Below are 72,089 nucleotides of genomic sequence, written 5' to 3'. Positions count from 1 at the left end.
CCTAATTAGCTTCGTGCCTTCCTCTATAAGCTGGGAGACGGAAGCCTTCTGGGATGAAGGGTTGGCGGTGGTGCCTCGATCACCAACCTGCGCAGAGGTCCCCTCCACCTGCTGCCCAACGAGAGCAGAAGCCGGCTGCGGCTGATCTACAAAAATTTAATAAAGGCATCAGTATCAACGTGTATCGACATATCAGAAAGCCTGGCTAAATTTAAGTCACAAGATAGATAGGTACCGTGCTTGGCCTTCTTGGCCGGAGGAGACTTTTCCAGGCAGTCCCTTTCCTCTTTCGGATGAGGGAAGATTCCCCCTCATCGGAGTCCTCATCAAGAATATCAACAATCTCCACCGTCTCCTTCTTGGGGGGAGGGATGGGAGGTGGAGCCGGCGCTGACGTCTTCGCCGCCGAAGACGTAGTTTTCCGCGTCCGACGCACTACACCGCTAACGACCCTCGCCTGAGCCTCCTCCACACTCAAGCCCTTCAGCCGTTGTTCCATAAGATCACTCGGCGACTTCCTACGGTCGTGGGCTAGAGCCTTCGGATGCAAGTTAGCAACGGTCCCATCTTTGTGCAGCCCCATTCTCCGGAGAAGATCCTCAGACAAGTCCTTCCCAAAGTGATCTGCGAAAGAAATAAAGCAAGCGTAAAGGTAGGGAAAATAAATCGAGGTTCGAGGAACAAAAGCGTCAAGAACGACGATGGGCCTCACACCGACCCCACTCACCCTGTGCCAGGGCCGGTATGAGGCCGACATGGCAGAGCGGCTCATCCTGAAGGATGATCTGCGTCGGGGGAATCCATCTTTTCGGCACCCCACTCTTGTCCACCTCAAAGAGCCGCAGTGCCAGCCTCTCATCCTCCTTGAGATAGACGGTGCTGGCGGATATTTTGGGCCTCTTCCGGGAAACCCATCTATCGTGCTCCGCCTGAGTCTCACACCGCAAGTTAACTTGGCGCTGGAAGGAGCGCGGAAGCGGATAGTCATCCGGCACCTTAACGTACACCCACCGGCCTTGCCAGTCCTTGCAAGAAGGAGGTTTGTCAACAGAGACATAACCCTGCTCCATCTGCACACTATACCATCCGGCGCGGCCAGAGATCGATGGTTTGAGATAATGAAGCCGGCGGAATAGATTCACCGTTGGAGCCTCTCCTTGAAGAGACAAAGCCGCAAAACCAATTATGGTTCGCATAGCCAACGGATGCGCTTGGGCAACGCAACGTTCATGGCTCTTATTATGGCCATAACGTACCCATTCAGAGGAAACCGAAGCCCGAACTCCAAATGCCGCATATACACACCGATACAGCCCGGTGGAGGACAACAGACGGCCTGACCCTCCTCGGGGATGACAATTTTGTATCCCCTTCCAAAGAAAAAATGGCCCTCGAAAAGTTTCCCGCCAGAACAACTGGCAAACTTGTGGGACCAAGCACGGTCGAGGCGGATTTTACAGACATAGCCGTGATCCATGACGAATTGTCTCCCCTCACTAGGACGAGGCCATTCCGCTTCGTCACCGAAATCATCACCAAAATCGCCATAGAGTCGAATCCTCCCATTCCTCAAGAATTTGAGGATCAACTTCAGGAGAAGGAGACCTAGGGCCCCCCGACGCGGGTTTACTAGGTCCAGCATCAGCAGAAGACATGTTCACAACGAATCTAACGAAATAAAAGGAAAATTGTTTGATTACCTTGAAGAAATACACTCGCCGGATCGAAGACCGAAGATTGGAAGAAAACAAAGCCCTTGAAAGTTTAGAGAGATGAAGATTTTGGGAGAAAATTTTCGAAAATTTGAAGAAATGAAAGTAATGGCCAAAATCACGGAATAAACTGCCCTATTTATAGGAAAAGCCCACAAAGAGGGACCAATCGTGGCACAAACCATGAAGCGTCAACCAATCAGCAAGCGTACACGTGTCGACACATGCAACCACGGAATGTCAATCGTCGCAACGCTTGAATGTCAATCAATGCTACAGTTACCAAGCGTATTCAACACGCCCATTCACATCTCTTCGCCTGTTCATCTTCCACACCAAATTCCTAGGCACCTGCTCTCCGCCGGCCACATGATCGACCAAGCCAGGGAGCACCGGCCGGGGGCAATCGAAATAACCGACTCTCGCCCCGGCCTCGGCCGGCATCACATTCTTTCCCACATCGGATACCCTATACGCATCCATGTGGAGGGGGGATATAGTAGGCCTACGAATGATCAAGCCGATGCATCAGAAGAAGCCGACGCAGAAAATTTTTGCATAATACTTGTGCAGAATACACGCTCAACATACATCGGAGCCCACGCCACGGCATAGACTACGCTGGGGGCAAATTGATGGGGCATATTCTGCACCGCTGACCAAGTCAACATATTGAGCAAGGTCAAGGGTATCCACAGCAAAGTCAACGACTTAAACAGTCTAGCCGATGGAGCCCATCGGCTGTCACCACCTAGGTCCCGCTGACAAACCGGCGGTAGGGGGCACATATCCGCGTACTCATATCCAAGACCCTCGGCGAGCCTGCCACAGGTCCATCGGCCGAGGGTACAACGGTCTTTTCACCTGATAGCCACTTGGCCACCTGGCCACTACGTGACAAAAGGTGAATGCCTATAAATACTCCTCAACCTTCATTGAGGAAAGGATCCACAAATTGACCTAATAACCACTATTCATCTGGTAATATCTTCCTTATCTCTCTACAATACACGCTTAGCCAAGTTACAGTCAACTTCTCTCTAAGTTTACTGACTTGAGCGTCGGAGTGAGTACGCTCGGCCAAAGCCGAGCCCTCAGTTTGTTAATCGTTTCAGGAGACCGCGAGGAGGATTCAAGCAAGGACATCTTTCCACTAGCTACGAGTGGTATCAAATATCTGCTCTGGAATTACACCCGGAACAATACCTTAAATACATTTGAAATGTACAAAATTATTCTCAAACAAATAGAAATGTACCTGACATAAAATAGAAATGTACATTAAGCACATTCCGCGAATGTCCTTCCGTGTTTTTGATAGATCTCAACCATTAACTGAGAACCCTAGGTACATCAATGCTCGTTGAATTCTAGGCTGTATGTACATTAGTTACTTCCTCAGTGTCAAGCACATTAAGGACATTCTTGTATTTAAAATACACAAAGCCTAAAATAAGACGGTGGTCTATTTTTATAATAAGTTTCTTCATTAGTGCTAATAAATGACTTGTCTTTTTAGATAATGGGGTCGTCTCTATAAGACCGTCTCACACAATAATTACTGTTTAAAATGTACTCCTAGAACATTTTACTTACCGACATGCATTTTAAATAACCTACGTAGCAAATCGAGAACTCTATACATTTAACTAATCTACTTTCACAAGTGTAATACGTACTCCCTCCTATTCTACATAACTCTCCCCTTTCATGGAGGGCACGAGAATTAAGGGAGGGGAGTATTATATGATAAAGTATTGGAGTGGGGTAGGAGATTGGAGAGAGGGAAGGTATTGTGTGATTAAAATAAGTATTGTTGTGGGGTAAGGTGATTAAAATAAGGATTGTTGTGGGGTAAAGTGATTAAAATAAGATAAAGTATGAGTATTGTGGGGTATTGTTGTGGGGTGAGGTGATTAAAATAAATATAAATGTTTGCCAAATAAGGAAATAGGGAGAGTATTGTGAATAGACGAAAAAGGAAATAGGGAGAGTTATTTAGAATAGGAGGGAGTATTACTTTGTACATTTTAATAAGTATAATACTATTGAAATTATATTTCAATGAGCATTCCCAAATACCTATATAGCCTAGAACCATGAGTGTAATGTCGTGAAGAGTAAGAGTGAAAAAAGACATGTGAGAGGAGATGTTGTAGGTTTTAGCTACGGCCGGCAATATAGGTTGCTTCAAGACCGATCACTTAGTCCGTAAACATCAGTGTAGGTTCATGGTCATAAATTTGAGGGATCCAAAGTGGTATAACGGCGGGTCCGCAACGGTGGTTTTAGCCATCGCTAAAAACCAACGGTAAGTGGTGGAAGAGGATGATGAGTGGGAGGTTATGGACTTATATAGTTAGAGTTGTGGCAGGTCCTGTGGTTCTAGGCTGAAGATGCCAGGAAGAGGATACTGAGATGGTTCGGAGACGTGTATATGGTGGCGCCATGTTCTCTCCGGCGACGTGGTTGGTGTCTTTTTACAACGTCTGTTGGTTGTGGACTCGTGGAATGCGTAATAGAGATTATGAGTGTGATTGTTGTGGTTTATTTGAAAGTCAGATCTAGACCATTGAGATTAGTTAGATAAAGGGCTGAGATGTGTTCTCACCGTTCTCACCAAATGACCCGTTCTCACCGGAACTCAACCCTAATAATAATAATAATAATAATAATAATAATAATAATAATAAGACCATTGAGCTAATAATAATAGGATCCACGGAGCCGGCTTCCGGGGGTTTTCCCCACTTCTATTTCTCGGCCATTGCGCGGTGTTACAGTTTTGGGAGGACCTGTTAGTACTTGTCCTGGTTTTAGCAGTGAGATTGTGGCGACGAGAGTAACTAAGACCATTGAGCTAATGGATTTGGTTGCGAGGATTGAGGACCCGCAGTGTGAGTTGCTTCTTCTTGAGCTTGACCTTTGGTATTTCTAAGCTCTACTTCTCTCTTCGCACTTGCTCCCCTAGTGTTTTTGGGTCTGTTCATCTTCCTTTTGATGCCGCTCTGCGTTCTAGCTTGGAACGTATTGTCACCGCATCAGGGCCGGGTTTTGGGGATTGGCAGTGGCGCCTTGCTACATTCCCTTTTCATCTTGGTGGCCTTGGTGTTTATGCGGCCGGAGATGTTTTGTTCTATGCTTTTATTGCGTCCCGCTTGCGATCTATTTGGTTTGCAAGCTAAGCTCCTCGGCCCTTCTCGTGTTGTAGCCGCTGGCCCCGCTTTTGATGATGCCGCACAGTGTTTGCTGCGACTACAAGTTCTGATATATTAGGTCGCCCTAGTGAAATTGCTGCCCCCAAACTTATGAAGAAATTGGCAGATATTTATTTCACGACGGTTGCTACTGCCTCAGAGTCTGTTTTTTCTTTGACACCTCGCCAGATCGCTCTATGGCAGTCTCAGCAGGGTTCTCACTCCTCTGATTGGTTACGTGCGGTTCCTATCTCAGGGTTGGGGCAGACTATGAACGGGAGGACTTACCGTAGTGTGCTGGGGTATCGTCTGGGTGTTCCGTTATTCTCGGTATCTAGGCCCTGTCCTGCTTGCTCTCGGGTTTCTTTGGGGATGTTTTTGGGGACCACGCGGTTTCTTATCTGGTACTGTGGGCGTTAAATATCGCATAACCTTGTCCGGGACACTCTCTTCGACATCTCTATAGATCCGGTATTTCGCGGGGAAGGAGGTTGATATCGGTTTGGTTGATGGGCATGGTGGCTCTCTTCGTCCTGCGGATTTATTGCTTTATTCTTGGGACAGGGGCGTGATGTGTGCGTCGACCGACGGTTCTTCACCTTTGACTCGGACCGGTTGACGGATTTTGTGCGGGCGGGTTGTCGCCGATCTTTTCGCTCAATGAAAGTGTGCTAAGTATGGGGATTTGTGCGCGGTCGCGGGTTATGGTTTCCTACCTTTCTCTTTCTCTTCACTTGGGAGTTGAGTTCGGATCTGTTGCCTTGCTCAAGCGGATCCGAAATTCTCGGTATCTCGACGATCTTTGGGCTCGGGTAGCCGCTTACATTTTTACTCGTATTAGCTTTACTATTGCTAAGGGTGTGGGAGCCCAGATTGTCTCTCGGCTCCCCACCAATTTCATGTAAACCTTTATTCTTATTTTAATGAAAGCTGCGCGCATCCCTTTAGAATAAAAAAAAAAAAAAAAAAAAAAAAAAATAATAATAATAATAATAATATCATGTAAAAACCCGAGTAGTTATTTAATCTAACCAAGACGATTAATTATTATAAATTAATAATTAAAATGAGCTATTTAACAAATTAAGTACGCAAAATCGGGTCGGAATAACGTATAAATGAGTGGTAAAATGCGATCAAAATACTACTTGTTAACTCCATATTGTTTAATCAAGTGTTACAAATTAATATTATTTAATTAATTAAAAATAAACTTAATTGAGTATAATTTGATTAAAACTAGCTTAATTCAAGTTTGTAAAAAAAAAAAAACATAGCATAAAACTTTAATTAGGGTAAACCTATTAACCTAATTTAATCAAACATAACTTAACTCAACAATAATGTAAAATAAAACTAATGTTACTTACATGCCCATCGACGACAATATGAATAAATATAATATTATCAACATGATATGAACGATCAGTCCAAAATATTAAGAATTTTATAGATATGATATAACGTCGTCGTCAAAATGTAATGATAATAGGAACGAGCATGTAGCAAATTTAACATAACATAATTTATCAAAACTAATATTATTCGTAAAATTCTAACTAAACGTAATTAAATTTAACATAACATAATTTATCAAAACTTCATTAAACTTAATATAATTAACATTACTTGGACTTGACTAAACTTTACTTAATTAGAGTTAAATAAACTTAGTTATCTAGAGTTAATAACTTAACATCATTATTCAAATATAATCAAAGTTAATAACCAAAATTTAAGGTAATTATACTTGAATAACCTAAACTTCATTAAGTCTAAATAAACAAAATTTAGATATAATAAGTGATTCAATAAAGTTCATAATTCAAATATAAAGTTACACTCATATCAACTATTTAATTACGAGTTAAAGTTGATATCAGTTTCAATAATACGCATTTGAAACGTAATATCGTTATTTTGTCTAAAACTAATATTATATACTTTGTATTATACATTAAATTATTTTAATAGTAAATATATTAAATAAAGTCCTCACTCTTGACGAGTCTGGCGTAGTTGCTCTTAGTAGTAACTATAGTTTAGTTAAGTATATACCCTAGAAACCCTTAAAAAAAACCAATCCTAAAATAAGCCAAACTTAAAAATACTAAAACCTTAAAAACTTCCAATCCTAAAATAAATCAAGCTTAAAAACACTAAAACAAACCCTAAAAATAACCAACCCTAAAATAAACAAAACCTAAAAACACCAACCCTAAAATAAACCAAACATAGAAACACTAAAACAAACCCTAAAATAAACCAACCCTAAAAACACCAAAAACTAAAAACACCCAACCCTAAAATAAACAAAACATAGAAACACTAAAATCCTAAAATAAATCAAACCTAAACATCAAAACGCCTTAAATTAAACCTAGAAATCGTAAAAGTATCATAAAAATATATCATAAGTGGTAAATAAATATATGAATTAGACAAGTAAATGTAAATTTAATCCATACAAATAAAATATAAATATAGATAATAACTAAGGCGGGACCGAATACCAAATCTCTTCTTCCATAGATTTAATTAAATTTAAATTAATTAACATAATGTTGTTATCAAATGAGTGGAGGGGAGAGGAGGTGTGGATTGATGACATGGCGGACTACTAACGGACAAAAGGTGGATATATGGATTGCTGAAATGACGGATTCCTATTGGAAGATAGGCGGTGGCGCGGATCAATGACGTGGCAGACTCTGTGCAATGATACAATTTTTATGTACATAATACGAGAGACGAATTTATGATACTAATTTAATCAATGTGATAAGGAACAATGATGTGTATGATACTAATTAAACATGAGTACTCATACATTAATATAAGTGTATAGTTTAAGTTAATATAACTTACATCTTATATATTAATTATCACATATCCTTTTAAATTAGAGTTGTAAGTACGAAGAAACAACAACCTCACAAAATTAGAACACAAATAAATAAAACTTTTACGATCCTGAACGATCCTACCAGCGACCGTATACGATTCTGTATGATCAATATGTGATCCTACCAGATCTTTCCACCAGAACGATCTATGATGACTTGTATTGTTTTCCACTTTTTGGACCATAAGATCGTACAATTTTACAATTTAGATCGTGTTTTAACAACATTGAACTTGGTTATTTTTGAATTTACTATAGTTAACTTAACTAAGTTGATCAATAACAGAAGTAGTAGCATGAGTTGAACTGAATTGGATTATATGAACTTGAACTGAGCTCAACTAAATGAAGCTGAATTGAACTGAAATGAGCTAAAATTATATCCAAAAACAAAGAGTCTTAATAAAGTTGAACTGAACTGAATTGAATGAAGTTGAATTAAAGTAAAAATTAATTTGTGTAGAGATGAGTTTGTAATTGACTTAATCGAACTTAATTAAATATTATTTATCCAAAGTTATAAACTTACTTTAAATAAAGTTAATCAAACTGAACTAAATTTAACTGTCTTTTCAGCTGAAAAAAACTGAACTGAACTGAACTGAACTTAATGAAACTGAGCTGAACTAAATCGAATTAACTTAATTGAAGATGATTCGATTAAAAATAACTTAATTCAATTTAAATAAACTCGACTTAGCTTAATTTAACTTAATAGATGTTTAAATAAACTTATATATCTTAACTTAACTTAATTAGTTTTAGTTAACTTAAAGTTTTTAAAATAAACTTAAGTTAGACAAAGGTGAAGAGACATTGATTTATATATAAAAACATGTTTTAAAAGGAGGTATTTGAATTACAAATTATAAAATGGGGTTATTTCAAAAAAGTCGATTATATAAATGAGTTAATTATAATTTACTCTAAAACTAATTAAAATAACGTTGTTATCAAATGGGTGAAACTTGGAAGGAGAGGTGTGGATTGATGATATGGCGTACTACTAATGGGTGAAATGGGATAGTGTGGATTGATGATGTGGTGGACTACTAATGGGTGAAATGGGAAGGTGTGGATTGATAATTAAATGTAGTTATGCTTAAATTAATTAAGGTTAATACTATTGGGCGAAAAGGTGGAGGTGTGGATTAATGACGTGGCGGACACAATGTAATGACAATTTTTATTGGTATGAAACGAAAGAATAGTGTATGATACTAATTTAATCAATATGATAACAAAAGTAATAACTTGTTTAATACTAATTAAACATAACTTAACATAATTAAATTTAATGTAACATAAGTGTTTTTATCTTCAATTATATGTTTTTACCAAATAAAGAAACTAAATTTTGTGAGTTTGTAGAGTTTACGATTCTACGATCCGATTCTACCTATTCGATCCTACCTTCCCCATCGATCTAAAGAAGAATCCCGATCCTAACGACATTAGCCGAGTTCGAGCACAACTAAACTTACAATTGATTAAAATACTTTTCACAAGATAATGAAAGTTTAAACTTCGTGTTAAGTCGGGTGGAGTATTATGTTACTAATGTGCATATCAAACTAATTTTTTTACCTTTAAACAAAATTAGGTTAACTAAAGCTAATTTATTTGTATTCAACTTAATTTAACTAAATTAGATTGAGTTAAGTAAATTTAGAAGAAGTTAAAAATTAAACATTTAACTTAAATAACACTACTTTGTCTAAAGATAATACTATATTACTCGTATATAATAAGAGTGATATAACTTCACCATCGACAACAGAGACGAAGCTATGCCTTGGCTGAATAGGCCACGGCCCGGGCAACATTTCTCAAAATAAGTAGAAAATAAGTGGGCTAATGTTCAATGAAATTAATATGGTGTAGTTGGTTAGTACATTTGTTGAAGTGTATGTTTAATGACTGAAGGTCCTGTGTTCGAGTAAATGTAGCCTGTATTTTTTGTATTTTATTTTTTGCAATTTGCTTTATAAATTTAGGTTGTATACTTGTATGTCATTAACCTATTAAATAATCTTTTTTTTGTCAACAATAGTTCTTTCGCCTTGTAAATGGTTACATTTACACTATTTAGAAAGGAAGGACTCATATTTATCAAAGTGATATTTGTACGACTTTAGTACCACTTTAATTTATTATAAAAACCGTCTTATAAAAAATAAGGAATTGAATAAAAATAAATTTGTTGGATAAAATTACGTAGTTGCTCATTCATGTACGAGATTTACTTATTCATGTACTTTTTTTCATTAGTTTTCCATTCCATACCCTTTGCCTAGAAACAAAAGAAATAAAAACTCTCTCTAATTCTTCCATCACGAAATTAATCAAATTTATCAAATCCATCAAATTACAATTATGGATGCTTCTCATATCGATCAAGAAATAATTTTAATTCGTAATTTTATTATTTATTTTATATCAAATTACGGAACTGATTTCGACTAATTAAATTAGGGTTCGTTTAAACCGTCGTCGGCGTTGGGCTGAGGGGAGGCGGTCGTCGCCGACGCTGGGCTGAGGGAAGGCGTCCGTCGCCTATTGTGGCGGTGACACTAGTGGCAGGGTATGGGTAAAGAGGGTGTCGTTGTTGTTTTGCATACAGTGACGGTGGTGGCCGGTGTTGGGATAAAAGACGGCGGCCGTCGGCGAGTTTAGGGGTGGTGGGTGGGCCGCCGGCAGTGGTGCCGGGGTTTCTGCCTGGTGGTGGTGGCTAGGGTGTGTTATGGGGGTGTGTGAACATTGCTTTACGTGTTTCGGTGTTTACTGGTTGTTTCATGTCTTCACTTTCACGTTGCATTTGCTTGTTTTACTTTTTCTTTTTCATTTTTTTTTTGTTAATTGTTTTGTATTTTTTTTACTATTTTCTTTATTTTTATTTCAGTACTCGGACTTGGTGTCCGGATGGTGGGTGGCGCAAGGGAAACGGCGGTGAGGGTGGTGGATGGTGGCTGCCGAGTGTTGGTTGAATGGTTGTAATTAGAGCAGTAAAGAGTAAAGAAGATGAGAGAGATTGAAAAGGGTATTAAAATAAAATTATTAGAATAAAAGGGGTATTATTGTCATTTACGTCCATGAATGAGTAAAACTCGTACATGAATGAGCACCACCCTAAAATTAATGTATAATTCAATAACTAAACAAGAAGAAATAAAAATTCAAGTAGTATGATTTATATAATAATCTAAAAATCCTATTAAATATAGAAAACGTTTGACATAATTAGTGTGAGGTGCCTGATGAATGAGTGAGTTTACAACAACGAAATAAAAATCGGCCCGGGTATTCATTTTGTCCTAGTTTCGTCCCTAATCAACCACAACCAAGCTGCTCCTTCAAGGCTTCAACCCGTCATCACCCTCCATTCACATACGGTCTGCTCAAGCCATCTCCATCACCACAGAGGTCACCGTCGGCTCACAATTTTCACAATCAACCACCCGAACGGCCGAACCCGACATCTTCCCCTGCATCTCGCCTAAACTGCTGCTCCGTAATTCACCATCACCGGCAGCAACAACAACACCAACGAGCCACCGTCCGCTCCTCTCCACGACTACAATCACAAACCCGTCATCCACCAAATTCGTCCCACTCCTCATCACCAATTCGCATCAATCCCATCATCAACAATGAACAATTCAACCTCCATCATCCTCGTTGCATCTCACCGGTACCATTAATGGACATCATCGTCCTCCGTCATCATCATTTATTCATGTTCGTCTTCTCTACTCCGACGTAGCAACCACCTACTCGTCCCCTGCATCTCGCCAGTTCAATTCACTCCTCCATCACCATCAACCATATATATTTATTCCATAGATCTGGCTTGTGGTGGTCGAAATCGTGGCTTGTGGTGGTCGAAATCGTCGACTAAAGGCACTGGTTCATGGCTTGCGGGGCATGGGGGTGCGTTGGATGATGGTTGTGGTGGTGGCCGGTGGACATGGGTGGTTGCTGATATGGGGTTAGGGAGGGAGAAGAAGGGTCATGACTATTGTGGGATGTTATATCTTAGTATATGAATAAATATGTAAATGTATCAAATAATTTAAAGTATGATTTAATTGTATATATATGATATAATATTTTTGGTGTAAAAATAATACTCCCTCCGTCCCAGTCAATTGTTGTCCTTTCGTTTTGGCACAAAGACCAAGGAAAGAGGAATAGGTCAATTACTACATGACAAGTGGAACAAATTGAATGACAATGATCAAATTACTCATCAACTTCATTCTTAAAATAGAAAGGACAACAAACGATCGGCGACACCCCAAAAATGACAACAAATGAACAAATGACCAGGAGAGAAATATTCTAGGGTGTTGATTTTCGCGACACATTTTATCGATAATGACACTAATCGACGATTATACCCCTCTCATTTCCTCTCCCATTTTTCCTTATCTAACTTCTCTCTAATCTTTTCCCTCTAATCTCTATTTCATTTACCCATAATCATCTAATTTCACCCACCATGTGATTAATAAACAAAACATTAAGGGAGGTGGTTTCCTATTGTACTGCTTTGAATAATGTTGTTTGCGAAATACGAGTAATATTGTGCATTTGTACTTCTGGACATGGCCACCTACACGCCGAGTCGATCTGTCGGACGTATAGCGGTCTTTTGAAAGCCACGCTCGGCGGCGTAAAAATGCTTTCGACCGGATCGTTTTAGATTGGTCGGTTTCATCTCGGCAAGGGTCTCGAAAGGATTAGAGATGTTCGGAGTCGCCACCAAGCATTTGTGGGATGCTTGGAACCCGTTCGAATCCACTTTATACCTCGGTCAAACGAAGCACAAAACAGTGTTTGACATAGGTACTAAAGATAAGGAATCATCCCTCTTTAGCATCCTATCTCTAGAATGACTCTCGTACACCCTGGATAAGGTCGTCCACTATCCAAAGTTTCTGAGTGAGAGGTGAAGGTACGTATTGGGAAGCCCTTTAATCAGACACCCAATCCCGCCCGCGGTAGCGGCTTCTACTGATCGATCTTGGTTGGTTGAATGCAAAAGTTGATAAAACGGTTTAAATGCATGAATGCGCATCCATTGGTTTAAACCTAATATGTGAGAGCTTTCTAAGTCGGTTGATTTAATCCAAGTATCAAGTATAAGATGTCGAGTTGGATTTATAGTTGATTTGCATGCAAGACGGAAATTAAACATCCATTTACCGAGTTAGGTTTATGGTGCATAACGTGATCCATTTGTCTTAGTAAGGCATTTTGTAAATACGGTATTTGAATGAGCAAATCAGTCGTCTGATCCGTCCTATATTCGGGTTAGCCGGAGTCGGAATCGTCCTAGACTAATGCTGGAAAGGGAACAGACCCTGCATCAGGCAACCAGATGAGGCGCGAGCCTATTGGCGATGCAAGGGGGTCTCCCCTGGTTTCAAAATAGAAAAAAGAGTGGCCTGTTTAGGCGCAGGTCAGTCAACGATGTATGACGTGGTCTGACCATTGAAAAACGTTTGTAAAACGTGTTGAAAAATGGGTATTTGGACCCGTTTTAGTTTGAAAGGACCGTTTAGGCCGTATTTGTGTTGATTTGAAGAACGAGACTTGAATATTCGTCATTATTTTGGCGATATTCGATGTCGGGTTTAACTTTGAAAGCTTGACATGAATAGTTTTGAAAAGTATTATGAACTAATAGTTTTAAGTTCATTTGAATGTAATTAGTCGACATTCATCATCGTACTCGGGTTAAGATCCGACATGGTATATGGAACCAAGGATGACTTTGTGTTGGTGATTAATGCATTTGTTTTGAAAATGTAAAGAAATGATGAAAGGCTTTAAAATACCTTCCAAAATGAAATAAAAGGCTTTAAAATACCTTTTAAATGTAATTAACTAAATATTATCACCGAAACACTATTAAACCGCCATGGTATGAGGAACCAAGGGTGAAAAATGTTTTATGGTTAAAACTTGTAAAAAAAAATGGTTTGAAAATACTTGAAATGGTAAAAACCGTTTACAGATATGAAAATGAAGGAGATGAAGAGACCAAACACGGATTGTACTTAAGGCTGGGCAGGGTCCTTTAGGCGCGAGCCTATCTGCTACGTAAGTAGCCTCTGCCTCAACCCAAAGTCCGGTTTTGGCTCATTCTTCCCATGTTTTGGACCATGTTATGCATGACTTAGCATGTTATTGTCATAAAACAAATGAAAACATGATAAAAGAGAGATTTTTACACCCTCATACTTACATGCTAGGTTATGGCGAAAAATCGACGTAAGTGTATCAAATCGTTTGGTCGGAAAACTCGGTTTAAAACCGTTTTGGTAAGTAAAAAGAGTGTTTTGTTAAGTTTAGTGATGGTGTAGTGGTCGAGATGGTCGGTCAAGTGGTTTAATGCACGATGACGGTACCAAATAATGTGTAAGGCTTGTGTTTACGATCGGTAGTGTTGCACCTAGTATGTTGATGATGACAAGTCCTTCATTCTTATATCCCCGCTTAATTAATGGTGTGTGCTAGACGTGTGTATGACAGGCCCATAAGTATATCGCATTTGCTCGGAAGAGAAGACGGATGAAGCTTTGGATCAAGTCTTGGTCTGTGTCTAGTACAGTGTAAGAGTATAAAACCTGTGTTTACTCTTCTTGATCGGTCCATTAAATCACGGCTTATTATATTTTACAGAAAAGTTTTAAAAATAAAATAAAAATATTTTTTCAAAGGAGGAATTTCGAAACATATCTTTTAAAGACTGATGATTAGTGTTTAAAGCTTCCTAACTTGTGCTAAAATTATATCTTTTATTTTGGTTAGGATTTTATTAAGAAAAGGTAGTTAAATATCTTGTGGAATAATCTTATCAAAAGATTTTATATGAAGATATTAAGTTGCCTAATTTTGTGGAATGATTCGGTCAACTTTTGCCTATATATACAAGATGCACGCACATCAAAAGTTACTAAAAAAAATCAGAGCTTGAGAGTCTTATGCTTTAACATATTTTTTCTGTCAAACGTGGTCTTCAAAGTTGTTTTTGCAAATTACTTTTATAAGAGCGAGTTTTAATTTGTTTTGCAAAATCATTTAAGCCGTGTTCTAAGATCGTTCTTGAGTACACAAGTTCTTATATTCATAAGGATATTTTGTTCTCCATTGTTCTAATTCATTGAACCATATAAGGAGACAATTTGTGTTGTAATTTTCACTTTTGCGAGAGAGTGTTTTTTGGGGTGCGGGGTTGTACTCGAGTCGCACGATCGGGGTTGATCGTGGGGGTTTTCTTTGTAATCGGGTTTGGTTATAAAGAAAATATTAATAAGAGAGAGGGTGGACGTAGACCTTTAGATAGTAGGTCGAACCACGTTAAAAATCTTGTGTCTCGTGCCTTTTCTCTTTATTTGTTTTATTTCTCTTCTTTCTTATAGATCTTGTTTCATGCATACGAACAGTCGTATTGTTTGAACAGTCACCGAGACTATTCAATTCGCATGTGTACTGTTTCATTATCGAACGAGAACTATCCTTTCGCTTTAAAGTTTAAATTTTTTTAAAAGGGTACTTAATTCACCCCCTCCCCCTCTTAAGTACCGGATCGATAAACTCAATAGGTAGGTCGTAAACACGTGTCGGATTATGACTTAGGAAGTCGAGTCGAGAATTTTAAGGGAGAAAAGAGGGGGCGGACACTCGCGTAACCCTCAAATGGTTGCATTTGAAGGGTATTTATAGGAAAATGAGTGGTTGTGTGAGTTTTGAGCGACGTGGCCACCTGGGCTGCTCAAAGAGGCGCGAGCCATGTAGCACGTCTTCGAGGTGTCTTGTCGCTTTCACACAAGTGCAATCATGATTTGTTCTATCCTAGGATTTGGATGCACATGTTTGGTACTTGACTATGTAAGATTCCGGGAAACCTTAACATAGAAGCATTTGAATGGTTTTGTTTTTTGTGTTTGACTCGGTTTGACTCGTTGTTGGAGTCGGGATTTGAATTTTGAGTCGGTTTTTGGTCCGGTGTCAGTTTTGACTCTAGTTAGTGTCATTGCGACCCCGTCGTCATGCATTAAACACTCCAGGTACTTTTGAAAAGTTTTGAAATGTTTTATTTTCGAAATCGTTTTAAGTTTTCCGACGTAAAGTTGTACACAAACTGTCGATCAAACGCTGCGATTCCTAAGCATGTTGTAGTCCGGTAATCATCGGGTGTTTGTTGGAGTCTCAGTATATACTGGGTATCTACAGTACTACATTAATTAAAAACTAAGAACCAAACAAATGAACAATGTGAAAGAGGATTCACTATTGTTTTTGAAATGACGGAATTAATCGCCGTCGTTTGAAATTTGTAGAAATAGTGAATTTTGAATTTTCACCATTTTTTGAAGTGAAATGGCGGTTTTGGTCTCCTTTGTTTGAAATTTTGAAGGAATAGTGAATTTTGAATTTTCATATTATTTTGAAGTGAAATGGCGGCTTTAATCGCCGTTTGTTTGAAACTTGAAGGAATAGTGAACTTGAATTTTCACTATTGTTTTTGAAATGACGGTTTTAATTGCCGTCGTGATGAAATTTGAAGAAATATGTATGGAATTGGGCCAAAGCCCAAAATTCCGTTGAAGGAAATAGGGACGCCTCAATGAGGCGCGAGCTTTCTGGCGAAGGAAGGGAGCCCCCCCTTTTTTTCTGTAAAAGACGCGAGAATGGGAAGCTCTCAATTCTCACTTCGTCTTCTCCAAACACGCGACAAACAGACGATATCCACCATTGTTGACCTTGCTTCCTTGTTCATTTTCTTGCCATTATCAACATGTCATCTCAAGGTATGGAGTTCCTCTTGAATCCATTTGAATTTGTTGGTCTTTTGATAGATTGTATTAGGGCGAAATATTCCCCCTCCAAATCGATTTGGGCGTTTTTGATTGAGCCCATTTTGAGTGAAATTGATGATTGCATTAGGTTAGGAACCTGTTTAGGAGTATAGGGGTGCTTTAAACCTAATATGTGAGAGCTTTCTAAGTCGGTTGATTTAATCCAAGTATCAAGTATAAGATGTCGAGTTGGATTTATAGTTGATTTGCATGCAAGACGGAAATTAAACATCCATTTACCGAGTTAGGTTTATGGTGCATAACGTGATCCATTTGTCTTAGTAAGGCATTTTGTAAATACGGTATTTGAATGAGCAAACCAGTCGTCTGATCCGTCCTATATTCGGGTTAGCCGGAGTCGGAATCGTCCTAGACTAATGCTGGAAAGGGAACAGACCCTGCATCAGGCAACCAGATGAGGCGCGAGCCTATTGGCGATGCAAGGGGGTCTCCCCTGGTTTCAAAATAGAAAAAAGAGTGGCCTGTTTAGGCGCAGGTCAGTCAACGATGTATGACGTGGTCTGACCATTGAAAAACGTTTGTAAAACGTGTTGAAAAATGGGTATTTGGACCCGTTTTAGTTTGAAAGGACCGTTTAGGCCGTATTTGTGTTGATTTGAAGAACGAGACTTGAATATTCGTCATTATTTTGGCGATATTCGATGTCGGGTTTAACTTTGAAAGCTTGACATGAATAGTTTTGAAAAGTATTATGAACTAATAGTTTTAAGTTCATTTGAATGTAATTAGTCGACATTCATCATCGTACTCGGGTTAAGATCCGACATGGTATATGGAACCAAGGATGACTTTGTGTTGGTGATTAATGCATTTGTTTTGAAAATGTAAAGAAATGATGAAAGGCTTTAAAATACCTTCCAAAATGAAATAAAAGGCTTTAAAATACCTTTTAAATGTAATTAACTAAATATTATCACCGAAACACGGATTAAACCGCCATGGTATGAGGAACCAAGGGTGAAAAATGTTTTATGGTTAAAACTTGTAAAAAAAAATGGTTTGAAAATACTTGAAATGGTAAAAACCGTTTACAGATATGAAAATGAAGGAGATGAAGAGACCAAACACGGATTGTACTTAAGGCTGGGCAGGGTCCTTTAGGCGCGAGCCTATTTGCTACGTAAGTAGCCTCTGCCTCAACCCAAAGTCCGGTTTTGGCTCATTCTTCCCATGTTTTGGACCATGTTATGCATGACTTAGCATGTTATTGTCATAAAACAAATGAAAACATGATAAAAGAGAGATTTTTACACCCTCATACTTACATGCTAGGTTATGGCGAAAAATCGACGTAAGTGTATCAAATCGTTTGGTCGGAAAACTCGGTTTAAAACCGTTTTGGTAAGTAAAAAGAGTGTTTTGTTAAGTTTAGTGATGGTGTAGTGGTCGAGATGGTCGGTCAAGTGGTTTAATGCACGATGACGGTACCAAATAATGTGTAAGGCTTGTGTTTACGATCGGTAGTGTTGCACCTAGTATGTTGATGATGACAAGTCCTTCATTCTTATATCCCCGCTTAATTAATGGTGTGTGCTAGACGTGTGTATGACAGGCCCATAAGTATATCGCATTTGCTCGGAAGAGAAGACGGATGAAGCTTTGGATCAAGTCTTGGTCTGTGTCTAGTAAAGTGTAAGAGTATAAAACCTGTGTTTACTCTTCTTGATCGGTCCATTAAATCACGGCTTATTATATTTCTGACGAAAAGTTTTAAAAATAAAATAAAAATATTTTTTCAAAGGAGGAATTTCGAAACATATCTTTTAAAGACTGATGATTAGTGTTTAAAGCTTCCTAACTTGTGCTAAAATTATATCTTTTATTTTGGTTAGGATTTTATTAAGAAAAGGTAGTTAAATATCTTGTGGAATAATCTTATCAAAAGATTTTATATGAACATATTAAGTTGCCTAATTTTGTGGAATGATTCGGTCAACTTTTGCCTATATATACAAGATGCACGCACATCAAAAGTTACTAAAAAAAATCAGAGCTTGAGAGTCTTATGCTTTAACATATTTTTTCTGTCAAACGTGGTCTTCAAAGTTGTTTTTGCAAATTACTTTTATAAGAGCGAGTTTTAATTTGTTTTGCAAAATCATTTAAGCCGTGTTCTAAGATCGTTCTTGAGTACACAAGTTCTTATATTCATAAGGATATTTTGTTCTCCATTGTTCTAATTCATTGAACCATATAAGGAGACAATTTGTGTTGTAATTTTCACTTTTGTGAGAGAGTGTTTTTTGGGGTGCGGGGTTGTACTCGAGTCGCACGATCGGGGTTGATCGTGGTGGTTTTCTTTGTAATCGGGTTTGGTTATAAAGAAAATATTAATAAGAGAGAGGGTGGACGTAGACCTTTAGATAGTAGGTCGAACCACGTTAAAAATCTTGTGTCTCGTGCCTTTTCTCTTTATTTGTTTTATTTCTCTTCTTTCTTATAGATCTTGTTTCATGCATACGAACAGTCGTATTGTTTGAACAGTCACCGAGACTATTCAATTCGCATGTGTACTGTTTCATTATCGAACGAGAACTATCCTTTCGCTTTAAAGTTTAAATTTTTTAAAAGGGTACTTAATTCCCCCCCTCCCCCTCTTAAGTACCGGATCGATAAACTCAATAGGTAGGTCGTAAACACGTGTCGGATTATGACTTAGGAAGTCGAGTCGAGAATTTTAAGGGAGAAAAGAGGGGGCGGACACTCGCGTAACCCTCAAATGGTTGCATTTGAAGGGTATTTATAGGAAAATGAGTGGTTGTGTGAGTTTTGAGCGACGTGGCCACCTGGGCTGCTCAAAGAGGCGCGAGCCATGTAGCACGTCTTCGAGGTGTCTTGTCGCTTTCACACAAGTGCAATCATGATTTGTTCTATCCTAGGATTTGGATGCACATGTTTGGTACTTGACTATGTAAGATTCTGGGAAACCTTAACATAGAAGCATTTGAATGGTTTTGTTTTTTGTGTTTGACTCGGTTTGACTCGTTGTTGGAGTCGGGATTTGAATTTTGAGTCGGTTTTTGGTCCGGTGTCAGTTTTGACTCTAGTTAGTGTCATTGCGACCCCGTCGTCATGCATTAAACACTCCAGGTACTTTTGAAAAGTTTTGAAATGTTTTATTTTCGAAATCGTTTTAAGTTTTCCGACGTAAAGTTGTACACAAACTGTCGATCAAACGCTGCGATTCCTAAGCATGTTGTAGTCCGGTAATCATCGGGTGTTTGTTGGAGTCTCAGTATATACTGGTATCTACAGTACTACATTAATTAAAAACTAAGAACCAAACAAATGAACAATGTGAAAGAGGATTCACTATTGTTTTTGAAATGACTAATTAATCGCCGTCGTTTGAAATTTGTAGAAATAGTGAATTTTGAATTTTCACCATTTTTTGAAGTGAAATGGCGGTTTTGGTCTCCTTTGTTTGAAATTTTGAAGGAATAGTGAATTTTGAATTTTCATATTATTTTGAAGTGAAATGGCGGCTTTAATCGCCGTTTGTTTGAAACTTGAAGGAATAGTGAACTTGAATTTTCACTATTGTTTTTGAAATGACGGTTTTAATTGCCGTCGTGATGAAATTTGAAGAAATATGTATGGAATTGGGCCAAAGCCCAAAATTCCGTTGAAGGAAATAGGGACGCCTCAATGAGGCGCGAGCTTTCTGGCGAAGGAAGGGAGCCCCCCCTTTTTTTCTGTAAAAGACGCGAGAATGGGAAGCTCTCAATTCTCACTTCGTCTTCTCCAAACACGCGACAAACAGACGATATCCACCATTGTTGACCTTGCTTCCTTGTTCATTTTCTTGCCATTATCAACATGTCATCTCAAGGTATGGAGTTCCTCTTGAATCCATTTGAATTTGTTGGTCTTTTGATAGATTGTATTAGGGCGAAATATTCCCCCTCCAAATCGATTTGGGCGTTTTTGATTGAGCCCATTTTGAGTGAAATTGATGATTGCATTAGGTTAGGAACCTGTTTAGGAGTATAGGGGTGCTTTTAGTTTGCATTTTGGTCCCCGTTTACGTCCCCTATGCTCGAAAAACGTGGGTGAGGCGTGTAGATACCTCATTTCTGCACCTCCCGCAAACCACCCGGTGATGATTGGGCCGCATGTTTGGTACACGGAACGATTTATGATAATTCGTAAGTTTATTGTCAAGTGATAGCTCAAATAATTTTGTCTACCCCTTGGTTGTCATCTATGCGCCGTTACGGTCGTTTTGACAGTAATTAGAGTACATTTGGAGTCCGGGTCAAAAACCGTCTTCATTTTCTGATAACCGTTTAAAATGCCGAGTCGGAATATTCTGGAATGTTCCGGATATTTCTATTCCATATTTCAATCTTTTAATCTTTTGGTAAAGTATTTTTCGAAATTATATCTTAAATAATAATGAAATTAAGATCAACCACAATTCCATAATAGAACGCGGAAAATCTTTCTTCCGCAGGAGGAAACCTCTGGGGAAAGGACGCAGCACCTGCTGCGCCTCTTCCAAGAGCCGCAGTGGTTGCTGCGCCTCTTCCCCAGCTCCTCTCTGCGTATTTTAAGATCTTTTCGAGATTTACTTCCAAAGTTTTATCGAAACCCTAATTCCTCCATGTGATTAGTATAAATAGGGACCTTCGTTCCTCATATTTCTCACGCGAGTGTCGGCCCTTCTCTTCTCCCTTTGCATTCTAAGACCGTGCTCCTTGCTTTTTGGCGTCTACATGCTTGACCTTTCGACCACGTAAGCTCGGATCCTTCTGAGTACCAGCCTCGTTTTTCATGACCGACCAATTTGACCAACTCCACTCAATCAACTTAATCAATTTTGTTTAAATTCCTCTTACGAGGGCACTTTCGTCGTACATTCGAGTCGAGCAATTACTAATCGTTAACTTAGTTAATCTCGTTTCGTCAAACATGTAAGTCTGAGGGTGTAAATCCCATCTTTTATTATTGTACTTTATTTTTGTATTAATCATTGTAAGATTTACGTCGAAAACATGTTTAAAACCGATTTATAAAACCTTTATTCAAACCTTTTTTACGGATTAATGGGAGATAGATGTCGAGAAGGAACGCAGCAACTGTTGCGCCTCTTCGAAGGGCCGAAGCATCTGCTGCGCCTCTTCCTGAGGTTGCCGCAGTTCCTGCTTTCCTTCTTCTTCCTTCGTCTTCTGTTAATTTGTCTATTTTCTTTCGTGTTTTCTTGTTTATTTCTTATTTCATTCGCATAATAATTCTAATATATATGGTTCATTAATAATTCATCATCTTTTAATTCCCGACTTAAATCCCAAGTAATTAATATTTGCGGGTTTTCGTCATTAAAATCAATCCGGGTCTTGGAGAGTCGATTCATCAATATCAAGTCTCTGGAAATCGACCTTTGGTATATTTTCATCTGTTTATCGTCATCATCGTCATGGGTTATCGGTTATTAAAATATCAACTAATAACAACTAATGCTAAATGTATATGACGCGGTTTTATTATAAATCGTCATCGGTTATCGGTTATTAAAATATCAACTAATAACACGGATTAGTTGAATTATTAATACATGTCCGACAAAGACAATATTGTATAATTAATTCAATATTCATCAATTTAATATAATCGTTTATATTTAATTTACGAATTAACCGCTTAATTCGTCTTAGCCATTATTATTTAATCCGTATTAAATAATTATCTCAACATCGCGTTTGACTAATTATTAGTCAATGACTCCGACTAACTGCTTAGTCAACTTTGGCATCAACATGACTGTATTTTCATACCGTCACATCTCTCAAACGTATCCTATAGGTGTGACTTTTAGGGACCAGTTGATCACCGCCATCTGTATGACAATAACGTCAAACTTATCTAGCAAGCCAACCGTTATTGATAAACGTGGACCAACTGATTATAATACAAAAGTATACCCTTTGATCCTTTTAGAGATTTATAAGTCCTTGCACTAACTGTAGAGGACACCAGCCCCAACAAGCTCCCACTTGTCCGTACAAGTGTACGTGCAATGACGTTATCCGCACTCACTGGAGGACACAAGCTCCAACAAACTCCCACTTGTCCGTACAAGTGTATGTGCGATAACCGATTCTCATATTCATTTAAAATTTACCCCACTCAATGTAAAACAATTTGCAGATCCGGATCCGCAAAGGTCGTATTTTACAATCGATCTTTATCAAGAGTGGTTTCCCCGACTAGAGAGTAACTTAACTGATAAAACGAATTCGTATTCGAGCATGGCCATGCATTTCGATTCTGACTCCTCGAGTGGCCCTGAGAAATATCGAGTACCTGATAAAGGCTGAATATTTCCTTCAACTCGACTCCTTCCGATCTAAGCTCAGCATGAAATGACCCAGAAAAAATCTACTTGGCCCCCTGTTACGGATGACCGTGAGAAAGAAATCAAAGTCACCCAAAATCTGCCTTAGTCTCAAGAGACAGTCGATAGTCAAAAGAATCGACTCTTAGGATCACCATGGAGGTCCTATCCACGACCTGGCACCGAATGTTATAAAACATTTAGGACTCCACGTCGATGTCACAATTGTGTCCTACGAGATATCCGTATAAATCGCCTCTGTGATTGGTCAGTCAACCTTTTGACTTATGGCTCGTTGAACCCACCATCAACCAACGTCACAAAATAATTACCTTGAGTTATCAGCTCACGTGGGCAATTAAGGACCAAAATATAATGTTTGTTCAGTTCACTTTGTGGTGTTCAAAATTGTCGTACAAATCCACATGAAAAACAAAATATATAAATATCAAAACGATGATGTCGTATAGAGTACATAAGAGAATGAATCTAATCCATAAAAGACTACTACAACTTAGGAACACGTTTAATTCCCATGGAATTAACATGCCCTTCATGCTTATCTTGTCGTAATGGTTTAGTGAGAGGATCTGCTATGTTATCCTCAGTAGCAATCTTTTCTATCACTACTTCCTTTTGCTCCACGTAATCTCGGATTAGATGAGCTTTCCGTTGTACATGTCTAGACTTGTTGCTAGACTTTGGCTCCTTAGCTTGGAAGATGGCACCTCTATTGTCGCAATAGATGGTGATCGGGTCATTCGAACTAGGCACTACAGATAGTCCTTGTAAGAATTGACGCATCCATATCGCTTCCTTTGCGGCTTCAGACGCGGCATAGTACTCGGACTCGGTCGTAGAATCTGCTTTGTAACACTTTGTTTGGAACTCTTCCAGTGACTGATCGAAAGACCATTAAGAGTAAAAACGAATCCAGGATCGAGATTTCGAGTCATCTCGATCCGTTTGGAAGCTAGCATCTGCAGAAGGTTGCGCATAGCTTTTGATCGCCTCCATAAGTCAATGCCCAATCTTTAGTCCTCCGTAGGTACTTAAGAATGTTCTTGACACCATCCAATGTGATTCACCGGATCTTTGTTGGAATCGACTTGTCATACTCAATGCATATGCCACGTCGGGGCGTGTGCATATCATGGCATACATGATTGATCCTATAGCCGGGGCATAAGGAATCCGTGTCATGCGCTCTTTCTCTTCCGGTGTCTCTGGTGCCCGAGACTTGCTCAAATGCACCCCTTGAGCCATAGGAAGAAACCCCTTTTGGAGTTAGTCATCTTTGAATCTCTCTAGGATCTTGTCTATGTAAGACTCTGACGAGAGATAACATCCGACGTGATCTATCTCGATAGAGACGGATGCCCAAAATTCTTTGTGCCTCACCCAGATCTTTCATCCGGAAATGGTTTTTCAACCATACTTTCACCGAAGTTAAGAGAGGTATGTCATTCCCAATCGGGAGTATGTCATCGACATACAATATTAGGAAGACAATCTTGCTCCCACTCGACTTGATATATAGACATGGTTCCTCGACCGATCGAGTAAATCCATTTTCTTTTATCACTTGGTCGAAACGATGATTCCAACTCCTTGAAGCTTGCTTAAGTCCATAAATGGAACGCTTAAGCTTGCACACTTTCTTAGGATGTTCTGGATCAATGAAACCTTCGGGTTGTACCATGTACAACTCTTCCTCCAAAAAACCGTTTAAGAAGGCGGTTTTCACATCCATCTGCCAAATTTCATAGTCATGAAAAGCGGCAATCGCTAAGATAATCCGAATGGGCACGGCATGACTACGGGTGCAAAAATTTCATCGTAGTGCAGGCCTGGCACTTGGGTGAAACCTTTAGCAACTAGTCGTGCTTTATAGATATCTTGTTGACCTTCCACAGAATGCTTTATCTTGTAAAGCCATTTGCATTGAAGGGGACGAACCTTAGCGAGTAAGTCAACAAGATCCCATACGTTGTTCTCATACATGGAGTCCATCTCGGATTGCATGGCCTCAAGCCATAGCTTTGAGTCGGAACTGGTCATGGCACCTTTATAGGTTGCGGGTTCACTACTCGTTAAGAGTAGAATGTCATCTATGTCATGTTCCTCGACCATACCAATGTATCTGTCCGGAGGAATAGAGACTCTTCCCGACCTCCTAGGTTCCTCAGGAATATTAACCGCAGCCGGGATTGAAGGAACTGGTTCCTCCAATGGTTGCTCGGTATTTGGTTCTGGAATCTCCGACAGCTCGAAGGTTCTATCACTCTTTGCATTCTCGAGAAACTCCTTCTCTAAGAATGTCGCACTAGCCGCAACAAATACACGTTGTTCGGTTGGCGAATAAAAGTAATGACCAAGTGTTCCTTTAGGATAACCTATAAAGTATGTCTTGACCGATCGCGGGCCGAGCTTATCCTCGTGTCTCCACTTGACATAAGCCTCGCAGCCCCAAACCCGTATAAAGGACAAGTTAGGGACCGTTCCCTTCCATAATTCATATGGAGTCTTGTCAACAGCTTTAGACGGACTTCGGTTAAGTATTAGAGCAGCTGACAGAAGAGCATAACCCCACAATGAGTCAGGCAACACGGTGTGACTCATCATGGATCGAACCATATCAAGTAGTGTTCGATTTCTCCGTTCGGACACACCATTCAACTGAGGTGTTCCAGGTGGAGTTAAGCTGTAAGGCAATCCCACGATCTTTGAGGTGTTGATCAAACTCGCGAGAAAGATACTGCCCACCGCGATCTGAGCGCGATGTTTTAATCTTTCTTCCCATGGTTACTACCCTATTCGGTATTCCTTGAATTTCTCAAAGGATTCACTTTTGTGCTTCATTAAGTAGACATAGCCATATCTACTTAAATCATCCGTGAAAGTGATGAAATACCTATAGCCTTCTCGTGCGGTGATTGACATAGGTCCACACACATCCGTATGTATGAGTCCTAATAGGTCAGCAGCGCGCATTCCAACACCTTTAAAGGAAATTCGAGTCATCTTACCAATGACACATGATTCACACGTGCCAAATGATTGAAAATCAAAGGTGAAATAGCTCCATTCTTTATGAGCTTTGTTTCACGCGTTTCTCATTAATGTGTCCCATACAGCGGTGCCATAGATACGTTTGATCTTTGTCACCAACCTTTAACTTTTTATTCATTACGTGTAATATTTCGGTGGTCTGATCTAAAACATAAATTCCATTCATGGAGACTGCCTTGCCATAAATCATATCGTGTAATGAGAAAATGCAAGAATTATTCTCTATTACAAATGAAAACCAAGTTTGTCAAGTGCGAAAACTGAAATAATGTTTTCGGAAAGATGGGTACATAATAGCGATTATATAAAAATAACTCAAATCCGCTAGGAATCTGGATCACGTATGTTCCCCTCGAGACGGCAGCCACTCGTGCTCCATTCCCGACACGCAGTCCACCTCACCCTTTACGAGGGGTTCGATGTTTCGGAGCCCCCGCACATGATTACACAGATGAGAACCACAACCAGGATCTAGTACCCAAGTTCCGTAACTTGCGTGGTTAATCTCAATCATATGAATAAAAGTAGAAGAGGAAGAAGACATACCAACGGGTTTAACGCGACCTGCTTTTATGTCCTCATGGTAAACGGGACATGTACGCCTCCAAGGCCCGTCTTGTGGCAGTGATGGCATTCCATGTTTTCGGTCTTGCTCTTTGTCGCGCTGATGAGTTACTTGCCTCACCGTGGCCCACTCTTACCGGATCCCGACTTCTTAAACTTCGGTTTACCTACCGCTAGGTCTGCTTGAGCTTTGCCCTTACCCTTGCCCTTGTTTGACACAACGAGAACATCCTGTTTCAAGCTCCCACCGAACTTCATGTCCTTCTCGGTGCATACGGTAGGGAGTGTAGTTCATGAGGACTTTTCTTCAAATCTTTCATATAGTAATTCTCTCTAAAGAGCGCAAAACCATCGTGGAGTGAATGAAGCATGCGGTCAATCACGATGTTATCGCTGATTTTACAATCAAGCGCCTCCAGTCTCTCGACATTCTCAATCATGCTGAGAATGTGTGGGCTAACCGGTTGGCCCTTATGGAGTCTCGCATCAAAGAAGCGAGTGGTATGCTCATAGGTCACGATTCTCGGTGCTTTCGAGAATTCCTTAGTGAGCGTGGTGAAAATCTTGTTTGCACCTTGGGCTATGAAGCGTTTCTGCAAATTGGATTCCATTGCAAAAATGAGTACGTTTTTAATCGCACCCGCTTCCATGACGAAATCGTTATACTTGGCGATCTCGTTAGCTCCGGCCGTGGGGCCGGGTTTGACGGGATGGGCTCGATCGAGAAATTTGAGCTTCCGTCACCGCGGCAGCATTCCGTAATGCCGCCTCCCGATCCGCGAAGTTTGATCCATCATTCTTGATCGAGTTGATTGATTCATCTGATTCATGAAGATCCGAAGCCAGGACTCACGGTCCAATGTGGCACTTGGCATTGGGTCGTCAGCACGGCCAGCCATTTTGTTATTAGCAGTTTAAGTGATCGTGATCTACATTGAAAAAGAAAGGAAAAACAAAACGAAATAAGCAACTCATCGAGGTGATTTAAGTCTATTAAAAATTCATTTTAATCGTGTAGACTCAATGCACTTGCATAATTGATCTCCCTCAAGAATAATACAAGTGATCCCAAGACTCAATTTCCGTAAATTGATAAACCAACTGCTTAGCTAGTTCTATCGTTAGAACTCTTGGTCGATAGATTTCCGTAAATCCTATCTATAGTCCACCATAATCACAGGATCGCATTTAGTGACCATAGTGTTGAGATAAAATAGGTCAATCAGTTCCAACTTACCCGACGTAGAAGGGGTCATATTATGCCTACCGACGAAGAAGGGATTCATTGGAGTTTGACCTATAAAGACTGTTCTCAATTTTTGTTTATACGAGGAAGATCCCATCAACTTAGTTTTAATTCATTTTAAGTGAACGAAAAACTAGCATTACGTGAATGAATTAATTTAGGTGATGGCTTAAAATTGATCGTGTGACATAAGAATGTCAAAGAAAACTAACGCGTGACCTCTATATGAGTCAGTTTTCATGCAATTATTAGGTGGTTTGGTTTTAGGCGGAATATGATGCAATCTATCGTTATGATAAAATAAATAAAAGAATGCAAAACGTAAGTAAAAATTCCTAGTGTGGCCTATCCTAGTAAAAAGAACATAATACAACTTTGGAATCCACCGTTGGACCCGTGAAGCTTGTCTTGATGTTCCATCTTTGTCCATGCAGCGGGAGTGAGCATCCGATCTCCATCTTTGGTCTTCTCAAAATTACAATTAAAATTTACAAAAATAAACCTATTTACATTCTAAATAAAAACTGTAATTACAAGGGAAAAATCAAAATGGAGATACGAGATCTCAAAATACAACCAAGACCGTGTTCCATCATTACGGTAACACGTTCTACTAAGGCCACACTAAGTTACAACTGATTGTAAAAATTAAATACGTAATGTAAGCATTCAAAACATTCAAAATAACGATAAATAAAATGCATCAACTAAAATAAAATTTATTCGTGACATAATTCCGTAATTATGTTAAATTTATCCAAACCACCTTTAATAATTAAAATTATGTGACAACACCGCTTTAATCAACTTAATTTTAATTCATTACAATCCGTTACTTTAAATCGCTTTAAAATAACTAAATGGTACGTGAGTGAACCGTTTCACTATCAAGCGAATGCATAAAATCCGTATTATGCACATGTTAAGGCCCAAAAAAAAACTCAAATTTTTTTTTCTTCACGTCTGACCGTGAACAGTACCAATTTTTTTTTTTTTTTTTTTATTAGCAGCTGATGCCGAGAGCTCAAAAGAGCAAAAAAAAAAAAAACAGCGGCTAAAAAAAAACGAGAGCCTCAACAAACAATACCAAATCGATTTGACAAAACCCAATTGCAATTTGAACATAATCCGTATTAAAACAAAATTACAATTGACATGATCTTAACATATTGTTATAATTATCGTTTAAAATAACAATACGCAAAGAACAAATCGAAAAACAAAAGATCGTCTGATCTAGCATGAACCGTGTGGCACGCATTTCTAGGCAAAAAAAACAGAAAACAGGCCGAGAAAACAACAATGGCCGCACGGTTTTCCAAAAAAAAAATTAGCCGAGACAAAAAAAAAATTGTGCCGCACGGAATTTTATGCAAACAATTTATCGATTCAAATTCGTTTGATGAAAAACACATAGAAAAATTTACGTGGCCTCGCTCTGATACCACTTGTGGGGTAATATCCGTATAAAACCCTTAAATTATAGGACTATAACGTAAATTTAATATGCGATTTATTGTCATAAACGAAAAACAACAAAGAAACGATAAAGCATAAGAAATAACCTCGGGTCCTTTGAGATGCGGCCTAAGAAAAGAAATCAAAGTAGATTTCCTCCTAATCGATACACCCAAGACCGTCTGAGACTATGCCCTTGTGCTAGAAATGTATTCTCTAATTGCCTTGCAATATTGAGAGAATTGTTGTGAATTTTACAATGTGAGATCTAGAAATTTCAGAGGAAAAATGCCTCCAAAACCCTAATATTTTTGCAAATGAAAAATGATTAGGTTACAAATGAGGAGAGGCTCTCCTTTTGTTTGCTCTATTCGGCCAAACCGTGAGCCTAGAGGGGAAATGGGCTTTCATTTCCTCTTAATTTTAACTCGAGGTCCGACTCGAAAAATGCTAAATGTATATGACGCGGTTTTATTATAAATCGTCATCGGTTATCGGTTATTAAAATATCAACTAATAACACGGATTAGTTGAATTATTAATACATGTCCGACAAAGACAATATTGTATAATTAATTCAATATACATCAATTAAATATAATCGTTTATATTTAATTTACGAATTAACCGCTTAATTCGTCTTAGCCATTATTATTTAATCCGTATTAAATAATTATCTCAACATCGCGTTTGACTAATTATTAGTCAATGACTCCGACTAACTGCTTAGTCAACTTTGGCATCAACATGACTGTATTTTCATACCGTCACATCTCTCAAACGTATCCTATAGGTGTGACTTTTAGGGACCAGTTGATCACCGCCATCTGTATGACAATAACGTCAAACTTATCTAGCAAGCCAACCGTTATTGATAAACGTGGACCAACTGATTATAATACAAAAGTATACCCTTTGATCCTTTTAGAGATTTATAAGTCCTTGCACTAACTGTAGAGGACACCAGCCCCAACATAGCCAACATAGTACCCGTGCCCAAAAAGGATGGGAGAATCCGTGTTTGTGTTGATTTCAGAGACTTGAACAAAGCGAGTCCCAAAGATGACTTTCCTTTACCACATATCTACATATTGGTGGATAATACAGCAGATCACGCATTGTTGGCCTTCATGGATGGGTATGCGGGATATAATCAGATCATGATGGCCATAGAAGACATGCACAAGACCGCCTTTGTCACTTAATGGGGTACCTATTGCTACACAGTTATGCCATTTAGGTTAATCAATGCTTGAGCCACATATCAACGCACCGCGACTACGCTACTACATAGCATGATGCATAAAGAACTCGAGGTGTATGTAGACGATATGATTGTCAAGTCCAAGGACAGATAGGGGCACATTAATAACCTTCGAAAGTTCTTCTCAAGACTACGAAAGTACAACATGAGACTCAACCCTAAGAAATGCGCATTTGGAGTAACATCCGGCAAGCTTCTGGGATACGTCGTCAGTGAACGAGGGATAGAAATCGACCCTTCCAAGATCAAAGCTCTAATTGAAATGCCACAACCTCAGACGGAGAAGGAAGTTAGAGGATTCTTAGGCAAGGTACAATACATAAGTCGATTCATATCGAAACTCACCATGATCTGTGAACCTATCTTCAAAAAGCTAAAGAAAGTAGATCACACCATGTGGCATGACGATTGCCAAAAGGCGTTTGACAGAATCAAGGAGATACTAGCCAAACCACCAGTGCTCATGCCTCCCCAACGAGATCAACCTCTTGGTTTATATCTCACAGTAACCGAAACAGCCATGGGGCCTATGCTAGCACAAACCGTTGGAAAGGAAGAAAGAGCTATCTACTACCTTAGTAAGAAGTTCTTGGAGTATGAATGCAAGTACACACCACTCGAAAATACATGCCTCGCTCTTGTGTGGGCAACGAAGAAGCTACGCCATTACATGCTTAGCTATTCAGTCAGAGTGTACTCAAAAATGGATCCTGTCAAATACCTCTTTGAAAAACCCATTCTCAATGGACGTCTAGCAAGATCGACCTTGATGCTCTCAGAGTTCGATCTCAAATATGTACCTCTGAAAGTTATAAAAGGACGTGCCGTCGCCGAGTTCTTCGCAGAAAATCCCATCAACGATGCCCAAACAATAGACACCTGGTCGTTTCCGGATGAGGATATACTCCAAACTTATGTAGACTCCTGGGACCTTTATTTTGACGGAGCGTCAAACCTAAGAGGATTTGGAATAGGAGTGTTGCTCATTTCTCCTGAAGGCGAGCATACACCACTCTCTGTCAAACTCGACTTCGAGGTGACAAATAACGCAGCAGAATACGAAGCTTGCCTCATTGGGCTATAAGCGGCAGTAGGCTTAGGCATCAAGAATCTTCGAGTACATGGAGATTCATCCTTGATCATAAACCAAGTTACGGGGTCTTGGAAAATTCGAAGCGAAAGTCTAGCACTGTATCAAGCCAGAATAGACCAAGTTGCCCAATTCTTCGATCAAGTGACTTACCTACACCTACCTCGAGAAGAAAATCAATTTGCAGATTCTCTTGCAAAACTTGCATCTTTGATTAATATGCCGGATGACATGGTAGAAATGCCTTTATGCATCGAACGACGATCAGAACCAGCTTATGTGCCCCAAATCACAGATGAAGAAGAAAACCCAGAAGAGCCTTGGTTCCTAGCGATTCTGAACTTCAAGCTCAATGGCACCTATCCACCGGATATGGATAAGAGGGGACAACGTTCTATACGCCTACTAGCATCCCAATACGTCCTCATGCAAGGAGAATTGTATAAAAGAACACCTCTTGGTGTAGTCTTGCGTTGCCTTGATCGTTCACATGCACATAAAGTAATGGAAGAAGTCCATGATGGAGAGTGTGACCCTCACATGAGTGGACCGATGATGGCAAAGAAAATAAGGCGCTTGGGATATTATTGGACCACAATGGAATCAGATTGCATCAAATATGTCTGACATTGCCACAACTGCCAGTCTGCCTATGTGATCGACTAGTCATCTCACATGACTCTATGGCACTTGAACTTGCCATCAATCGCATCACACTCTAGTCACTTCGAGACGTCACCTTATACAAGCGACTATGGGCAAATACTATGTTAATCCGGGTTCACTTTAACGGGGTTCAATGTTGTCTCTACAACCCGTTTGGATGTAACAAAGTATAACAAAAGAATTTTAAAGTAAAACTCGAACGACAAATGCGATTATCACATATGAATAGTCAATGCCTGATTACTATTTCATATTCTATAATCTAATTTGATCTTGAATGTAGTTGTTCATCTCAATTTAATTGAAATGACATGAATCATCATGTTTAGCCTTTGAGAAGGCTTTGGTTAGTAGGTTTTATCAACTTCTTGTACCTTACTCAACCTTACTACATACTCGCTTTCCTTTTTACAAAACTTTCTGAGTACGTGTCGAGATCCAATCAAGACATAGGTCCTTTAGCCTAAGAGTAGCTCCCACTGTTTTCACAGTGTGCGGGACTCATCCTCTTGCACATCTCATGATTGTAAGTGTACTCAATTTCCGTTATAAATATCTCTCATTGTTCTTTATTGCCTAGAACGATTCTAGAAAATCTACTTCTTAATTAACATAGCCACAATGGTATCTTAACCATCTTAATGTGTTTTGATTATGGTTTTGTCGGAAACCATGCGCAATCTCAATTGTCAATTGTCACTTGTGTAACACCCTTACACAAAATTGCATCATAAACACTTTGCTTTACTTCCTTAATGCTTCTGCAAGCACTTAAGGGTAATCTTTATAGCTTACTTGGTAAAGATTACTTAAATTCGATTTTTGAAAACAATTCATCATACTCAAAGCATATGAAGTGTTATACATCATTTCTTTTTAATTGATTCGGCAGCGGAAGCAAATGAAATCAATCAAATATGTTCAATTTAATTGAACTAGTCATGAATCTTATCAACATAAGACTTCTTACTTACGCTAATATCATGTGGATTTATCTTCATAAATCCGGATATTCAAGATGTATTATAATACTCCAAAATTCTTAAATCATTCTAAATGATCAATATGTCATCCACATATCAGACTAAAAATTCCGTAACTCCCACTAAACTCCATGTATAAACACAACTTCTCGATTTATCGAGAAATGTTTTATCACATGATCAAAATGTTGATTCCAACTCATTGATGAGATCCTCTCTTAAGTTTCACATTATCTTAGCATTGCAAGAATCTATAAAACTTATGACATGTATTGAATACATTCCTTCTATTTAAGAAGTGGGTTTTAGATTCACTTGCTGTATGCATATCCTCATAATGAAACACAATCCCTAAGAAGATCCAAATAGACTTAATCATTTCAATTAGTGCAAAACCCTTTGCAACCAATCTTGCTTTGAAATATCTCTTTATTAGTGCAAAACCCTTTGTCACTAATCAAGCCCTTTTGTTTCGGATTTTCATGGCTCTAAGCCTTGTATTGAGTTGTGACTTAAACACTCTTATGTAAGTCATATGTTCATTACTTTCTAGAAGTAATCAACTTGAATCAAACAATTTCTTTTGTAAGTTATAAGCTCTTTACTTTCTTAAAAGTAGCATGAATTCATCATTTTTAACAAGTGACGAATTTAACCTCCTAGGTTTTGAAGAAACAATGTCTCACACAAAACGTCTCATGTAGCCAAGAAAGACCAGTTTCTTGTGACATAGCATTCTCTGTGGCTCTTGAATAATTTCTCCCACTCTGTCTTCTAGAAATAAACTTGTATTTTAGAAAGACAGCTTCATGAGCCGCAAACCCGTCGTGCTCGTGATAATTGAAAAGGGAAAAATGAGCATTTGTTTCTTGTGAAAACTTACAACCATGGTACCCTTACCATTTCATATCTCATATGATTCGATTTAGTGGAAAAATAATTTAGACAAAAATGATAAAATCCCCAAAAGTATCAAGTAACTCAAAGTAACTTGATTGAAGTCCAAACCATATCGAATAGCGTTTGATTTCTTATCCAATCACACATTATTTCATAATGCGTGCTAAGAGAGATTAACTTGTGATATTAGATCACATTTCCATTGGATTATATCAAAGTCTTCACTTTGATAATCCCATCACGACTAAATCGTGATTCCTTGAACTCTTTAAACTTCTTCAAAGATTTTTTCCTATTTACCTTATTAAGTTTCACATTAGGGTCAACTTAAATCGTTGGTAAAAGAGAATGATCAACCTATTATGGATCAATGATTTATAACCTCGATCTCCTTTTGAACCAAAAGGCACGAGATATCTTGCTTTGAATACAAGATACGCATATACCATTAACAATCTAATGGTTTCAAGAGTACTCGATAACTCTTTGCGTTCATCATTCCAAAATTTAAGGTTTAATCTTGGGTTACCAATTTGAGTCTTGCATCATCTTCATGATATATCATTCTAGTTTGGTTTAGAATATTATCACCTTGATGATGGGCTAGCCATACATCAAATCATGGTGTATAGGGTCACTAAAGTGAAACCTCTTTTGTATCTTTAACAAATTGTATTCTTATTTAGAGTTTATGTACTTAATAGTCACAATTAAGTACAACTCCAAACCCGAAAACTAGATTTAGTACACAATGACTCTATCTCTTGACTTCATTGTTGCTAGTCGTCATATTCTAATCATCCTATGTATCAAACATAATGATGAAAACCACCACCGGTTTCTAATATTGACGAAGTAATACTAGCAAAATGTATGTTTAATCAAATAAACATTTAACGAAGAAGGTCCCATTAGATGTCCCACAACTAACTTGTTGATTCTTCAATAATTTGGGGTAGTTTCCTTTCTCGTGTCTAACATTTAAGACATTGGAAACTTTATCGGTAGGGATTGATAGGTTTAGTATCGTCATTTCTCAATAACTTTACTTTTAACATTACCTTGTATCAATTCCATTATTATCTTTACTTCTTGAACCTCGTCCTCATCTTAACGGTTTAAGAGAATGCTCCCACTTATTTCAATGAGTCTTTGCTTTGAGAAGCAAAATTGAATTCACGAAGATCACTCTTCATTTGTTCGTTTTAGTCTTAAAACTTTCATTGAAGTGGTTGCGTTATTTTGGTCAATTACGAATTCTGGACAAAACTAATTACCAAAACAATTTATCGCTTCAAGGTACTTAATTCATTTAAGTACATGAAAAACAATCCATTGTAAGTAGATGTGTTATTCTAGAATCAAAAACCTGTTTGATAATGACTAACTTTAATCTATACTCTTTACAAGAGATCCTTAGCAATGGTTCATATGAGTTTTTTAGAAGCAAATTTCATATTTGTCTTTAGTTATGATGTTTTAATGGAGTTTTGAATCGAAATGATATCGTATATGAATTGTGGTAAAGAAATAGAACAATATAACAACGGAATAGTGGAACTTAACATTTATCGTTTTATTAATACTTGAAAAACAAGTATAGCATTTACATAGTGACCTCTACCCAACTATGATAAATGATTCCAAGATCCAAATTCATATTAACTTGGGCACGGTAGGGCCGATTCATCCCTTATCAATATAACTCGGTGGATTAACTCTTTAATCGATTCTACTTTTAGAACTCTTGGTCGATAAAATTACATTAACATTTATCTTTAGCCCAAAACACATTCGACAAGGGCACGGTAGGGCCGATACATCCCTTATCAAAAACTTTTGTTGAGTTCAATCCAAATTTCGAATAAATGTGTCCATGATCCAAATCCACATCAACTTGGGCACGGTAGGGCCGATTCATCCCTTATCAACATGAATTCGGTGGATAGACATTTATCACCCACTTCCCCTACGTAACAAGGTTTGTACCCCGGTAGGGCCGAGTGCACTCCCTCGCGAAATAGGTTTTCATGGTTTCTACTATTTGGTAAGGCTAAGTCTCAATTGTTTATTTTTAGCGAGAGGTCATGTCAATTTATTATCTATCATGTTTTAAGTGAACTAAAGCGGTGAACTACGATAATTATAATTGACACGGTCGATATACTCGATTAAAAGATGATGCATGTTTTAGTTATGGCGATTTAGCGATGCATGCGACATAAAATAAAATGCAAGCATAAAAAATAAATAAATCCTAGTATGGCCTTTCCTAAAATAGAAAAACTATTTAACTATTACATATTCGGAAACCAACTCCATTGGTCCCTTGAACTTCGGTTGTGGCACGCATCTCGAGGTAACACCGTCTTTATGTATCGCCATCTTGAAGAAATCCGTCTTTGGGAACTCCGAGATGAATTTAAATTACATAATAAATTACATAATTTCCTATTATACATTTGTAACTAAAATAAAATAAATCTATTAAATTACAAAACGGTGATACGAGATCACAATAAAATTACAACCGAATCGATATTCCCATACATTTCGGGAAATACCAATTAAAATCTAAGGCCATACTAAGTAAAATTACATAATTCAAAAATTACATAAATTAAAATTATGACAATCATAAAGAAAATGCAGCATTATAATATGTATGAACATGCCCAATTTTATGCTAAATCGCCTTTAATTAGCCAATATCGTATATTACTTGGTTTTTACGGATTTGCGTGATTTCAACATTTTATAATCACAAAATTACATAAATTCATATTTATGCATAAGTTAATCACCCTAACCTCTTAGGACTCAAAATTTAGTCTTCACTAATAATTTGACCATAATTAACTCATATTCTAAAATTTGTTCATATATGGACTTAAAATTATAAAAATAAGCTATATACTTCAAATAAATCACAAAATTTCAAATAAATTCAAAATTTGAAATTTAAACTCATGACCATTCTGGAAAAAATACCATGACACTCATAATGTTCAAAAACTTAGGTTAAAAATTTCGAAATTTTCCGGGAAAAAATGTTGCGGTTTATCGATTTCAACTAAAATAATCATAAAAACATGGGAAAAATTATATTCATTAACTTTTCAATTTTAGATCTGAAAAAGATAATAAAATGCAACATTGGACGTTTTTCCTTAGTCATAGATTATGATTTATTAATTTTTCACTAATAATGTCACTATTTATGCTATTTTTCTTCAAAAATCCATAAATCATGCAAAAAGACTTCACTATAGCCCATTATTTTACACACATCTTGTAAAATTGCATGTGACAACATATTAAATTTATATGACCAGATTCGAAATTTAACTCATATTAACCTATTTTTCACTTAAATCCGATTTTTATCATGAAAAATCCATTTTTCGAGCATAAGAACTCATAAAATTATGAAAATTTCCAGATCATCTAAAAATAATATATGTGACAACATATTCAAAAATCACTGGAAAATTCGAAGTATAGCTAATTTTAGACCGAAAATGACGTTTTTACTCATAAAATCACATTTAAATGCCATTATTGTATAATATGAACAATAAAAATCCGTAAATTTAACCAAAATATCCTAATACATTTTAGGACCAGAAATTTTAACATGCATGAATTAATTTCGTGATATATCATAATAACACAAATTTTACAAGTTTTATATGTTATTCTTTATAACTCGGAAAAACTTTTAACCGATTTGCATGCAAACAACCATGACTCTTGATACCGATTGAAGGAAAAGTAGATCTCATTACTAACATATTCATATATGTTTTATGTTAATTTAATCATAAAATTAAATGGTGATCTTAAGCATGCAAACAAAAGTAAATATAAAGAAGAAATCATCATCTTACATTGAAGATTTCGGTTTTATGGGCACCAACAAGATCTCCTTCTTGTTAGTTCTTGAGCATTCCAAATAATGGATGAACAAAGATTCAAGTATAGAATCTCTCCCAAAAGTGAATACCCAAGGAAACCTCTCAATAACAAATATTATTATGATCTAGTAATAATATATGTTTTACTATAAAATTGACACAAAATAAATTGTATTTTTCCCCTTGAATATTTCGGTCAAGAGGGAGCATTTTATGAGGTTTTATTTCTCTAGAATTTTTATAAGATTGTAGAGAATATCATTTTTCTTACACTAGAAAAATGAAAGATGTGAATGAATTAATTGTAGAGGGAACACTCTCTCTTTTCTTGGTGAAACCGGTTGGAGGAGTATTTGTGCCCAATGCATGGGCAAGTTTTTCTACCCAAGAAAATGATAGGCATGCAAGGCTAGTAGTTAGCTTTCATGATTGTGTTTTCCACTTAAAACAATTTACACAATTTTTCCACTAACTCCCTCCAATATTTCGGTACATGTATATAAAATGGGAGGTCCATTTTATTTTGTCATTTGTCAATTGTAACATATGTGACATGTTACTTGACATATGAAATTGTAATGTATTTTTAACATATTAAAAATCAACATACTCATAAAATATGTCATATACAAAATCGACTAGTAATTCGTAATTACTTGTACCAAAATGGTTTCCAAATTATAAACTACAACATTCTGTATTTATAATAATTTATTCATTCCGTTTCAATTGTTTCCGTAAACAATAATTTCATCTAAGTAATAAAATAATTCGATTACTCAGACCGTGTCTCATTTAATCATATTTACAATAAGATACGTAAATTATACTCACAAAATCATCCGCCAATTTTAAGCAATTTAATTAACTCGTATCGGTATACGATCAATTAAATAATCAATTAAGAGTATTTCCCTATAGGTATGACCTAAGGGGATCAACTGATCACCACCGTCGCACGACAGTAATGTCAAACTCTAGTCAGCCAATCATTACCGATATGTGTGGACCAGTTGACTGTAAAATATTACATCCCACATGTATTCTTAAAATGAGATTTAATAATGATATTTAAATCATGTGATCGCACTATTGTTGAGGACACATTTCCCAACATGTTCCACACGGCAAACCAGAAATCATGCCGTAGTCCTCCAACGTGACCCCAACCTCGCCGAAAGGCATGTGAAAGGTCGAAGTCGTGTCCCAAAACCGATCAAGAAAGGCTCGAATTAGACAAAGGTTAGCCCGAATCTTCTTCCCATTGATCGCCCTCCACACTCGTACCAAGGCCCCAAAAACTCCCAGCTCGATGATGGTCTGCTCCTCCGCCGACAGCCTCTCGTAAGCCTCCATCATCGTCGTGTAGCCGGAAAAGGATCTCATGTTCCCGACCTCCTTTTTTGATTCAATGCAAAGCTATCTTTAGCTCAAATGAAAGAGAACAAGGAAGTGACAAATGAATGAATAAAAGAAAGATGGAAAAAGAATGATGAATTCAATTTACCAAGCTCTTCACCGTACTGTAGGACAGGTGACTCTCCGCTGCCCAGATGAGATGTCGGCTATCCCATCTCTCAGCCCACTCAGTGCTCCCCTCAGCTGACGACCACCTCATCCGACATTGGCCCGCCTCGGGGCCTCCTCCTCTGCAACCTCCTCCTCGACGACCTCCTCAGCCGCCACCGCAGCAAAAGCCTGCTCTAACGCCTTCTCGAACGTAAGAGAAGGGTCGAAACTAGTATCCACGTCCATGGGAGTCCTCCTTGACGTAGAAGCCTCATCACATGCAAAATTAAGGTGAATTAGGCCGCGTCAAGTGACAACGAGCCTTAGTTAGGGGATTTTCAAGCTTTCAAAGCTCCGAAATCGCTCTTTTCTCGTCATCTTTGGCCGTTTCTCCTGAAACCCGACCACTCATATAGTAATGTAGGTCAAGTCAAGCCTAAGTTCAAGCCTAGTTATGGATTCTAGTCGAAATTTCGACAGCATTTCGTTATAACGGCGATTATGCCCTAGAAAAGTGTCCTGAAAAAGCCGTCACGAATCAAAATTTCGAGATGGTAGGAAGTTTACCAATCACTCAAGGATTCCAAATATCAAGTTTCGTCACAAATGGGCAATCCTAAGGCTATTTTCGAAGCAATTTAAGACTCAGCTGTGAAACTGTCACAATTTCACTCAAATGCTCAATACTCGATAAAAATTCGAAATGAACACATGCTTAGGATCCTTATACTACCAATTATCCATTTCTAAAGTCAATTTTACAAGGTAAAATCATTTGGGGGAAAAGCCCCAAATTTTTCGACAATAAGGGTTGAAAACCGTAATTTTGTCGGTCCAAATCAAGCAAATACGGAAGTTTAATGCCAAGCTTTTGATCGAATTTTGACGGAAATTGGTTGGAATTTGAGAGAGTTTTTGAGAAATTGTGTTTTATGATTCTGAATGAAGTATGGGTTTCTGTCGAGTTTTTACTCAGACAGGACGCACCCAGAAAAGGACGGAGCAGGTGTTGCGCCTCTTCCAAGAGCCGCAGCTCCTGCTGCGCCTCTTCCTCATCTTCCCTCCAACTCAATTTTCGAAAGTTCGTTATAAGTTCGTTATTTGTGGGCCCATCTTTGGTGCGCCTCTTCCTCAACACCATATATCGTATATTTGGTCCGTTTGATGTTTATTCTTCATCCGGACCCGTATTTTCGAGTAGACTGCGAACTGTCGCAGTACTTTATCAAGACTTCGCTTGCAACAATGAACGCATATTCTCTGACAGGTGTTTTGACACGCCTCAATTATGTTCCCCCAGCGAGAGTTCATGACAACCGATTGTTCCTCTCGAGACATGGAGTTCAACCTCAACCTCAAGTTTTGCCGGAGTTCGCTTGAGACGACGCGAGCAGATTCCTCCCAGCAGCTTCTACCGACGTTCTGCTGCCCCCTTTAATATTACGTTTACCTTCCCCTCAAGAACGAAGTCTCGGGTATGATCTCTTCTTATGGCTGGCGAGCTTCCTCAAGTAGTCTAATGGAGTTTAAACGACCCTCCCCGATAGTTGACAGACTCTAAAATGTTCCCGGCGTAGGTCCTTGGCTCAGACCCCTTGAGTCGCCGTGCATCGCCATAGCCGTCAGGTTGTAATCTTCGATTGACCTGATGGCTATACTTTGACTTTCGCCTTGTCCAAGCCTCAGTCAAAGTGGGGGATCTGTAGATACCTCATTTCTGCACCTCCCGCAAACCGCCCGGTGATGATTGGGCCGCATGTTTGGTACACGGAACGATTTATGACAATTCGTAAGTTTATCGTCAAGTGATAGCTCAAATACTTGTGTCTACCCCTTGGTCATCATCTACGCGCCGTTACGGTCGTTTTGACAGTAATTAGAGTACATTTGGAGTCCGGGTTAAAAACCGTCTTCATTTTCTGATAACCGTTTACTATGCCGAGTCGGAATATTCTGGAATGTTCCGGATATTTCTATTCCATATTTCAATCTTTTAATCTTTTGGTAAAGTATTTTCCAAAATTATATCTTAAATAATAAGGAATTTAAGATCAACCGCAATTCCATAATAGAAACGCGGAAAATCTTTCTTCCGCAGGAGGAAACCTTTGGGGAAAGGACGCAGCACCTGCTGCGCCTCTTCCAAGAGCCGTAGTGGTTGCTGCGCCTCTTCCCCAGCTCCTCTCTGCGTATTTTAAGATCTTTTCGAGATTTACTTCCAAAGTTTTATCGAAACCCTAATTCCTCCGTGTGATTAGTATAAATAGGGACCTTCGTTCCTCATATTCCTCACGCGAGTGTCCGCCCTTCTCTTCTCCCTTTGCATTCTAAGACCGTGCTCCTTGCTTTTTAGCGTCTACGTGCTTGAACTTTCGACCACGTAAGCTCGGATCCTTCTGAGTACCAGCCTCGTTTGGCATGACCGACCAATTTGACCAACTCCACTCAATCAACTTAATCACTTTTGTTTAAATTCCTCTTACGAGGGCACTTTCGTCGTACATTCGAGTCGAGCAATCACTAATCGTTAACTTAGTTATTCTCGTTTCGTCAAACATGTAAGTCTGAGGGTGTAAATCCCATTTTTTATTATTATACTTTATTTTTGTATTAATCATTGTAAGATTTTCGTCGAAAACGTGTTTAAAACCGATTTATAAAACCTTTATTCAAACCTTTTTTACGGATTAATGGGAGATAGATGTCGAGAAGGAACGCAGCAACTGCTGCGCCTCTTCGAAGGGCCGCGGCATCTGCTGCGCCTCTTCCTGAGGTTGCCGCAGTTCCTGCTTTCCTTCTTCTTCCTTCGTCTTCTGTTAATTTGTCTATTTTCTTTCATGTTTTCTTGTTTATTTCTTATTTCATTCGCATAATAATTATAATATATATGGTTCATTAATAATTCATCATCTTTTAATTCCCGACTTAAATCCTAAGTAATTAATATTTGCGGGTTTTCGTCATTAAAATCAATCCGGGTCTTGGAGAGTCGATTCATCAATATCAAGTCTCTGGAAATCGACCTTTGGTATATTTTCATCTGTTTATCGTCATCATCGTCATGGTTTAACATTAATTAACCTAATTAGTTTGTCTAATTCATAATTAGTCTTGTAATTAGTAATTAACTAGGTTAGACCCCGTGCATTAAATGCACGACTTAAATAGTTTTCTATATTTCTATTAAATTAGATATACAATAGTGGTATCTCATTAGATGTTCATTTTTTCTCATCACATTTTACTTTGACAAATAAAAAGTTGAAACTGAAATAATAAAAGAATTGAGTAGCATGTTGAAATATATTTTTGTAAATAATATTTTTTTTATACTGCAAAGCTAATGATTCCAATTTATAAATTTTCTCAATTTTTTGTCTCGAAAATAATTAAAACGGTTTATAATTTTGTTTTATACATAATAGAATCAGTAAAATAGTTAGTAATCATAGTTTGATACAATTTTTTTATTATAATATTTTAATTAAATATAGATTAGACTTTAGTCAAAAAATTATATAATTGATGAAAATATCAATTTAATGAAAGAATAATAAGTTAATGAAATAAATTCTTATAATTATTAGTTACCTTACTTAGTTAATGTATATATATTTGTTATTACTTACCTTATTTAGAAAGATGCTTTTTGGAGGAAAAATTTGTGAGGTTGCCTATTCATTTAGTAAATAGGGGATTCATTCTAATTAATTTGAGTACGTCTTTTATCGTTTTTATGACCAATTTGCATGTAAATAATCTATTAAACCACTTCTATCCGAGTCAAATATTATTAATCGATCATTAAATTCACCAACGAATATTAACAATATGCAGTTCCGGTTTCACAACCAGAACTCACCTCAGGAACAGACGCAGTGACCAGTGCGCCTCTTCCAAGAGACGCGGCTCTGCTGCGCCAGTTCCGGGTTGAGTTCTGTCTCTGAACTTCCGTTGTTGCTTTGACCTAGTTTATTAGTTTACGTATTAATCTACTATTATTCGTATTATCACCTCTAATCTATTCGTTAATTTATTTTCCCTTTTCTTTTCTCAATTTATCCGCTTTAAATGTATTTTCGACGTAAATCATCAAACCGTTGTAATTATTTTAATTATTGTATTTTTATTGTATTCTTTTATTATCATATTGTTTGTATGTCTTCACATGTAATCAATCTAAATACCTAGTTTGCATGCTAAACTACATGTTCACCGACTTAGTTTAATTCTTCACATGTTAGGATTAAAACGTTCTTTGTTGCATTGCATGCATATAACCTTCAACATGTCAAGTATAGATGATTTTCCCTAATCATTAGTAGAGGCCGCTATCGAGGCGGGCGGGATTAGGTGTTCGATCAAAAGAGCTTCCTAATACGTACCCTCACCCCTTACTCCAGATCTCTGTGAACATCCGTGTTCATTGGCATCCACGAGAGTCATTCTAGACATATAATGCTAAGGGTAACGAGTGCTTAGTGTTCATGTCATTACTTTGTGTCTTGACATGACACGAGGTATTCGAACGGTTTCCAATTTTCCACAATAAATTGGTGGCGACTCCACAAATGCAAAAGCTTGTTTTCCCAAGCGAACCCGTGGGCCCGCGTTCACAAGGCGAAGAAACCGTCTCATTTCACAATGTCAAGTTTATTTTCTTAAGTTGTGTGCCCCACTAGGTTGCATTGTAGTCGAGAAAGACCGTGTTTGCCATATTGGACCTTTGTTGGGTGTTGTGGGCAAAATTGGAATTTTCGCCTTTTGTGACGGTCTTATGTCTGACAAAATAAGCGTTTGTTTGGGCTTGAATTGAGTCACTCCGCTTTGAGATGGACCTTATTGGTAGTTTAGGTCGCTTTGAGACGTGGTAAAATTACGTTGCCCCGTTGTGGTCGTATTTTGAAATTTTGACCTGTTTGCGCTCAAATTAGCGTAGAAATTGCCTTTTGGAGTTGTAGAAAAATACCCCATTGCATCGGGAATATATTTTTGTTGTTGGCAGACCTTTTGTGGATCTTGAGGTGCCGTTTTTTTGTTGTTGTTGTCGTTGTTTGGACTCGTCTTTTGCTTGAAAAGAAGGGCGAGTCGGTTTTTTTTGTGCGTTTTTTTTTTGTAAATTGTTTTGTTTGGTTGGGTTCGGGCGGGATAGCCCTTGTTCTGCTTTGCAGGTTTTTTGTTTTTATTTTTTTGTATTTGTCCATTTTACGCCGTCGTAATGCCGAAATTTCGGCTGACGTTTTTTGATTGCAGGAGAGTGTTCGGGACCTGTCGGTTCCCTTGCCGCGACCCTAGAGGACCTGTTCGGGACCGGGTCGGTTAGTACTCCGGCTAGTGCACCCGTCGTGACCGTGGATAACGCTTCTGAGGAGGAGGGACCTTTCGAGGAGGAGGGACCTTCTGAGGAAGCCGTTGGGGCTGAGAGAGCCGTTGAGGTCCGTGAGGGGCCCGTTGTTGGGGCTGCTGGTGTTGAGGGAGCCGCTGAGGCTCGGGAGGATTCCGTTATTGGGGCTGCTCTTGTCGAGAGAGCTCAGACAGGGTCTGAGGCTGGTACCTCCGGGAGGAGGGTTAATAGGAGGAGGAGGGTTCCTCGGCCGACCAGACGGACGTTACAGAAAGTCGTTAGCGTCGTTGAGATGCCTGCTATCCGTCATATGGAGTCTCATGGTCAGAAGAGACGGAGGGCGGAGATGGTTGAGGATGACGCTCACGTCGCGGATTGGGACGTTAGACAAGCTACAGCTCCGCGGGGGCTAAACTTGCGGGCGGCACCTGCTTGGGCTGAGGGTTTTGACGGTTTCCAGCTGCTGCTTCGGCTGGACAGACACATTTCCTACCGTGCGCATGAGGGCCTGGTAAGTTGTGTTGGACTTTCGTCATTTCTGACATTTCAGACCTGAATAGGTGTTCTGACGTTGTTTGTTTTTGATTTTAGGAGATCGGCACCTTGAGGACTTTCTCGGGCTTCACCACCTGTCTGGGTTTCTACGACGTTCTCCGAGCCGGTACGAGGGCGTTGATAGAGAGGTCGGCTTTCGGGCTGTTGGTGGCTGCTTGGCGGGATATTCACAGGTCTTCGATTAGGTCGAACCTGTGTCTGATCCGTGCCATGTTGGATCGGTACTGGAATATGACGTCGTCGTTCCACATGTAGTACGGGGAGGTTGGTGTGACCTTAGAGGAATTTGCCATGATTTCGGGCCTCCCCTGTGGCGAGACGCCTATTGAGTTCATAGAGACACCGGAGAGGGTGTCTTCTCTCGTGGTTGCTCGTCTGATCGGCACTGTTTTGCCTGAGCCTTCTGACAATACTCCGTACCTGATCGCGAGCTCGTATGTGAGAGACCACTTCAGAGGGAGAGCGGTAGGTTACGCTCCGGCGCCGTTGGCAAGTCCGGAGGCAGAGGCTAGAGCTGACGCGCAAGAGGCGCGGTTATGTTTGTGGTACTTCTTGGGTGCCACGTACTTTGGTGACAAGGGTGAGCGCTTGTCGACCAAGGTACTTCCTCTACTTGCTGACCTCGGCGCTTTGGGTCAGCTTGACTGGGTTACGCCGGCTTTGGCGAGTTTCACCCGGTACTTGCACGCTGCGGTGCACCCGGAGGCGGTGGGGGATGGTAGTGTCCCTGCCTTGGTTGGTCCCGGCCTCATCTTGGAGGTACGAGCGTTTTTGTAGTTTTTGTTGAGTTTGATTTTGATTTTGATTTTGATTTTGGTTTTGATTTTGGCAATTTTGAAAAAATTGGCTGATTTGTGTTTGTTGTGTTTGGTTACAGGCTTGGTTGTATGCTTACTTCGTCCCTCTGTGCCCGAGGACTACAGGTGGCGTCCCTTCGACTTACCCTGCTGTGAGGGCCTGGACGGTGGCTCGGAAGAAGTCGATTAAGTCGACTTACGAGGACTACCGGCGTCGCGTGAACGCCCTTCGAGTTGCTCACGTAAGTTGTTGTTCCTTACTCCTTCTATTTTGTGGAAACAGATAGAGATAGGATGACTAGGTAGCTTAGGAAGCCCCTAGTTGGTTGATTAGCTTTGCCTTGAGTGCAGTTCGTCGGGTGGCTTTGGAAGAACTACACAGAGGTGTCGGCCGCTGTCAGGGAGCGCTTGCGACCTCGCAGCTCCCAGCGTTTGTACCTTGAGACGGCGATCGAGCCGGTTTGGTACCTGGGCGAGCGTTTAGCTCGTCAGTGCTTTACTGAGACTTTCGTGGTACCGGTCGATCCGCCTAGGGTGTTGTTCCAGGAGTCGACCCCCGACGAGGTTGAGGAGCTCCTTCTTGGTCAGGGAGGTGAGGAGTTATTGCTGCAGAAGGCCGACTACGACACCTTCCGGTTGTCGAGGCTTGCCTGGTACCCGATTGAGGTATGTTTTCCTCTGCTCTTTTGTTTTCAATGCCTCTTTTGATAGGAGGGTTTGTTACCTTTGATGTGGACCCAAATTGCAGGGGGTCGATGCGTTGATGAGGACTCAGCCCCCAGTTTTCCCCGTGGAGACCACCTTTCAGGGGCCGGGCGGCGAGGAGCTACAGCTGCACCTGCCAGAGCCTGCGGTCACTGAGGTGACCGACGTTGGCATAGAGTGGAGGTTGAGCGTTCTGAGGGTGAGTTCCTGATCCGAACATTTTTCTTCATTTATGTTTTGCCTTGCATTGTATTGAAGAACCTTCTTGGTCGTAGGTGACCACCGCTAGTCATCAGGCTTTGTGGCGGATGGCTAACCGGTGGAGGGCACTTGCAAGTGACCTGGCTGCGAGGGAGGCTCGACTTACTCAGGTTCTTTTTGTACATTGTTTTTGTGTTTCATTTCACGTTTTTAGACCTCAATGATCTGTATTGTGTTTTGCAGGGTACTGCGGTTCCGGCGGAGCTTGCTCGGGTTTGGGCTGAGTTGGAGGCAGCTAGGTCTATGGTCGAGGCCCAGGGGTTGGGGATCACCAGTCGAGACCAGGATTTGAGGCGTCTTGAGGACGCGTTGCGAAGCCGAGATGTGGAGATTGCCTCTCTCAGGGCTCAGTTGGCTGCGGTGGAGGAGATTCGCGTCGTGATGGAGCACGAGACGCTGGAGAGTTCCCCGGAGAGAGAGCCTGATCAGACGGTGGTGTCTGCCTTGGCTGCGATTCCTCGTGAGGCCAGGGCTGGTCCGACGGGAGGTGCTGAGTAGTAGTAGTAGTAGCTTGTCCGTGTCTTGGACTCTTGTTTGTACATATTTACATTTTGCATGAGGCAGATTGTATATATGTGTTTTTGGATTGTAGTTCATTTTGTGATTTTTGGCTTTTTTATGTTGTGTTTTGGAGGAGCGCCGTCGGCTGTCAGTTCCCCTTTTGCTTGCACTAGTTCCTGCATCGTTAGTGTAAAAAACAGGCAACAGGTAGCACATACGCAAACACGTAAAAAGCATTTCAAAGCGAAATTAACCACGGTGACTCGAAGTTAAAATTGAAATTTGAAATGATATTTTGAAAATTCCGCGACAAGTCGTCACGTTTGGATTTTTCAAAAGGAATTGGTTTGAAAATTGAGCAATTAACTCGTGTCTTGAATTAAATTGCATCGAAATTGTTGAAATTGATTTGTAACTCGAAAAATTCAAACTCGAATCGTCAAGGGTGAATTTTAGAATAGATTTTCGCGAGTGTATTTGATTTGATTTTTTTGAGATCAAGACTCGGATTTTGTGAGTGCTTGAAATTTTGAGGAAAAGTGATGTCGTGTTATCAATTTTCGATTTTATTTTTGCTGGGAAAAGTGCGAAAAAGCGAAAAATTTTCAGAATTTTCGACTGACATGGAAACGATATGTCGCGGATCGAGGCGACTAGCCCTTCCCCCTTTTAAAAAAAGAAAAAAAAATCCGTATATTTAAAGCTGCGTCATGGAAACCGTGTCGGATTTCGTAAAACGCGAAAACAAGAAAATGTGAGTGTGAGAAAACACAAAATGTCCTGGACTATCCCGAAGAGGCGCGAGCATTCCGGCGGGAGGTTTGAGGTGTCAGGAGAAAACACAACCTGAAAGGGACAATTCAAGGTGGGAATCCTGAGAACAGGCCGAAAGAGGCGCGAGCTGCTTGGCGATAGGAAGCAGCTCGCCCTTTTTTCTGAAAAAAAGCGCTGATTGTTTTGTATAAATAGGGATGTTTGTGCTTCATTGTTTCATCATCCGAAACACAAAAAACACCTCTATAAAACTTCTTCTTCTTCTTCCACAAAAATATTTATGGATGCCTTTAAGAATGCGTTGCGACAATGGTGCCGGGATTTGTCGCCTCCCGAGAAGTATCAACTTGCTTGCATGGGAGTCGGCCAATTGTTGGTGCTTCGTCAAGTCAAGGTGAAATCCTCATTCCTTGAAGCATGCTCTCGGTTTTGGGATTCGAAACATCATGTTTTCGTTTTTCCGAAAGGCGAAATTTGTCCTCTTGCCGAAGAAGTTGGTGCCATTGGTGGGTGGCCGGGTTGTGTTTCGGTGCTTCCTCCGACTTGGTTGTGTTACAAGGAGAAGTTCCGTTCAATGTTGGGCTTGTCAACAAGACAAGTCAATTTCCTCCTTGCTCCTCACGGTGTGGATATGTTGGCTCTTATCAACATTTTCTCGAACCGATTGGATGCCATTGTTTCGGAGGTGGCTATGAGAAGGGCTCTTGCCTTTTGCCTTGTCCATGTGTACCTCTTTGATGATGCTTTGAAGAAGGAGGGGCCAAAATGCTATGGTAGCATGACCCTTGTGCATGTTGTTGAGCAAATGGAGCATGGTAGGGATCCATCATGGTTGGTACTTGGCGAGATCATCCAAGCTTTAGACAAGAAGGGCACTTGTGGAGAAGCTCCCTCGTTTGGATCTCCAAAGATCCTCCAAGTGTGGCTATTGGAGAGGCTAAGGTATGTAGAGCCTCCGGTTGATTCTTCCTCTTATTCCTTCCGTCACCTTACCATGAGGAAGACGTTGTACTCGGATAGTTTTGCTTCCACCGAGGCCTATTGGGCCGCGAGATTGGCGGAGGAGGGTGGTCCTCATATCCGTTGGGTGGTGCCATGGTGGCACTTGAGGTCCTTCACGGGGTTGCCCGCCTCGGGTGCTAGTCCTCGTTCTTTGATGGTGATGGGTTTGAAGGTTGCTTCCTTCATCTATCCCGATAGGCTCATGAGGCAAATGAGGGGTCAACAAAAGGTGCCCGCTCAAGATACCCTTGTCCAAGAGAATGTTTTCCGAAACTCCGAGCTCGTGGAGGTCTTCGAAAGATGGTGGGCCACTCGGCCACTTTGGGAGGTACCAAACCCCAATGCCACGACATGGGTAACTCCCGCTTATGTCAAGTGGTCAAGAGCTCCATCCTTGGAGGAGCGGTCCAAATCCCGTAAGGACGAGGTTGTTGACTTGAAGTATCGAGAGGTTGGCAAGGCCAACCGTGCCTTCTTTAAGGATTATGTTGATGGAGTTAGCCTGGATGTGATGAGGCCACCAAAGAGGAGAAGCTCGGGTCCCAAAAATGTAGTGGGTCGTGCATGGGCTCGTTTTGGGCCGACCATAGGGTCATCCATGAGACCGGAGGCCGTTGCCGTTGTAGATCCGTTGAGGATCCGTTCCGAGGAGGAAATCCATGCTAGGCGGGCCAACAAGAATAACAAGGGGAAGATGTACCCCGAGGGAAAAGGCAAGGGCAGAATGGAAGAGTGAAGACCTCCATTACCCACTTTATTATTATGTTGTATTAGTGTTGTGAGTTTTTATTATGTCGTACTAGCTATGTATTGTGTGTTTTGTGCTAATTTTATTATGTGAAGTGTTTTAGTCGACACCTTAGCTTTGACAAGTTGTAGACTTGTCGAGCTTTATTTGTTGTTGAAATTGTAATCCCTCTCATTATTAATTAAATAAGAGGATTGCTTGTGTCGAAATTGTGAACGCTTGTTTCTTCCATCCATTTTGTAAAGGCAATTTGGTTTGAATCCTCCTAAACATTTGCACTTGGGAAATGGGATTTTTGTAGGAAGGGAAAAAGGCTTCTTTTTTTGTATTTTTGTGGGGAAAGGGAATGTTTTTCCCTTCTTTTTTGAAAGTTGATGTTTTTTGTAGGTAAACATAAGGGAATGTGTTTTTTTTTTATTATGGGGATGTTTGTTTTGATTATGGGGATTTTTTTTATTATGGGGATGGTTGTATCCTTCTTGTGTAAGAAAGGACTGTCTACGTATCCACCTGAAGAGGTGAAATCAAACCATGATCGTAGTTCGGGGTTTTTTGTAAATTTTGATTTGGTTTTGTGGTTGTATCCCTCATGTATAAGAAGGACTGCCTACATATCCACCTGAAGAGGTGAAATCAAACCATGCTCGTAGTTCAGGAGTTTTCTTATTTTAGTGCAAATGGATGTTGCCTTTGACAGATCAAAGGGCATTCGAAACGGGCAAGGTGCCGCAACTTAGACTCGATAAAACATGCAATTTCAAATCAGAACACGTTGAGGAACTTGACTTGAATGGGGTTAAGGCGGTGGCTAGTTGTAAGACTATGGTGAGGTCGTTGGTTACTACGGTTCAAGGGTAGTATTTCTTGAGTTGGTCTAGGTTGGTCGGGTTTGTAAAATCTTCCCGTTCTAGGTCACTCAGTCTCCTTGCACCCTCCGAAAGTATTTTCTTGACCAGGTACGGTCCGGCCCAGTTGGGTTTGAATTTCCTCCTCGGATCGACGGGCAATGGTGCTCGAACCGACTTGAGGACCAAGTCGCCTTCCTTGATGTTCCTGGGTTTAACCTTCCTATTGAATGCCTGTTGTATACGTCGTTGGTATAACTGGACGTTGTGCAAGGCGTTGAGCTGTCGTTCGTCTAGAAGAGCGAGTTGTTCGTACCTTCGACGGGTTCATTTCGTCTCAGGAACTTGACTCTCCAGCAGGATGCGTAGAGATGGGACCTCTAACTCTACCGGCTGAACTGCCTCCATACCGTATGCTAGGTAGAAGGGTGTGGCACCTGTCGGTGTTCGAATGGAGGTTCGATATCCCCAAAGTGCGAATGGGAGCTTGCTCGGCCAATCTCGGTAGTTGTCTTGCATTTTCTTGATAATAGTGACAAGAGCTTTGTCAGCCGCCTCCACCGCTCTGTTAGTTTGGGGACGGTAGTGGGATGACTGATGTCGTTTGATCTTGTATTTGTCCAGCAAGGCCTCAGTGAGAGCCTTGATCGCTGATGATTTCATGGGGTACCCCATATCTGCAGATGATGTTGTTCTGGATGAACTTGGCCACTTGTTTACCGGTCAAGACTGCATATGACTGTGCTTCTACCCATTTAGTGAAGTAGTCGATGGCGACGAGGACGAAGCAATGCCCCTTAGTGCCTATCGGGTTGCCTTTCCCGATGATGTCGATTCCCCAGGTTGAGAAAGGCCAGGTGTAGATACCTCATTTCTGCACCTCTCGCAAACCATCCGGTGATGATTGGGCCGCATGTTTGGTACACGGAACGATTTATGACAATTCGTAAGTTTATCATCAAGTGATAGCTCAAATAGTTGTGTCTACCCCTTGGTCGTCATCTACGCGCCGTTACGGTCATTTTGACAGTAATTAGAGTACATTTGGAGTCCGGGTCAAAAACCGTCTTCATTTTCTGATAACCGTTTAAAATGCTGAGTCGGAATATTCTGGAATGTTCCGGATATTTCTATTCCATATTTCAATCTTTTAATCTTTTGGTAAAGTATTTTCCGAAATTATATTTTAAATAATAAGGAAATTAAGATCAACCGCAATTCCATAATAGAAACGCGGAAAATCTTTCTTCCGCAGGAGGAAACCTCTGGGGAAGGACCCAACACCTATTGCGCCTCATCCAAGAGCCGCAGTGGTTGCTGCGCCTCTTCCCCAGCTCCTCTCTGCGTATTTTAAGATCTTTTCGAGATTTACTTCCAAAGTTTTATCGAAACTCTAATTCCTCCGTATGATTAGTATAAATAGGGACCTTCGCTCCTCATATTTCTCACGCGAGTGTCCGCCCTTCTCTTCTCCCTTTGCATTCTAAGACCGTGCTCTTTGCTTATTGGCGTCTACGTGCTTGAACTTTCGACCACGTAAGCTCGGATCCTTCTGAGTACCAGCCTCGTTTTGTATGACCGACCAATTTGACCAACTCCACTCAATCAACTTAATCAATTTTGTTTAAATTCCTCTTACGAGGGCACTTTCGTCGTACATTCGAGTCGAGCAATCACTAATCGTTAACTTAGTTAATTTCGTTTCGTCAAACATGCAAGTCTGAGGGTATAAATCCCATCTTTTATTATTGTATTTTATTTTTGTACTAATCATTGTAAGATTTACCTCGAAAGCATGTTTAAAAAACGATTTATAAAATCTTTATTCAAACCTTTTTTACGGATTAACGGGAGATTGATGTCGAGAAGGAACGCAGCAACTGCTGCGCCTCTTCGAAGGGCCGCAGCATCTGCTGCGCCTCTTCCTGAGGTTGCCGCCGTTCCTGCGTTCCTTCTTCTTCCTCCGTCTTCTGTTGATTTGTTTACTTTCTTTCGTCTTTTCTTATTTGTTTCTTATTTCGTTCGCATAATAACTCTAACATATAATTCATTAATTTATTATCTTTTAATTCCCGACTTAAATCCCAAGTAATTAATATTTGCGGGTTTTCGTCATTAAATCAATACGGGTTTTAGTGATTCGATTCGTCAATATCAAGTCTCTGGAATTCGACCTTTGGTATATTTTCATCTGTTTATCGTCATCATCATCAATAAATTTAACATTAATTAACTTAATTAGTTAGTTTTAACCAATTTTATTTATCTTGTAATTAGTAATTAATTTGTTCTAATTAATTTGAGTCCGTCTTTTATCGTTTTTATAACCAATTCATATGTAAATAATCCATTAAACCACTTCCATCCGAGTCAAATATTATTAATCGATCATTAAATTCACCAACGAATATTAACAATTTGCAGTTCCGTCTTCACAGCCAGAACTCACCTCAGGAACAGACGCAGTGACCACTGCGCCTCTTCCAAGGGACGCAGCATTGTTGCGCCTGTTCCGGGTTGAGTTCTGTCTCTGAACTTCCGTTGTTGCTTTGACCTATTTTATTAGTTTACGTATTAATCGACTATTACTCGTATTATCACCTCTAATCTGTTTGTTAATTAATTTTCTCCTTTCTTTTATCAAGTTATCCGTTTTAAGTGTATTTTCGACGTAAATCAATCAAACCCATGTAATTATTGTAATTTCAATTATTGTATCTTTTATTGTATTTGTTATTATCATATTGTTTGTATGTTCTCACATGTAATCAACATTAAATTCCTACTTTGACCCAATTGTATGCTAAAATTACATGTTCACCGACTTAGTTTAATTCTTCACGTGTTAGGATTAAAACGTTGTTTGTTGCATTGCATGCATATAACCTTCAACATATCAAGTATAGATGATTTTCCCTAATCATTAGTAGAGGCCGCTATCGAGGCGGGCAGGATTAGGTGTTCGATCAAAAGAGCTTCCTAATACGTACCCTCACCCCTTACTCCAGATTTCTGTGAACATCCGTGTTCATTGGCATCCACGAAAGTCATTCTAGACATAGAATGCTAAGGGTAACGAGTTGTTGGTGTTCATATCACTACTTTGTGTCTTGACATGGCATGAAGTATTCGAACGGTTTCCAATTTTCCACAATAAATTGGTGGCGACTCCACAAATGCAAAAGCTTGTTTTCCCAAGCGAACCCGTGGGCCCGCGTCCACAGTTTGGCGACTCCGCTGGGGAGTAATACACTTACATGTTGCCAAGGGTGAAACTTGAACAAGGTTAGGGAGTTTATACGATACAGTTGTCGGTTTTCATAACTCGGTCTTCCTAGATCGTTTACTCGGCCTTCCTAGGCCCAACCCAACCCATTCGACCAATCGTCCCGTCTAGACGGTCCAAATTCTTATGTGGGCCTAAGGATGGATAGTGATTGACGTCAACCATACCATGATGCTTACTCCTGTTTGTATCAAGGGCTTTCACTACTCGAGGAAATGGACTAGGAATCGGCCTTACTCTTGTTTGGTACGAGCCTCTCCACAGACCCCGGGTTTGATTGTTCGGTATGGCAACCCACCCTTTAAACCAAAACCCTTTTAAATGCACTCAGCATACCGTTATAATGCATGTATGAATGCTTGTATTATATGTGATCACCATTTTCTAAACAAAACCATGACGAATTTTGTATCGAAACCTCTTTTAAAATGTAAGAATTTTCGAAATAAGCCAAAATTAGCGCAAAACCAGTCGAAACTCTGTCAAAAATCGAGTCAAAATTTGGGCCTCAAAGCCCATTTCAAAACCTCACTTCGAGTTCACTCCTACAACCATACTATAGTTGACTAGGACCCACATTTCAAAACTTTGCCATTTTTCAAACCTCACTTGACACGAGTGGCACACTCCCACTTCACGAGTCGAGTCTTTTCTTTGACTAAGTGTGCTAGAGTGGTCGATCGTGTTTTGATTCATCGTCGATCTCTTGTCCAGTATCCAAGATGCCTGACACTAGCACCACAAGCAACAGTCAACCCCAGAATGGTAATGATCAAATCCTAGCCGCGCTCGCTCATCTTCAAACTAGCCAAGACCAAGTGTATGATCGCCTCAACACAATCGAGGGCCGGATTGTTACCGTAGAAATTGGGCTACCTCCTGCAGAAAATGAAGTGCCTCATGAATTTGTGAATGAATTTGTGAATGACAACCCTCCACCTTATGTGGGATCACAAGAAGCCAACCCTCCCATAGGTCTTACTGAAGCTAAGAAGCGACTCCAATACTTGGAGGAGCAATTGATGTACCTCAAAGGGGATGATATATATAGGGAAAACAATCGTAAGTATGAGGTTGTGAATGCCAAATTGCCAACCAACTTCAACATGACGGATATCCCGAAATTCAAGGGGCATGAAAACCCTTTGAACCATATCCGTGCTTTCAAAGACTACATGTCTATCAAAGGCATCAAACCCGAGGTGTTCTTAAGGATCTTTCCTTCATTTCTTGACACCGTCCCTAAGCAATAGTTCTACTCCCTAGAGCACAAGAAGATCGCCACCTAGGATGACGCCGCAATTGAGTTCGCTAAACAATACGCGGATAACGCCGAGATCCAAGTCAATATGCGCACTTTAGAGGTTCTTACCCAAAATGAGAAAGAAGGTTTCACCAACTTCCTAAGTAGGTGGAGGAAGACTAGTACCCAACTTGTCGAGCGTCCAAATGAAGCTACCCTCGTGGAAAAATTCGTGGACAACTTGAAGCCCATTTATGCAAGTCACTTGAGGTACCAAAACATTAAGACCTTCAAGGATTTAACGGTACTAGGAACAAGAATTGAGGATGACATCCGTAAAGGACTCTTGTCCAAAACGATAGGTCGTGGATATCAAGGCTCAACAAGTCATTCCTACGGCTCTACTAGCAAGACTGATGAAGTTAATCTCCTTGAATCGTCAAAGAAGAATAATGCACAAAGGAAATTCACGAACAATGGAAATACATACTCCAATGCTTTGAAGAGGTTGATGAAATAAGGTAAGCTCCAAACCATAGGGCCTACACCTGATCCGGAAAAGAAATCCAAGTTCTGGGACGAGAATTCATAATGCGAATATCATAGAGGTAAGGGACACGATACAGAGAAATGTTACAAGCTAAAACATGTACTTCAAGACATGATTGAAGACGGTCGCCTACCCATACCGCCTGGTGGTAAGCCTAACAATACTCAGAATCCTCTTGGAATTCTGATGATCACAAGTGAAGAATCTACCTTAGATTGTTCACACCTCATTTCTCCAGTCGAAGATGAGATCCATGCAATAGAAAGTGAAGGGAGTTACTCTACCATTTCCCCTACTATCACCGACTTTATCGCATGGGCAAAGAGTGTGAATAGGCAAGTCTCAGAACTAGAAAGTGTAGTGGCATCCCTACGTAGTCCAAGTACAACACCTAAGGAACGTGCGCCACTAAATCTCTCTCAAAATGCTACAATGCAAGAAGTAGTAGCCGTGGTTGATGAGCTAATCGACCAAATCATCCATTTGGAAGTCGAAGTCATAAGGTTGAGAGAGCTTGCTACTATTAATGGAGTATGGGCCGACGATGATGAAGATGAGTACCTCACCGAACACTACCTAGTTAAAATCAGTGAGGAGATAGTCAAAAATAGTGAGGAGCAAGATATAGACCACCTTACTCGTTCAGGGCATCCATATCAAAACACTTCTCAAAATGGTCCCATAGCTAATGGTCTAGTTACCAACACCAACGTCGTCACACCAAATGATTGTGAGGATACCTCTACTGACCATTTGCTAAAGCAACTACAGAAGACAAAGGCTGATCTTTTAGTCTGGCAACTCGTTGCAAGTTCATTCCCTCATCGCCAAGCTCTACTACAAGCTTTGGCTAAATTAAACGTGGCACATAAATCTACACCCGATGACGTAGTCAACTTGGTCTTCCAAAATTCTACTAAGCTAAGTAACCCAGTTACTTTCTCGGATGAAGATTTGCCACCTTTTGGCGCTAGTCACAACTTTGCTCTATACATCACTGTCATTTGCTTAAAGAAGAATTTGCCAATGACCTTGGTAGATGATGGCTCGGCAGTCAACGTCATACCATTGAAAACGGCATACAAGTTAGGCATGAAAGAGTCAGATTGGACCCCTACCAATCAAGGTGTTCGCGTATATGATGGTACACGACGAAAAGTGGTAGGACTAGTCAACCTTACCATAGCCATAGGGCCGATTGAACGAAAGGTTAACTTCCAAATAGTGGACATCGAGGCATCCTTCAACATACTTCTGGGAAGACCTTGGATTCACGCTTCCAAAGCGGTAACATCCACCCTCCACCAGAAAATCAAAATCCCACTCGATGGCAAAGTGGTGACGATCACTTTGTCACCCATCAAGGCAGTAATAGAAAAGATGTCAAGCAACCAAGTGATTGCAGATCCAGTATATGAGCTTGGGGGCTTCCATAGCGTAAACCTTGTAGAGAGCGAGTTGGCACCTCTGTACTTCAATCCCTACTCTAATTTGGTGGTCAACCACATACTCAAATCCCAGGGATACTTCCCGGGAATACCTTTGAATCCTGTCCGAAAGAATACCTTTGCACCTTACAAAGAGGGAAACTCTCAAAGGATACCATTAGGATTGGGATATAAACCCACCAAGGAAGAAGCTCTAGAGATGCTCACCCAATTCCAAAACCGCAAGAACGTGGGAATCCAAATGCGACCCTACCTCCCAACCCTAAATGGATACTTCGTTAGAGAAGGGAGTCAAGAATACTTTCATGGGTTCCCCGAACCTTGGCACTACAAGGGGCAGCAACTAGCTGGAATCGAGATCTTTCACGATTGCTTCTTCATTCCTTCAGAAACGGTTCCTACCGTCATAACTCGTCAAGTACCTTGCTTGCGAACAAGCTGTTAGCTTACTGTTTGGAGAAGACTGATTTGTTAGACCCAAGCAGGACGAGATCATTACCATGATACTTCAGGATGACCACTTCAACCCTACCGCATTGATCACAGAAACCAGCTCGAATCAGCAAAAAGGATGGAGGAAATCAATCAAATGGACAAATAACAAAGGAAGACTCTTCAAGCTCACCACTGGAGAAGGAGAGATGTTCAAAGGAGAACCAGAAGACAGCAAATTCGAGTCAGAGTCAGAGTCGGAATCAGAGTCGGAGTCTAGAGAAGTCCCTAGAGAGTCTCTTCCTGTCGTCACTCCCACTCCCCTTGTTTCTCCTAGCTTAGCATCGCGTAGTAACAGTAGTCTGGGAAATGTCCCGACAGTTGTCCCTTTACCGCCACTGACTACTGAACAGATGGCTTCCTTATTTCAACGCTTTTCAAATTTTAATATGAATAAATCAGATTCTGCTTACTCTTTGTGTTATTCTGAATGCAATTCTGTTTACGTGATAATGAGGATGATCCAGACCTAGACTCAATCGAACTACCTCCCTACATAGCCAAAGAAATACTACAAGAGGGGGAAGGGGTACCAGTTATAGAGAACACTGAACCCATCAACGTAGGAACTGAACTAGAACCCCAAGAACATAGGATAGGGACAACCTTAAAACCCCACTGAAAGGGGCAGTTTTATAGACCTCCTACACGAGTTCAAAGACGTTTTTGCTTGGTTCTACAAAGACATGCCAGGGATCGACAGGGATATTGCCGAACACCGAATTCCGATCAAACCAGGTTTCAAACCCGTAAAACAGAAGCTTCGTCGAATAAGGACAGAATGGGCTCTTAAAATCAAAGAAGAAATCGATAAACAATTCAAAGCCGTGTTCATCAAAGTTTCCGAGTATTCAGACTGGGTAGCCAACATAGTACCCGTACCCAAAAAGGATGGGAGAATCCGTGTTTGTGTTGATTTCAGAGACTTGAACAAAGCGAGTCCCAAAGATGACTTTCCTCTACCACATATCGACATATTGGTAGATAACACAGCAGATCACGCATTGTTGTCCTTCATGGACGGATATGCGGGATATAATCAGATCAAGATGGCCATAGAAGACATGCACAAGACTGCCTTCGTCACTCAATGGGCCACCTATTGTTACACAGTTATGTCGTTTGGGTTAATCAATGCTGGAGCCACATATCAACGCACTACGACTCCGCTACTACATGACATGATGCATAAGGAAGTCGAGGTGTATGTGGACGATATGATTGTCAAGTCCAAGGACAGAGAGGGGCACATTAATAACCTTCGAAAGTTCTTCTCAAGACTACAAAAGTACAACATGAGACTCAACCCTCAGAAATGCGCATTTGGGGTAACATCCGGCAAGCTTCTGGGATACGTCGTCAGTCAACGAGGGATAGAAATCGACCCTTCCAAGATCAAAGCTCTGATTGAAATGCCACAACCTCAGACAGGGAAAGAGGTTAGAGGATTCTTAGGCAAGGTGCAATACATAAGTCGATTCATATCGAAACTCACCATGATCTGTGAACCTATCTTCAAAAAGCTAAAGAAAACAGATCACACCACGTGGGATGACGACTGCCAAAAGGCGTTTGACAGAATCAAGGAGATACTAGCCAACCCACAAGTTCTCATGCCTCCCCAACGTGATCAACCTCTTGGTTTATATCTCACAGTAACCGAATTAGCCATGGGGGCTATGGTAGCGCAAACCGTTGGAAAGGAAGAAAGAGCTATCTACTACTACCTTAGTAAGAAGTTCTTGGAGTACGAATGCAAGTACACACCACTCGAAAAGACATGCCTCGCTCTTGTGTGGGCAACGAAGAAGCTACGCCATTACATTCTTAGCTATTCAGTCAAGGTGTATTCAAAAATGGATCCTGTCAAATACGTCTTCGAAAAACCCGTTCTCAATTGACGCTTAGCAAGATGGACCTTGATGCCATAATTGTCAAATCTTCGGGAATGTACAACATGTCCCACCTTCATTACTCTACACCATGACATCTCCTTGGCAATTTTCTGCTTGGGGAATCGACATCATCGGGAAGATCATCCCAGCCGGAAGAGGAGGTCACTGTTTCATTTTGGTGGCAATCGACTATTTCACCAAATGGGTAGAAGCGACTTCTTACACTAGTCTCACAGCCAAGAACGTGGCAAGGTTCATACAAACCAATATCATCTGTAGATATGGTTGCCCACATGAGATCATCAGTGACAATGGATCGCATTTCCAGGCTGAGACTGAATAATTGCTAGCCAAATACAAGATCAAACACCACCATTCCTCGCCATATAGACCACAAAATAATGGCGCAGTAGAGGCATCCAACAAAAATGTTGTCACCATCCTCAAGAAAATGATTGACAATTATCGAGATTAGCCAAGTAAGATACCATTTGCATTATGGGGATATCGCACATCCGTTAGGACACCCAATGGGGCTACTCCTTTCTATTTGACTTACGGCATGGAAGCCGTGCAACCAGTCGAGCTGGAAATCCCATCCATGCGAATTCTACTCGAAAGTCAAATTCCAGAAGCTGATTGGAAGAAAGATAGATACGAAGAACTCATCCTCTTGGATGAACAAAGATTGCGTGCATTGCACAATATGCAAACATATCAGGCACGTATCAAACGAGCCTTCAACAAAAGGGTTAAGCCAAGAAATATCAAAGAAGGAGACTTAGTCCTCAAATCGGTTAGAGCTCTTTTACCTGTCGATCCACGAGAAAAGTTCAAACCAAACTGGGCCGAACCATTCTTGGTCAAGTCCATACTCCCGGGGGGTGCGGTTAGAATCACAGACCTAGATGGGAATGAATTTGCCAACCCAACTAACCTCGACCAATTAAAACGATATTATGCCTAGAATAGGGACAAAAACGCGCCTCGCGTAACACTACGTATCGCTCATGCGGCACGAAATAAAAAAAAAGGCCCCTGGCCTGCTGAAATAAAGCTTATATCACTTTGCTCTTGCAACCTGACAGTTTGTCATCCTCATATCATCAAATAAATTGAATTGTGCTTTACGAGTAAGTAGAGCTCATGCTCATTTTCTAGTTCATTACAAGCTCTTGCTTAGAACAATTATTTTTTTACATTTATTTGAACTACGCGCAAGGGTTTGATTTCATTTTTTAAAATGAATACGTAGGCAATCCTTCACAGGATGCAACCCATTATTTTAAATGTAAATAGAAGGGCATTTGCATTTGCATTTGAAATTCGACAAGAATAATAAAAGAAAATCAAAATGGTTTCATAACTATTCTTTTATTCATTTCTTTTATAATAATAATACGCCACATAATATAAATAAATAAGCTAGGATTCTAAAAACCCCACCATTTTATTACAAATAATAATAATAATAAAATAATACTACGACATTAGGCTATTCTTCCATCTTCCCCTTGCCTTTGTCATTCTTGTCATACTTCTTATCTCGACCATGAGCCGGACGCTCCTGCGCTATCTCAGACCTAATCACCAACGGTCTCTCTCGCGGTCTAACCTTGCCATTTCGATCAACCACCATTTCGACGACGGGAGAAGTCTTCGGTTTCTTCGACGGATAAACAACTCGGAATCCGGCTTCCTCTTCTCCCTCGGTCAAATGCTTCTCTTTCTCCTTCGCTACCTCACGAATCTTGTAATCAACAGGCTCGCGCTTCCTTAGCTTCTCACGCTCCTCAGGAGTAGTAGCTTTCCGACACTGCAAGTAGGAATCCGACACCCATAGTGAGCTAACCGAAGAGTTTAGGAACCACATGTTTCTTTGAGCCCATTTGAGATCCCACTCTCTACGACTCTCGGTAGTAAGTGCCACTACAGTCTGAGGAACGGTATCGAGCTTAGGAATCCTCTGCTTTAAGCCAACCTACCTCATCAGTCTCTCCAGGAAGATGCATATCATGAATTCCAAGCTAGGAATACGCACCAATCGAGTAGGATCCAACGACGATACTCCAGTGACCGACTTGAGATGCCACCATGGTACAATCCATCTGATCAGGGGACCATCCTCATTCTTCAACTTGTTCTCCCAATAATTGCAAACTCGGGTGAAGTCCACCATATAAAGCCTAGTCTTCATTGCAATCGAACGAGCATGGTAAGCAGGAACATTAACTGGGGGCTCGATCAATCGCAGACGCTTCATGAGTCAAACCTACCAACACAGGAATTAATAACCACCTAAAAAAAAGAAGAAGAAAAAAGACGAAAAAAAAAGAAAAAAAACGAAAACAAAAAGGGGTGTATTTTTTACCTGCAAAATTATGGGACTTCCTAAATAAGGGAGGTCGCGGTTGGCTTTCCTGTTATCCAATCCCAATAGGATTTATCCTAAACACAGATAAGCTGGGCTCCTACGCAGCTCCATTTTCTCAATCAAGCTCAAATAACGGGGGTCACCTCTCATCTCCTCATTAACATGTCCTTGGAGGACATAACAATGCAATAGGCAAAACCCGAATGCCCTACGCCTCGCAACATAAGAGATAGAAGGGTCAGCTCTGTTTATAAATCGATCAATGAAATCAAGCATTCGGACTCCTTTTGAGGTTACAAGACGATCAACCTCAGCTTTAGTCAGTCCAAGCAAGTCTCTAAATTTGTTTTTGTAGCCTTGAGAGCTAGAAGGTACAGCAGGCATATGTTCTGGGTCCCATCCACCAATTGCAGCAATTTCTTCGCGAAAAGGACAGATATCGCCTCCAGGGAAGGCAAACACGTGGTAATTAGGGTCCCAATATTCGAGACAAACATCCAAGAATGGTTTTACAACCTTCACCAATTTCAAGCTCAAGATCGATCCCAAATTGAAGGCACCAATTTCTCCACATTTGTAAAATCTTTTGTCCATTCTTTGAGACGGATTTCCAAGGCATCCATGATGTGAATTAATTTTCTAAGTAATTAGAGAGTTTTTATGTAGTAGACGGAAGAAAGACGGAAGATTTGTATGAATAAAACCTCCATCGATGTCTATATTTATACTAAAAGTTGTTTCCTAAAATCTGTCAGGACAGACACACTGGGGAAATGGCGCATCACTTGCTGCGCCTCTTCAAAGGGTCACAGCTCATGTTGCGCCTCTTCCTCAGAGGTTTTCTGCGATTTTCCGCATTGGATCTTTCCTAATTACTTTGAGCATAATTTCCTATTCGTATAGGTTATTATTTTTGGTAATTCCATCAAATTACCATGTTTTGAGTTTCCTAATCTTACGGGCACGCTTTTCGAGACGAAATCGGCATTTTCGTCAAACAAACACACTTACCAATTTCTTTTTATTTTTCTTTTTGGGGGAATCATTTCAGCCATTTCACACTTTATTTCACACTTACCCATTTCTTTTTATTTTCTTTTTTGGAGGAATCATTTCACCCATTTTTGCATTTTATTTTCTAACTTACCAATTCCTATTTATTTTTCTTTTTGGGGAAATCATTTCACTCCCGTTTCACATTTTATTCCAAACTTATACGTTTCTTTTTGCGTTTTTTTTAGGGGGTAGCCCTCCCTACCGTCCGGTCATTTTCGGCAATTTTTTTGCATTTTAGGGTCTTCTTTTTGCGCTAATTTAGACTGTATGTACAAATATATGTTTTATGTGCAATTTCTATGTAAATTTCGGCAGCATGACGGCGTAAACCGTCATGTACCAAACCTGTTCAAAGCTAACCTGCAGGTACAAACAAGACAACCCAGCAGCAAAGGCACTCAGGCCGTCGTATATACAATCAAAAGGTCATATGTACATCAAACTGGGGGCTCGTGCCCGAAACAAAGTCCAAAATATCCAAAATGAAAGTCCTAAAATGTACAAAATGTATGTGGTACAACAGGAGCAACAAAATGTTGGGGCTGGTGTCCTCTACAGTTAGTGCAAGGACATATAAATCTCTAAAAGGATCAAAGGGCATACTTTTGTATTATTATCAGTTGGTCCACGTTTATCAATAACGGTTGGCTTGCTAGATAAGTTTGACGTTATTGTCATACAGATGGCGGTGATCAACTGGTCCCTAAAAGTCACACCTATAGGATACGTTTGAGAGATGTGACGGTATAAAAATATAGTCATGTTAATGCCTAATATGACTAAGCAGTTAGTCTGAGTTATTGACTAATAATTCGTCAAACGTGATGTTGAGATAATTATTTAATACGGATTAAATAATACGGGCTAAGGCGAATTAAGCGGTTAATTCGTAAATTGAATATAAACGAATTATATTTAATTGATGTATATTGAATTAATTATACAATATTGTCTTTGTCGGACAAGTATTAATATATCGACTGAGTCATGTTACTAGTTGATATTTTTATAACCGATAACCGATGACGATTTATAATAAAATCCCGTCATATACATTTTAGCAATTTCGAGTCGAACCACGAGTTAAAAATAAAGAGGAAGTGAAAGCCCACTTCCCCATGCAAACCCACGGTTTGGCCGAAATACACAAAAGGAGAGCTCCTCTCTTTTGTGACGGAATTGTCTCTTTTGAAACAAAAAATTAGGGTTTTTGAGAGTTTTTCCTCTGAAAATCCTAGATCTCACATCAAGAAAACTCACAATAGCTCTCTCGATATTGCAAGTCAATTAGAGAGCATTTCTAGCACAAGGGGCATAGTCTCAGACGGTCTTGGGTGCAACGATTAGGAGGAAATCTCTGTTGATTTCTGATCTTAGGCCGAATTCTCAAGGACCCGAGGTTGATTCTTTAATCCTTATCGTTTCTCTTGTATTTATGTTTTATGACGATAATCACATGTTAAAGATACGTTATAGTCCTAAAATTTAAGGGAATTTTACGGATATTTCCCTTCAAGTGGTATCAGAGCGAGGCCACGTATATTTTTCCATTGTGATTTTCATAAAAACGTTTTGAAACGATTTTTATTGTCTTGAAAACCGTGCGGCCTCATGTGTTTCACGGCTGTTTCGTGTTTGTTTTCGATCTGTTTTATGCATATTGTTATTTTATACGGAAATTATAGCAATATGTTAAGGTTTTGTCAAATTGTTGTTTTGATTTTATACTTATTAGATCAAAATCACCATTGGTTTTGTTCTGACAAATGTTTTCACGAGGGTTTTTTAATTTTCAGAACTGTTTTGGTCTCGATCGAGTGGATTTTTAATTGATCGAGAGCTTTTCTGACTTGTTTTTTCTCGATCGAGTACATGTTATACTTGATCGACCTGTTTTAAAACCCCATCGGTTCGATCGAGAAGTCCTCGTGCTCGATCGAACGGTTTTGCTAATATAAGTCCTCGATCGACCCCTAGTTTAGTCGATCGAGCACTTCCTGTTTGGCAATCCTCTCGATCGAATGGCAGCCTCAGTCGATCGAGCCCTTTTCTTCCTCGATCGAGGACATTTCATCTTTGGCAGCGTTGAAATTTTATTCCTTTTGTTTTAAATTTTCTTTTGGCCATAATTTGTACTTTATACGGATATAGTACACTCGCTTGATAGTGAAACGGTTCACTCACGTACCAGATAGTTATTTTAAAGCGAATTTAAAATAACGGATTATCATGAATTAAAATTAAGTTGATAGAAGCCGTTTTGTCACATAATTTTAATTGTTAAAAGGTGGTTTGGATAAATTTAACATAATTACGGAATTATGTCACGAATAAATTTGTTTTTAGTTGATGCATTTTATTTATCGTTATTTTTGAATGTTTTGAATGCTTTTATTACGTATTTATTTATTTTTACAAACGGTTGTAACTTAGTGTGGCCTTAGTAGAACGTGTTACCGTAATGATGGAACACGGTCTTGGTTGTATTTTGAGATCTCGCATCTCCGTTTTGGTTTTTCCTTATAATTGCAGTTTTTATTTAGAATGTAAATAGGTTTATATTTTGTAAATTTTAATTGTAATTTTAAGAAGACCAAAGATTGAGATCGGATGCTCACTCCCGCTGCATGGATAAAGATGGAACATCAAGACAAGCTTCTCGGGTCCAACGGTGGATTCCAAAGTTGTATTATGTTCTTTTTACTAGGATAGGCCACACTAGGAATTTTTATTTACGTTTTGCATTCTTTTATTTATTTTATCGTAACGATAGATTGCATCATTTTCCGCTTAAAAACCAAACCACCTAATAATTGCATGAAAACTGACTCATATAGAGGTCACGCGTTAGTTTTCTTTGATATACAGATATCACATGTTTTTATTAAGCCATCACCTAAATTAATTCATTCACGCAATGCTAGTTTTTAGTTCACTTAATATGAATTAAAACTAAGTCGATGGGATCTTCCTCGTATAAACAAAAATTGAGAATAGTCTTTATAGGTCAAACTCCAATGAATCCCTTCTTCGTCGGTAGGCATAATATGACCCCTTCTACGTCGGGTAAGTTGGAACTGATTGACTTATTTTATCTCAACACTATGGTCACTCGTACGATCCTGTGATTATGGTGGACTATAGATAGGATTTACGGAAATCTATCGACCAAGAGTTCTTACGGAGGAACTAGCTAAACAGTTGGCTTATCAATTTACGGAAATTGAGTCTTGGGATCACTTGTATTATTCTTGAGGGAGATCGATTATGCAAGTGCAATGAGTCTACACGATCAAAATGAATTTTAAATAGACTTAAATCACCTCGATGAGTTGCTTATTTCGTTTTGTTTTTCCTTTCTTTTTCAGTGTAGATCACGATAATTTAAACGCTAATAACATAATGGTTGGCCGTCGACCCAATGCCAAGTGCCACATTGGACCGTGAGTCCTGGCTTCGGATCTTCATGAATCGGATGAATCACCAACTCGATCAAAGAATGATGGATCAAACTTCGCGGACTGGGAGGCGGCATTACGGAATGCTTGCCGCGGTGACGACGGGAAGCTCAAATTTCGACAGAGCCCATCCCGTCAAACCCGGGTCCCACGGCCGAGCTAACAAGATCGCCAAGTATAACGATTTCGTCATGGAAGCGGGTGCGATTAAAAACGTACTCATTTTTGCAATGGAATCCAATTTGCAGAAACGCTTCATAGCCCAAGGTGCAAACAAGATTTTCACCACGCTCACTAAGGAATTCTCGAAAGCACCGAGAATCGTGACCTATGAGCATACCACTCGCTTCTTTGATGCGAGACTCGAGAAAGACCCAACCGGTTAGCCCACACATTCTCGGCATGATTGAGAATGTCGAGAGACTGGAGGCGCTTGATTGTAAAATCAGCGAGAACATCGTGATTGACCGCATGCTTCATTCACTCCACGATGGTTTTACGCTCTTTAGAGCGAATTACTATATGAATGATTTGAAGAAAAGTCCTCATGAACTACACTCCCTTCTCGTACAGACCGAGAAGGACATGAAGTTCAGTGGGAGCTTGAAACAGGATGTTCTCGTTGTGTCAAACAAGGGCAAGGGTAAGGGCAAAGCTCAGGCAGACCTAGCGGTAGGTAAACCGAAGTTCAAGAAGTCGGGATCAGGTAAGAGTGGGCCTGGTGAGGCAAGCAACTCATCAGGCGCGACAAAGAGCAAGACCGATAACATGGAATGCCATCATTGCCACAAGACTGGGCATTGGAGGCGTACATGTCCTGTTTACCATGAGGACATAAAAGCAGGTCGCGTTAAACCTGTTGGTATGTCTTCTTCCTCTTCTACTTTTATTCATATGATTGAGATTAACCACGCAAGTTACGGAACTTGGGTACTAGATACTGGTTGTGGTTCTCATCTGTGTAATCATGTGCAGGGGCTCCGAAACATCGAACCCCTCGTAAAGGGTGAGGTGGACCTGCGTGTCGGGAATGGAGCACGAGTGGCTGCCGTCTCGAGGGGAAAATACGTGATCCGGCTTCCTAGCGGATTTGAGTTATTTTTATATAACTGCTATTATGTACCTAGTCTTTCTAAAAACATTATTTCGGTTTACGCACTTGACAAACTTGGTTTTTCATTTGTAATAGAGAATAATACTTGCATTTTCTCATTACACGATATGATTTATGGCAAGGCAGTCTCCATGAACGGAATTTATGTTTTAGATCAGACCACCGAAATATTGCACGTAATGAATAAGAAGTTAAAGGTTGGTGACAAAGATCAAACGTATCTATGGCACTCGCTGCGTATGGGACACATTAATGAGAAACGCGTAAAACGGCTCATAAAGAATGGAGCTATCTCGGCCTTTGATTTTCAATCATTTGGCACGTGTGAATCATGTCTCATTGGTAAGATGACTCGAATTTCCTTCAAAGGTGTTGGAATGCGCGCTGGCGACCTATTAGGACTCATACATACAGATGTGTGTGGACCTATGTCAATCACCGCACGAGAAGGCTATAGGTATTTCATCACTTTCACGGATGATTTAAGTAGATATGGCTATGTCTACTTAATGAAGCACAAAAGTGAATCCTTTGAGAAATTAAAGGAATACCGAGAATAGGGTACAGAACCTCATTGGGAAGAAAGATTAAAACATCGCTCGCTCGGGCATCGTGGTGGCGAGTATCTTTCTCACGAGTTTGATCAACACCTCAAAGACGTGGGATTGCCTTGCGATTAACTCCACCGGAACACCTCGGTTGAATGGTGTGTCCGAACGGAGAAATCGAACACTACTTGATATGGTTCGATCCATGATGAGTCACACCGTGTTGCCCGACTCATTATGGGGTTATGCTCTTCTGTCACCGCTCTAATACTTAACCAAGTCCGTCTAAAGTCATTGACAAGACTCCATATGAACTATGGAAAGGAACGGTCCCTAACTTGTCCTTTATACGGGTTTGGGGCTGCGAGGCTTATGTCAAGTGGAGACACGAGGATAAGCTCGGCCCGCGATCGGTCATGACATACTTTATAGGTTATCCTAAAGGAACACTTGGTCATTACTTTTATTCGCCAACCGAACAACGTGTATTTGTTGCGGCTAGTGCGACATTCTTAGAGAAGGAATTTCTCGAGAATGCAAAGAGTGATAGAACCTTCGAACTGTCGGAGATTCCAGAACCAAATACCGAGCAACAATTGGAGGAACCAGTTCCTTCATTCCCGGTTGCGGTTAATATTCCTGAGGAACCTAGGAGGTCGGGAAGAGTCTCTATTCCTCCGGACAGATACATTGGTATGGTCGAGGAACATGACATAGATGACATTCTACTCTTAACGAGTAGTGAACCCGCAACCTATAAAGGTGCCATGACCAGTTCTGACTCAAAGCTATGGCTTGAGGCCATGCAATCCGAGATGGACTCCATGTATGAGAACAACGTATGGGATCATGTTGACTTACCTGCTAAGGTTCGTCCCCTTCAATGCAAATGGCTTTACAAGATAAAGCATTCTGTGGAAGGTCAACAAGATATCTATAAAGCACGACTAGTTGTTAAAGGTTTCACCCAAGTGCCAGGTTTGCACTACGATGAAATTTTTGCACCCGTAGTCATGCTGCGTTCCATTCGGATTATCTTAGCGATTGCCGCTTTTCATGACTATGAAATTTGGCAGATGGATGTGAAAACCGCCTTCTTAAACGGTTTTTTGGAGGAAGAGTTGTACATGGTACAACCCGAAGGTTTCATCGATCCTGAACATCCTAAGAAAGTATGCAAGCTTAAGCGTTCCATTTATGGACTTAAGCAAGCTTCTAGGAGTTGGAATCATCGTTTCAACCAAGTGATAAAATAAAATGGATTTACTCGATCGGTCGAGGAACCATGTCTATATATCAAGTCGAGCGGGAGCAAGATTGTCTTCCTAATATTGTACGTCGATGACATACTCCTGATTGGGAATGACATACCTCTCTTAACTTCGGTAAAAGTATGGTTGAAGAACCATTTCCAGATGAAAGATCTGGGTGAGGCACAAAGAATTTTGGGCATCCGTATCTATCGAGATAGATCACGTCGGATGTTATCTCTCAGTCATGAGTCTTATATAGACAATATACTAGAGAGATTCAGCATGACTAACTCCAAAAAGGGGTTTCTTCCTATGGCTCCAGGGGTGCATTTGAGCAAGTCTCAGGCACCAGAGACACCGTAAGAGAAAGAGCGCATGACACGGATTCCTTATGCCTCGGCTATAGGATCAATCATGTATGACATGATATGCACACGTCCAGACGTGGCATATGCATTGAGTATGACAAGTCGATTCCAACAGCATCCAGGTGAATCACATTGGATGGTTGTCAAGAACATTCTTAAGTACCTACGGAGGACTAAAGATTGGGCATTGACTTATGGAGGCGAACAAAAGCTATGCGCAACCGGTTACGCATATGCTAGCTTTCAAACGGATCGAGATGACTCAAAATCTCAGTCTGGATTCGTTTTTACTCTTAATGGCGCTGCAGATCAGTGGAAGAGTTCCAAACAAAGTGTTACAAAGAGATTCTACGATGAGTCCGAGTACTATGCCGCGTCTAAAGCTGCAAAGGAAGCGATATGGATGCGTCAATTCTTACAAGGACTATCTGTAGTGCCTAGTTCGAATGACCCGATCACCATCTATTGCGACAATAGAGGTGCCATCTTCCAGGCTAAGGAGCCTAAGTCTAGCAACAAGTCTAGACATGTACAACGGAAAGCTCATCTAATCCGAGATTACGTGGAGCAAAAGGAGGTAGTGATAGAAAAGATTGCTACAGATGATAACATAGCAGATCCTCTCACTAAACCATTACGACAAGATAAGCATGAAGGGCATGTTAATTCCATGGGAATTAAACGTGTTCCTGAGTTGTAGTACTCTTTTATGGATTAGATTCATTTTCTTTTGTACTCTATACGACATCATCGTTTTGATATTTATATATTTTATTTTTCATGTGGATTTGTACGACAATTTTGAACACCACAAAGTGAACTGAACAAACATTATATTTTTGTTCCTTAATTGCCCACGTGAGCTGATAACTCAAGGCAATTATTTTGTGACGTTGGTTGATGGTGGGTTCAACGAGCCATAAGTCAAAAGGTTGACCACCAATCACGAGGCGATTTATACGGATATCTCGTAGGACACAATTGTGACATCGACGTGGAGTCCTAAATGTTTTATAACATTCGGTGCCAGGTCGTGGATAGGACCTCCATGGTGATCCTAAGAGTCGATTCTTTTGACTCTCGACTGTCTCTTGAGACTAAGGCAGATTTTGGGTGACTTTGGTTTCTTTCTCACGGTCATCCGTAACAGGAGGCCAAGTAGATTTTTTCTGGGTCATTTCATGCTGTGCTTAGATCGGAAGGAGTCGAGTTGAAGGAAATATTCAGCCTTTATCAGGTACTCGATATTTTTCAGGGCCACTCGAGGAGTCAGAATCGAAATGCATGGCCATGCTCGAATACGGATTCGTTTTATCAGTTAAGTTACTCTCTAGTCGGGGAAACCACTCTTGATACAGATCGATTGTAAAATACGACCTTTGCGGATCCGGATCTGCAAATTGTTTTACATTGAGTGGGAGAAATTTTAAATGGATATGAGAATCGGTTATCGCACATACACTTGTACGGACAAGTGGGAGTTTGTTGGAGGTGGTGTCCTCCAGTTAGTGCGGATAACGTCATTGCACGTACACTTGTACGGACAAGTGTGAGCTTGTTGGGGCTGGTGTCCTCTACAGTTAGTGCAAGGACATATAAATCTCTAAAAGGATCAAAGGGCATACTTTTGTATTATTATCAGTTGGTCCACGTTTATCAATAACGGTTGGCTTGCTAGATAAGTTTGACGTTATTGTCATACAGATAGCGGTGATCAACTGGTCCCTAAAAGTCACACCTATAGGATACGTTTGAGAGATG

Source organism: Silene latifolia, chromosome X (genome assembly GCF_048544455.1).
Source record: "Silene latifolia isolate original U9 population chromosome X, ASM4854445v1, whole genome shotgun sequence".
Classification (NCBI taxonomy): Eukaryota; Viridiplantae; Streptophyta; class Magnoliopsida; order Caryophyllales; family Caryophyllaceae; genus Silene; species Silene latifolia.
Note: the sequence above shows the minus strand (reverse complement) of the source record.